The following is a 72,089-nucleotide window of genomic DNA, read 5'->3' as shown; positions in this document are numbered from 1 at the left end:
AAAAGTAACATTGTGAAAGTTAGCATATAAAATGTGATGATTTGATCCACATATATACTGTGAAATGATTACCATAATGGGATTAGTTAAGACCTCTATCCCTCATTTAGCTAATTTTTATGTGTATGGTGAGAACATTTAGGATCCATTACTACTGTCTTAGCAACTTTTAAGTATATACTACAGTATTGTTAACCATCGCCACTGTACTGTACTTTGAAGCCCCAGAATTCATTCATCTTATAACTGGAAGTCTGTACATTTTAACAAACATCTCCATTCCTCCCATCTCCTAGCCCCTGGCAAACACCATTCTGTTTCTATTAGTTTGGATTTTTTAGATTCCACATATAAGTGAGATCACACAGTGTTTGTCTTTTTCTGTCTGACTCATCTCACTTAGCATAATACCCTCAAGATCCATCCATGTTGTGGCAAGTGTCAGGATTTCCTTCTTTCTCATGGCTGAATAATAGTCCATAGTGTATTTATACTCTGGGCATGACCAAACCTTCCTTCAAGTCTTCCAAGTTGGCCCCAAGGCACTTCTAGTTGCTCATCTTGCCACCATATTGCTATAATTTTCAGGTTTTTGTGTACTTCCTCAACTCTGCAGCACTTAATGTGACTTTCCCCTCTCCTTGGTGCTTTCTCTTGTGCAGCCATAATATCGAACTAACTTTTTCTCATCTTTCAGGCCTACCTTTGTCCCAGAGATGATCTTTTTCCCCATTGTAACTTCTGTTCAGATAAGAACCCCATCATGGACCAACTTCACTCACCGGTTTTTCTGTTCCGAGCCTTCACACTCCTGCTATGTGTAAGTGGTGGATGGCTTTACTTCCTGCTAGAATGTGAAACCCACACAAGATCCTCAGCTCCCAGCACAAGGTCTGATATAAATGAATGAATGAATGAATGAATGAATACTTACACAGTCTTTATCCATCTTTATGCTTTTATTCATAGGTGAACACATAGATTGCTTTTATATCTTAGCTATTGTGAATAATGCTGCAATGAAAATGGGAGTGCAGATATCTATTTGAAATCCTATTTTTATTTTCTTTGGATATATACACAGAAGTGAGATTTCTGGGTCATAGAGTAACTCTACTTTAATCTTTTGGGAAATCTCCACACTTTTTCACAGTGTCTGTACCAATTCCCATACCCATCAGCAGTGCACAGGGTTCTCTTCTTCACATCCTTGCCACGACTTGTTATCACTTGTCTTTTTGATACTTGTCATTCCATAGAGTGTAAGGTGATATATCATTGTGGTTTTGATTTGAATTTCCCTATTGATGAGTGATGTTGAGCATCTCCTTTTACTTATTTGTTGGTCATTTGTATGTCTTCTTTAAGAGAATACCTGTTCAGTGCCTCTGCCCAATTTTTAATCAAGTTGTTTTTTGCAATTGAGTTGCATACATTCTCTAAATATTTTGGGTATTAACCCTTATATAGATGGCTTGCATATATTTTTTTCTCATTCCATACATTGCCCTTTCATTTTGTTGATTTCCATTAGATATTTTGTAGTGTTTAAAAAATGTTTCCAATTATAAATATTGAAAAAAACCTCTTGATCCCATTTGACCTCTAGCTACCACATCATTTCCTTTGTTCAATTTATTTCCAAACTCTTTAAAATAATCTTCTATATTTTCTTTTAAATTTTATCCTCTCATTCTCCCTTAAAATAGGTTTTTGCCTTTTGTGCTCTGAAATTGCTCTAGTAATGGTCTTCAAAGACTTCAGAGACTTAGCTTGTGCTAAATCACTGTCTATTTCTTTGTTTTTATTTTAATTGGCGTTTTTTGGCTTTCTATTCTTTCTTTCTTTCTTTCTTTCTTTCTTTCTTTCTTTCTTTCTTTCTCTTTCTTTCTTTCTTCTTTCTTTCTTTCTTTCTTTCTTTCTCTTTCTTTCTTCTTTTTCTTTTTCAATTGTATTGAAATAATTGATTCATTCTTCTGAGAGGCATGTTAGGACACCATATTACCTAGTTTTCTCCTAACTTTCTTGTCATTTCTTAGTCTTTTACACTGGTTTCTCATCTCATCAATCTTTGGATTTTGACATCCCCAGGAACATAAAGATTACTCCAGGAAATTTTATCTCTATTTTTTTACAAGGTGATTTCAGTCAATATTAAATGGCATCTGGAAGTTGATAATTCCCAGTTTTTATCTCTAGCCTGAACCCTCTCTCTTTAACATTAAACAAACACCCAAATGACTAATTAATCTTTCCAACTAAATACCTAGCCAAATGTGCCCAAACTGAGCTTCTGATATGTACACTCTCACCAAACGCACACCTCCCACATTTTCCCAACTCATTTAATGACAACTGTATTTTTTTCAGTTACCCAAAGCAAAACTTTGGGTAATCCCTGGCATGCAAGAATGCAAGTCATATCCTCACTTTCTGTTCCCAGCACATCATTTGGCATCAAGAGTATGATTATTTTTTTTATCATATCCATTTTTACCACTATGTAGAAGAAAACTCTTAGGTGTATCAGAATGATAGAAATTAAAAGAAAGATTTTAATGTGTTTCTATAAACTGCATCTAAGGACCACCTAAATGATTGGAAGATACCTGGATAAAACTTGAAATTCTCACTGGGAATTAATAGCATAGATAGTACCTATAATTTTGTATTTATTTACTTATATTATTATTGTCATTTATAGATGAACAAACTGAGAGCTAGTTTAGTAACTTGTCCAAGATTACATGAACCAATAAGCAAATCTCCTAGGATAACAACCTGAAATTCCTTCTTCCTTAACTCTGTGTTTTCCAGAAATAAAATTCAAAACAATAAAATTGAAAATAAAATGCTGTCTTCTTAAGACAGATAAGAAATAAGTTGGATTGTCTAGGTTAAATGTCTTATTATTTTCCAATATTTATTAATTAATACATAATATGGCCAACAGCCTATTATAGGTTTCAGGAGACGCAAAGGAAAAGAATATAATTATTCTCAAACCTTCACAGTTTACTTGAAACCTGGAGGTGGTTCCAAGAGAGAAGCAGTTATAGTGCTGTAATCAAACTGGTTTGCTGTCTTTCCCAACAAATGCTGTTGGCACTCTGGTTGTCTTCTCAGATGCTTCAAAAGACTATTGGTTTTTCTTCCATCTGATTTCTCTCACACAAATATAGATTCCACAAAGGCCTTTAAGTTGTTGTAATATTTTTCCCTCCACCGATTTACATGATAAAGTATGTGGGGGTATCCTACTAGTTTGTTGTGTATTTTTCTAGGAGTTTTGGGATTACTATCTAGTCATTCTATTTTAAACAACTGTGTTGCTGCCACCATCCTCCAAAAACCCTTTCCTCAAGATTTTTAATGCAAATCATGAATAATTTTGTCTTATTTCTTATTGCATTCAATTTTTACAACTCATTCACGTCCCTGGAGTTCTTTATCCATTTCTTTCTTCTCTTTTCAAATTCTTGAATTTGATCCTCATATCTGACTGTTGATCCTGCAGAAGTACAGACTTTGGCTATCCTTGCCTCAAACTCAGACATTGTACTTGAATTAATTATAGTTTTTTATTTGTTTGTTTTTGTCAGGTACACATCACTTAAATCTCCAATGGGTGTATGATGCCTTTTCTGGTACAAGATGTTGAAAGGAGATATCATCACTAGGTTCACTAGATCTAGTGAAAACAAAACAAAACAAAACAAAACAAAATTTTTAAAAAGCAGTTATCTTGGGCCAGTTGTTAAGTTAGCCAAAAAAAAAAAAAAAATAGCGAAGATGTTTGGGAACTTGGTAGACTATTGATAAAGGGTTGTTTGGTCTTTTGGTTTTACCTGGCAAACAAATTCTAGTCTCTATGTTTTCTTCCCCCAACTTTTATCATTACAGAGAATTTGTGCTGTCTCATACTGAGCATGAAATAACAATTTTTTATGCATTTTTCCATTCAGGACTAAGAACAAAACTGCCAGGCTAATGTTTTGAGTCGAGAATGGAGTCAAAGTTCAGATTGTATTTAAATCCAGTTTAATAGGATTAGTATTACACAGTATTCAATTAATATGCCTTTTTGAATGAATAGAACTTGGAGAGAAGAAAGGAATAGCCATTGAGTATCACCAAGCTGTACTGTAGCTTATGCATTCAGCTTGTACTGAGGTTTCCTATTTGTCAATGTCAATACCATGATGACATTAAGACAATTGGTAAATAAATCTATGGGTATTAATTTTTCATGAATCAAATTTCTAATAAGGTGATGGTTAAGTTGGTAAATGTTCAATTATGTAAGTTTAGGAAAACCATGACAGATCAAAGTAGTTCTAAACTGAGGCAAAGGTGGTATCCATAAGATAAAAAATTAATCCCAGATATGCCTATATCATAAAGCCTCTAATTTAGAGGCAATAAGAAAGGTCCTTCCTCATTCCACTGAATACATAATATCTACAGAGGAAGATATCAATACTGGCATATGTATTTATTTATTACAGAAATTCTAATTACATTCCTATACCTCTCTGCACTGGTGTACAAACTCCTTTGGTCACAGGTACATCTTCCTTTTCAAGATTAGTCTTCATCATATAACCTCTCAATGCAGCAAATTTTATTTGGTAAAAGACATATATCAATTCGCTTTTCACCTCTAAAGCAGCGTCTTCTACAGTGACCAAATTTGTTTGAGCATTGATCAGGATCTATCAAGGTACATGTGGCTATAGTAAAAGAAGAGTAACCAACATTACTGATCTCTTATTTAAGAACACATTATTTTTGATTACAAAAAGTCCTACATATACATTGTAATAAACTTAGAAAATGCCAAAAAATAAGAAGACACTAAAGTATTACATATTTCCATATACATATACAACATTTAAACATGTTTTAAATTAATATATATTACATTTTTATGCCATACATTATTTTTCTCAATAAGATCCATGAATTTTTTAGAGGTACATAATTTTCCCTTGAAATATATGATAGTTCATCTAATTTTTCAATTAGGTCATATTTAAAGTTTTACTATTTGTAGATTATGATAAGAAGTAAATTTTAGTATATATTTTAATATTTATATGATACATATTTATGATAATTTTAGAAAAAATTAGATCCCAGGGTTACTAATTTATATATTGCACCAACAATATATGTAAATTTTGCTCATAAATAAAATAGGATACACTGAGATTTTAATTTTTATGCTGTCGGTATTTGTTTTGAACAGTTGTTTTTTCTTCATTTAATTGTTCATATTTTTGATTATTATATTATTGTATAATCTTTTAGAAGAATTCATGAGTTCTCTTCAAAATGTTTTTAGAGGTTTTATTTTTTAGAGCAGTTTTAGATTTACAAAAAAATTGAGAGGAAGGTATAGAGATTTCCTGTATACTTCCTCCCCCTATATATGCATAACCTTTCCCACTGTCAACCATCATCCACCAGAAGTGTACATTTTTTACAGAGGATAACCTACATTGACACATAAGAACCACTCAAGTTGGATAGCCCCGGTGGCTCAGTGGTTTTAGCGCCGCCTTCAGCCCCAGGGCGTGATCCTGAAGACCCGGGATTGAGTCCCACATCGGGCTCCCTGCATAGAGCCTGCTTCTCCCTCTGCCTGTGTCTCTGCCTATCTCTCTCTCTGTTTCTCAGGAATAAATAAATAAAATCTTAAAAAAAAAAAAAGAACCACTCAAGTCCATAGTTTGCATTATGGTTCATTCTTTGTGTTGTACATTTCTATGGGTTTGGGTAAATGTATAATTAAATATATGTTATTATAATATCATACAAAGTATTTTCAATGTCCTAAAAATCTTCTGGGCTCTGCTTATTATCTCTTACCTTACTCCTGTGGCAATCATTATCTTTTCTATTGCCTTCATGGTTTTGCCTTTTCAAGAGTGTCATATAATTGGAATCATATTGTACAGTGTTTTGAGCTTCTTTCACTTAGTAATATGAATTTAAAGTCATTGCATGTCTTTTCATGATTTGATAGCTCATTTCGTTTTAGCATTAATTAACATTCCATTGTCTGGATATAAAACAGTTGATTTATGTACTTACCTAACTGAAAAACATCTCGGATGATTCCAAGTTTGGGAGTTATGAATAAAGCTGCTTATAAACATTCATGTGCAAGTTTTTGGGTGGACAAAAGTTTTCAACTGCTTTGAGTAAATACCAAGGAGCTCAGTTGCTGTGTGATACAATACCATTATGTTTAGTTTTATAAGAAACTGCCAAACTGTGTTCCAAAGTGACATTTTTCATTCCCACCAACAATGTATGAGAGTTCCCTTTACTTCTCATACTCACCACAATTTGGTTTTGTCATTCTACATTTTAATTGCCTGAATATTTATGAAAGGTTCTCTCATTTGTTTTACTTTCCATTTCCCTGATGACATATGATGTGGAGTATCATTTCATATGCTTATTGCCATTTGTATAGCTTCTTTGCTGAGATGGTCTATTAAGGTCTTTGGCACTTTCATTTTTATTTTGTTTTGATTTCTTATTGTTGAGTTTTAAAAGTTCTTTGTATGTTTTGGGTAATGGTCTTTTATCACATGTGTCTATTTCTCCCAGTTTGTGGTTTGTCATCTCATTATTTTGTCACTATATTTCTTAGGGAATAAATTTTTAATTTTAATGAGGTCTAGCTTATCAGGTCTTTCTTTCATGGATTGTGCCTTTTGTTTTGTATCCAGAAAGTCATTGCTATACCCAAGGACATCTAGGTTTTCTCCTATGTCATATTCTAGGAGTTTTATAATTTTTCATTTTACATTTTACATTTAGGTCTACAAGCCATTTCAGGTCTATTTTTTGTGAAGGGTGTAAGGTTTGTGTCTAGATTCACTTTTCTCACATGTGGATGTCCATTTGTTCTGACATCATTTGTTGAAGGGATTATCTTTTCTTCATTATGTCGCCTTTGCTTCTTTGTCAAATATCAGTTGACTATATTTATAAGGATTTATTTCTGAGCTCTCTGTCTTGTTTAATTGATCTATTTGTTTATTCTTTTTTTAAAGATTTTATTTATTTATTCATGAGAGACACAGAGAGAGGCAGAGACATAGGTAGAGGGAGAAGAAGGCTTCCTGTGGGGAACCTGATGTGGAACTTGATCCCAGGACCCTGGGATCACAACCTGAGCCAAAGGCAGACACTCAACCACTGAGCCACCCAGGCATCCCTATTTATTTATTCTTTTATCAATACCACACTGTTCTTTTCAGGTATATGATAGTAATGGTATAAATTTTCCTGTAAACACTACTGTAAGCTGTATGCCATGAGTTTTGTGTTATCTCATTTTTATTACCATTCAGATGATAATATTTTCTAATTCTCATTGATACTTCTTCTTTGAATTAGGTTGACTTTTGTTAATCTTAATGTTTATGTCTTCTTTATTCTTACATTTATATTGTTTGTTTTCCTGTTTTCTGTGTAAGTAAGGTGTTATCATCACCTATTACTATGATGTACTCTGTTCTTGTCTTTTTTCAAATATATTTCAAGATTAAGTTTTTTGTTGCATTAAATTTATGGCCACAATATTATCTTGTTGAGTTGAACTTTTTATTACTATGAATCATTCTTTTTCTCTAGTAATGCGATTTTTTCTTACTGTATTCTTTATATAATATTAATATAACTACTTCATTATGTTTTTCTTGGATTTTTTTTTTTTTTTAATAAATTAATTTTATTGGTGTTCAATTTACCAACATACAGAATAACACCCAGTGCTCATCCCGTCAAGTGTCCCCATCAGTGCCCGTCACCCATTCACCCCCACCCCCCGCCCTCCTCCCCTGTACCACCCCTAGTTCATTTCCCAGAGTTAGGAGTCGTTATGTTCTGTCTCCCTTCCTGATATTTCCCACACATTTCTTCTCCCTTCTTGGATTTTTATATCTTTTCCTATCTTTTAGATTTTATAATTTCTATCTTCTCATATATTAGATATTTCTCATATAAACTTACACTACATTCAAAAGATTCACTCCTATTTTTAAATTTTACATTAATATTTATAATAGTAAAATATATTGTATGAAATATATCCCATTATTTTTCCTGTCTTCTTTTCTATATATTGGTTATTTTTTATAATTCCATCATCTCATTTACTATTGTGTAGTTATATTATCTTTTTTTTTTCACTGTTTGTGCTAGAAGTGTCAACTTACCAAAGTCTTGTAAAAAAAATCATTGCTTATTTTTTTATCTATTTTTATGAGCTTCCATAAAGAAAACCATTCCCTTTCTGGCCAAATAATGCTTTTAAAAATTCCCCTTAATATAGGAGTTCTGATGTTGAATTCTCTGTTTTTATTTAACTGAGAATATTCTTATGTTATCTTCACTCCTAAAGGGTATTTTTATTTGATACAGAATTCTAGATTATAGTTGTTTTCTTTCAGGACTCTGAATATATCACTACCTTGTTTTCTGACTTCTTTGTTGTTATTGTTGTTTTGAGAATTCAGCTTTCAATTTAATATCTGACTCTTTGAAAGTGATCTGCTGTTTTCTTCAACTTTTGCTTTGCTTTATTGTTTTGTTTTGTTTTAGTAGTTTACTGTTTTTTCTTCCTTCCAAATCTTCTTCCTTCCTTTCTTCCTTCCTCTTTTCCTACCTTTCTTTCTTTCTTCATCCTTCCCTCCCTCCTTCAACTTTTTTCCTATTTTCCAACCTCTAATTTTCTCTTGTTTCATTCCAAATATTTTCTTCTGGTTCATCTTTTGTCATCATTAAATATCTCACCGATTATGTAAAAACTACTGTCTGACACATTCATTATGTATTTAATTTTGCTTTATAAATATTTCAGTTCTGGAATTTTATTTTTTCTCTTTGTTGTAGTCTTCACTTCTATGCTAAATTTTTACTTTTGTTTTTCGTTATTTAAATAAATTAAGTGCAGTTATTTTAAAGTCTATCTAGGTCTGATAACTTCCTTATCTGGATCCCTTGTTATTCCCCTTTCTTGTGGGCTGGTTTTGATTTTTGATAGGGTAGTCCTATTTTCATTTGTTCCTGATTATTTTTGTCACATATATTTTTAATGAAAGATGAGGAAATAGCTTGAGGTCTGGAATACTGTTATCTTTCTCCAGAATGATTTATTATTGTTTCTTGCTGGTGATTAGAACTACCAACCAAACTTCCTGGATAATCTTAAACCATTATAGAATTTGAAATAATGTAAAAGTGAGTATTAGTTCCTGGAACAGATGGACTAATGTCCTTTTAATTTAGACCTAGCTCGTAGCTTTTTGTATCCTCAGCCAAAGCACACCAGTATTTCCATAGTTCTCCTTCCTTTGCAGGCTCTGAATTATGATCTTGCCTCAATGCTATCAGATTTCTGCTATTCAACTTCTTTCCTGTGTCTTTAAGAATGGTCAGATGCTTTTAGGGAGAAGAGTTTCCTCAGAGGTTGATCCCAACTTGATTTTTTTTAAGTATAACTTTTCATTGACTTATTTACTCTATAATACTCTTAAGCAATTGTTTTGTGCTTTTTTTTCTTTTTTGTCCATCTGTCCCCCTCAGTGTGTGGGAAAGGTTATATGAAAAAAGTGTTATAATTTTATAGTATATTTTAACATCAGGTTGCTATGTGAAACAGACTACTATAATTTTATAGTTTAAAGTTTTAACATCAAGTAGAACAAACAAATCACTAAATTTTCAAAGTAAAGATTTTGTATGGTACAGGTTGATAGTCTTTCTAACTGCAGAAGGAAGATAAGTTTATAGCCATGGACTTTAAGCTCGAATTTTAGTGCTGTTATTTGCCAGCTATGTAACTTTGGGTAACCTCTATGAGCATTAGTTGCTTCATCTGTAAAATGGAAAAAAATGGTCTCATTCACAGAGTCTCTATGAAATATGATGAGTTAATATATAAACAAATGTACAGCAGTGCCTGTAACATAATAGTTTCTCACAGATTAAAAACGGTTATTAATTAATGGTGAACAAAAGACTATAGTTGAAATTAAATCATTATTGACTACAACTTTTAAACCAGGTAGTGGACTTTCTCTGGCGGTAAAGCAAAACATTAAGCCAAAGAGATAAATACACAAGCATGAGAAGAAAGAGAGAGGGAGCTAGAGAGAGAGAGAGAGAGAGAGAGAGAGAGAGGTTAAATAAGTACCATGATAGAGAAATATATTTGGTACAATATGTGAACAGATAAGTATTTGCTCATTGTCATACGTTGTATCATGGAAGAGTGATAGGAAAATGTAAACCTTAAAAAATGAGTAAGGGTTATTCAAGTGAACAGGAGTATATAAAGAACATGAACCAGTCAGACAAAGTAGTACGATTCTCATCCTAGAGTTGAAAGAGAATATGACAAGTTTAAGTTCAAACACTAATAATAAAACAAATAGATTTCCTTCATAGAAAACCTACTGTGTGTCAGGTATTGTTTTGAATATTTTGCATACATTATCTTATTTAACTGCCATACAACTTTGAGGTAGATGCAGATAAAAACCTGAGGTCTTGAGTGACCAGATAATTTGCCCAAGATTGCAAATCTAATACAAATCTAATAGATGCAGATAAAAACCTGAGGTCTTGAGTGACCAGATAATTTGCCCAAGGTTGCAAATCTAATACATGCTTAACCCACGGTTCAATCTTAAATTGTTCCAAACCAGAATTTGCATTTTAAATATGTAATCCGTGGTCTCTACATTGAAAAAGTTGGAAACTGACTTGTGAGAAACACTCAACAGATCTGGATATTGTCTCAAAGTAGATACTGCTTATGGTAGCTGGTTGTCTCTAGCACCTGTATTTTATGACTATGGAGAAACCTGAAGATGTGAAAATTGTAAGTTGAGGATTGAATGACAAAATAGAGTTCTATGAAGATAATTCATACAAGGAATCATGAGTAATACATACTTAATAATATACTGTATATATGCTTATAAATGGGTTTCCATGCTGCAACCTGAATGTAGGAAAATTTTACCTTAGATTTAAATAAAATAATTTTAGCTCCTTCATATGGAGTTATATGTCAGTTCCCTTGACTTTGATGTCTTAACTCAAAGTTACTGGATAATAACTGGGAATTTAATTCACTTCCTGTTCTTCATATCTTACCAACCTCTTATTCAGAACTTAGAATTAAATCTTTTTTTTCTTTTTTATTTCTCAAACATTGTTAGTCTGGCAAAGGCTGCACATATCTCTGATTTTATGGCTAGCACCTGGATCTCTTACTGCTGAAGATACTTCATGATGATGTATCATCATGTAAAAATCATAAAATGTTCTAAGATATTAATATTTGTGTTTTATTTTTCCTTATCTTATTCAAGGATATTGAAGAAGATACAATTATTTGTATCAAGAGGATGAAAATATAGAAAAATTTTAAGACTAATTTGCAAATTAACTTAACTCATGCAAATTAATTAATACAAACTAATCATTGCCACAAGAGAGGCATTAACAATGTGTTCATTTGTCAGCATCTTTCTGGATCAGTTGCGAAGTTACATAGCTAATCAGTGAAATCCTGGCCAATTGGAAGAGGTTATTTATTTTTATGAACTCTACTATTCTCCCAACATTTTATTGTAATTCTCCTGTAACCAAATTGACTTGATTTTAAATTTAATTAAATCTAGAGCACTGGGACTGATACTGTCTTCCCACCAACATTTCAACACAAGTGAATGTCTCTCCTCTGCTATTTTAGATCTGGCCTCCCATGCACCATGCATTATATCATAAAGTTTCCAAGGCCATCATGTTTCTACCATTTAAGGTCCATTCTGAGCATCTTAGCAACTGGCTATACATGGATACTAGCTTGTATTCCTTCTCAACTACTTCCTCTCCTTGTTTTGTGTTTTCTACTTTTAATTCTCATTCTCCATTTCTTGAAATACTGCAATATGACATTGAATGTGATAAACATTTTGCTTACATTATCTCTGAATCTTTGCAAAACCTTATAAAATTAATGGAATTACCATTCCACTGTATAGTTAAGAGAATTAAAGCTTCGCAACTACAAAGGAGTCTCAGATCTCAATGGATTATTTCTGCTTGTGCTAAAATACTGCCTAAACTATTGTTCATTCTGTCATGTTTTAGCCATTGTCAATATTGTTCCTTTGTCAATTTTCAGTGACTTGCCTCTCCAGCATGGTATCCCTCTGCTTGGATCACTCTTCTTACATTTCAAAAAGTATCCACTTAGGTTGAACACTTTTTATTGTTTCTTTAATAACTTTAAGGTTCTATCAATAACCAAATCAAACAATTGTGCAACTGATATATTCTCCTCTATGAACTTCTTCAAAGCTACACACTCTGATCCTTTGTAACAGCCTTCCTTTTATTTATTTATTTTTTTTGTCCAGCAAAGGACAAATATAGAATGTTCTGTCCATTTCAGGACACATTATAACTCAGTATCTGTTTGAATGATCAAAAGGTAAAGGAAAATTTGTAGTCATATTCATACACTAAGTGTCTTCATTGCATTATTTAAAGTTTTCTGCAATGCTCAACAAATGTAGAATTTAATGGTCTAGACCCTACATATCTGGAGCACAGCTATATTCCCATGTGCCCTCATTGCTTTTGACCAAATCTATTCTGCTTGTACGTTAGCCTCAGTGCCTTCTATTGAAAGCACAATTAAATATAAAGAACAAATATGCTAGGCTCTTGTATTCCAGTATTTATATTCCACTTATCACACATAGTATAATAAGTGTGACCTTGAAACACTCTCCCTTTTGATGTCTTTTTCCTCTTCTATAGAAAGAGGAGATAACCAGTGTCTCATACTGTTATCTGGAAGGTCATATTTGCTATCTACGTGAGAAGTTAGGAGATGGGATTTGGCACCTGCTAGACATGCATATTTACTTCTTGTCTTCCCTTTCTTTCTCTCACCTTCCAAGGTCTAAATATAAGTGTCTTATCCCCAGCTTCAAAGCTCTTCATCAGAGAATTCAGGACATTTTCCCAAACCTCCATAATTGCCATGCCACAATTTCATCATTTGTACTATTTAAAGTGTGTTTCTACAAACCTCCATTCATTGACTTATTTGAGTTTATTCAACTAGCTTTTAAACATGACTAGAGAATTACTGTGTCTTTATTTTCTGTTTTCTTAGTGTCCAGCATTGTGTTCAGTAGATCATAGCCACTCAGTGTTACATGGTTATTGATTGACACACTAGCACCATGTGCTCCAACATCTGCCCATATCTTAGCTCCTCATTTCTTCAGTTCCCTTTCATTATTAAAAATAACTATGACATCTGGGGTGCCTGGGTATCACAGTCAGTTAAGCCTCTGACTCTTCATTTCAGTTAAGGTCATGATCAAGGACATGATCGAGCCCCATGTCAGGCTCTGGGCTCATCACATGATCGAGCCCCATGTCAGGCTCTGGGCTCATCACGGAGTCTGCTTAAGACTATCTCTTCCTCTCCTGATGCTCAACATCCTCCCCCATCACCTCACATGCATGCTTTCTTTTTTTCTCTTTCTAAAATAAATAAACCTTTAAAAATAATAATAATAATAATAATAACTATAACATCGGCAACTATAAAAATTATAGGAGTACCTAAATTGGTAGACTAATTTTCAGTTCATAGAGCTACCTACTGGTACATTATTGCACTAAATCCTAATTGCAGTCTTTTGAGGTTCATATAATTAATAAGCACAATATTTTATATCAGACTTTTTATTTTTTAAGATTGTGGTTGTTATTGATTCTGCTTATATTCTTTTTGTTGTTAAAGACTTTGGCAAATCATTTAAATTCTCTGAGGGGCAAAGTTCACATGTTATTAAGTAGGAAGCTAGTAAGAAAATCTAGACCTTCTAAGTTGGAATTCAGTTACATTTGTACCTCTTGAATTCCCAACTTTCTAGTCTCAATTAGAAGACTTTTGGGTATCAATTTACATCTTCATTGTTAGAGAGCCTGGATTGCCTCAGAGGATAAGTCTCTCAAGAATATCATTAAATCACCATTATACATTTAATTGCACTATGTATTTTGAATACTTTTGATTCATAAAGACATTGCTGAATTTCTTTACTAATGTACTAACTCAACAAAGAATTTTTTTGTGATGCTATTTCTTTATTTTCCATTTTATTCCAACTTTAAAAGCCCACCATATTTTGAGACTATATCCTGGATCATTTTGTAGATTCTGTTATTGATATCTCAAGAGATATGTACTATTATTCTCAATCATTCATCTTCCCCGGGCTTGCTTGCTTGCTTGATTGATTTATAAAATTATTTGAGAGAGAGAGAGAGAGAGAGAGAGAGAGAGAGAGAGCATTGGAGCAGGCAGAGAGGCAGAAGGAGAAGCAGATTCCCTGCTGTGCTCAGAGCCCAACATGGGGCTTGATCAGAGGACCTTGATGAGACCATGACCTTAGTCAAATGAACAAGAGTCAGATGCTCAGCCAACTGAGCAATCTAGGTCCCCCTCCTGGACCTAATTTATTATGACATCTTCATTTCTGAATTTTAGAAATACATTTTAAAATTATATTTTAAAAATAATTTAAATATCTGAAACAATCAAGGTCTAAAAAAGCCAGAGTATTGAGCTAAATCATATTAATTTTCAAAAAGAGTTGGAGGGCACCTGGGTGGTTCAGTCGGTTAAGCATCCAAATCTTGATTTCAGCTTAGAAGATGACCTAAGAGTCCTGGGATCAATCCCTTGTTAGCTCTGGCTTTGCACTCAATGGGCAGTCTGCTTGTCCCTCTGACCCTCCTCCTGCTCATGCTCCCTCCCTCTCTTTCTCTTTCTCAAATAAATACATTACATCTTTAAAAGAAAATGAGTTGAGTACATTAGTATAACACTATTCTAAATGAGGAAACTGAGATTCAACACAATTAAAGAAACAGATTCTTTAATTGATTAATTTGATTATGTTAAGAAACTGCATTTTCTATTTAATAATCTGATGTTTGTATTTTTAGCTAGAAGCTCTATCTTACACATAAACAAGCATCTATTTTACCTGGTAGGATGAAAGTCACATAACACAGAAAATGGAGGAGATAGTAAAAGATCTTCATTCTGCAGAAAGAAGCTCCTGAAAGATTGGATAACAAATCTAAAGACTAGCACACTTTCCAAAAAGCCCAGAGACGTTTACTATTTATAGTTTCCCAATAAAAGAAAGACTTTATCCGGAAATTGTTTTAATTTGGTGTACTTGTCTCTGCACCATTGACTAGGGCTGTGGGTGGAATTGCCGTAATTGAAAATACTTGAAATTATTGATCTTTAGAGAGGAAACTCTTTGTGGAAGATAGCTGTATACATGAGATTATTATATCTATGGTGATCAATTAAACATTGACACAACAGACATGAATGGAGTAGGTTTAAGAGAAATATTGAACATTACCACGTTACTTTTCAAATTATACTCTAGTCGCTAATTTGACATGCTAATGTCATCAATATGTCCATATATACCAAATTCTTACTTATACCCATTTTTCCCATTGATTTCTCCAAATTACTCATTTACCAAAGGACAGATACTAAGCCTTATTTTTGTCATTAATTTTTACTATTCTTTTCAGATGCAACTTGAATATTTATGGAGATCTGCTTTTCCAAGAACAGCCCGATTAGTTTCCATTTATTTTATTTTTTTATCACAGTAATATAGGCACACAATAAATATTGAAAAGACCTTGTAATGAATAGAAATAATTTCCTATTTCAATCTCTCTTTTTTTTAGATCGTTTGCTTATTATTAACATAGGGATTCAGTCTAGCTTAATATTTTGTCCTTGCTAGGCAACCACAAAATGTATCTTTTGGTTTCCACTAAGAAAAATGTGGATTCATATCATTTACACTCCTGTGCTGTCCTGCTCCTCAAATGTTTGAAAGTTATATTAATTCTCAACAATTCTGTAGGTTATCTTTAAACATTTAAATACCTTTTCCCTCACCAAATTTAGTCACTACATTAAACTTTCTCTATTTAAAATGAAGGTATTAGAACCCTATCATTCCCTCCTACATTCATACCCACTTTGTACATCTCATTCATCTGTCGTTATACATCTCCTTTTATCTTGCCTAGGATAATATTTGCACTTAAGGATTTTTAAGTGGAAAACCTGTAATACAATAAGCAGTATGAATTATATTGCCTTTTTAATGTGTCTGATATACTAACCAAAGACAAGGGTTATTGGTTTCAAAGTCAAGCAAATTATTACTATTATTATTTTACTACTACTACTACTACTACTACTACTACTATTTTCTTTTATTGTTATCTCTATTCTTTCCTAAGTTTTTTTTTCAAGTGTTTTTAAGTTTTTTAGCTATAATTCTTTCATTTTTGGTTATTGTGTTTTTGAAAAATATTTTTTCCTGTAGTTTTCTTATGGATGTGGACAAAAATATAAACAATAGTCATTCTTCATCCTCAAGTTTATCCTAGTATCATAGGCTATTTCTGTGTCTGCTTCCTTCTAAGAGTTTCTGAACCTGTTCAACTGCACTGAATCTACTGTGACTTGTAGCTCACATCTCCTCTTTTTTTTTTCTTTTTTCCATCTAGAGATGTTCTTTAAAAAGGACATACAGGTATTTCCATACTGGAAAATATTTTTATTCAGTCCTCACATCTGATTGTGAAATCTGGTTCAAAATCATGTGAAGTCATTACTCTACTAAACTTTTTTTTTTAAGATTTTATTTATTTATTTGTGAGACACACAGAGAGAGAGAGGCAGAGGGAGAAGCAGGCTCCATGCAGGGAGCCCAATTTGGGCCTGGATCCCAAGTCTCCAGGAGCACACTCTGGGCCAAAGGCGGCACTAAACCACTGAGCCACCAGAGCTGCCCTACTAACTTCTATCATTCAGTCTTCTTATTGAGAATCCAATGCTAGGATAGCCTCTTTTATTTTTTTTTTAATTTTTATTTTTTTAATTGGAATTCAATTTGCCAACATATAGCATAACACCCAGTCCTCATCCCACCAAGTGCCCCCCTCAGTGCCCATCACCCAGTCACCCCAACCCCCTGCCCACCTCCCCTACCACTACCCCTTGTTCATTTCCCAGAGTTAGGAGTCTCTCATGTTTTGTCACCCTCACTGATATTTTCACTCATTTTCTCTCCTTTCCCTTTATTCCCTTTCACTAATTTTTATATTCCCCAAATGAATGAGACCATATAATGTTTGTCCTTTTCTGATTGACTTACTTCACTCAGCATAATACCCTCCAGTTCCATCCACGTCGAAGCGAATGGTGGGTATTTGTCATTTCTAATGGCTGAGGAATATTCCATTGTATACATAAACCACATCTTCTTTATCCCTTCATCTTTCGATGGACACCGAGGCTCCTTCCACAGTTTGGCTATTGTGGACATTGCTGCTATAAACATTGGGGTGCAGGTGTCCCGGCGTTTCACTGCATCTGCATCTTTGGGGTAAATCCCCAGCAGTGCAATTGCTGGGTTGCAGGGCAGATCTATTTTTAACTCTTTGAGGAACCTCCACACAGTTTTCCAGAGTGGCTGCACCAGCTCACATTCCAACAGTGCAAGAGGGTTCCCTTTTCTCCGCATCCTCTCCAACATTTGTTGTTTCCTGTCTTGTTAATGTTCACCATTCTCACTGGTGTGAGGTGGTATCTCATTGTGGTTTTGATTTGTATTTCCCTGATGTAGGATAGCCTCTCTTATTTATTTTATTATTATTTTTTCATGTTTGGCAAATGCAATTTGTTTTTTTTTAATAATAAATTTATTTTTTAGTGGTGTTCAATTTGCCAACATACAGAATAACACCCAGTGCTCATCCCGTCAAGTACCCCCCTCAGTGCCCGTTACCCATTCACCCCCACCCCCGCCCTCCTCCCCTTCCACCACCCCTAGTTCATTTCTCAGAGTTAGGAGTCTTCATGTTCAGTCTCCCTTTCTGATATTTCCTACCCATTTCTTCTCCCTTCCCTTCTATTCCCTTTCACTATTATTTATATTCCCCAAATGAATGAGAACATATGTTTGTCCTTCTCCGATTGACTCATTTCACTCAGCATAATACCCTCCAGTTCCATCCACGTTGAAGCAAATGGTGGGTATTTGTCGTTTCTAATGGCTGAGTAATATTCCATTGTATACATAAACCACATCTTCTTTATCCATTCATCTTTCGATGGACACCGAGGCTCCTTCCACAGTTTGGCTATTGTGGACATTGCTGCTTTTAAATGGCTTGATTTTTTTTTCTCTCTCTAGACACTATTAGGACATTCTCATTATAATTCATATCCCAAATCTTACGATTCACACATTTCCTGGTGTGACTTCTCTTTTGTGTCTGGCACTGGTGAGCTTCTATCTTTAAATCTGGGAAAGTGTTCTCTTTTTCTATTTCTTTCTCCGATAAAGTCTCTTCTTATGTGTATATTTATTTTCTCTCTTTTGGGGATTTCTTTTAGTCAACTGTTGAAATATCCTATAATTTTGTCTTTACTATCTTTATTATCTTGTTTTTAAGATTTAATTATTATTAATTATTTATTTATTTATTTATTTATTTATTTATTTATTTATGAGAGAGAGCGAGAGAGAGAGAGAGAGAGAGAGAGAGGCAGAGACGCGGGAGGAGGGAGAAGCAGGCTCCATGTAGGGAGCCCGACGTGGGACTCGATTCTGGGACTCCAGGATCGCGCCCTGGGCAAAGGCTACCGCCAACCCGCTGAGCCACCCAGGGATCCCTGTCTTCATTATCTTATATTTATATCTACTTATGTTGTTATTTTATGATTTAAATATCTTTCACTTTTCAGTTTTTCTAATTTTTTTAAGCAAATATATTTAAGATGTATGTGCCTTTTTCTGTTCTCTGATAGTTCTTTTGCCATAGAGCAGTATTTTTTTTACAGATGTAAGATTTTCTTGAATCCCTCTGCAAACATATGTAAAAAAGTTTTGTTTGTATTAAATTCTATTTTCCTTGATCTTCTCAGGATCTAGTATTCCATTTGGTGGTGTTGTTTTAGTTATTCATGCTGTTGCCTTTACATATTGTTGTAAAAACATTGGTTTTAGGATGAAGAATTATATACCTCATGGGGATTTCCTTGACTGTTGCACAAATCTTTTTTTCTTTTTCCCATAAAACCTCTGTTTCTGAGAATCTTACGGTAAAGTCTATGGATGTAGGTTGAATGGGCTTCTTTAAAGTGAGCAGAAGGGATTAGAATTTCCAATGTCTTGAAAACAAATCAAACATTATTTTTTTCTGGGACACAAGTTCTTGTACGAGAAACTTAAGATCTCTCTATATGATTTGTTCTATTGAACTGTGGTTTTATTTAAACAAAACTAAAAGCTACATTAGAGAAGGACAGTATTTCTCTTGACAGTGAATCTCCAACATGATTTTATTAGAATGCTTTTATTAGAAAATCCAACAATGAAGATATAATCCAAGTGGATATCTTTGACATCTTTGTGAAGAATCAGTTGACTACACAGACTGGCATCTGTTTCAAGACTTTTATGTTCTGATTCATTGATCAATCTTTCTCTCTTTTATGTCAATACCAAATTCTCTTAGTTATTGAAACTTTATGGCAAAACCTGGAATCAAGTAGTGTCAACTTTACAACTTAGTTATGTAGGCCTTTCATAGATGCCGTTTTAGGTTGGGAATGTTTCCTTCTGTTTCTGGTTGCCAAGACTTTTTATAATAAATGAGTATGACATTTATTTTAAATATTTATTTGTATTTATTGAAATAACCATGTTTTTGGTTTTTACTCTTGTAATATGGGGGATTATGTGAATTGATTTTTTAGCACGAAACTAAATTTACACTTTATTTGATAATATTGTGTTAAGAATTTCTGTAGTTTCCTTTAAATTTCTTTTTTTTTTTTTGAGTTTTGGTATAGATAATGCTGGCCTTCTGACATTATTTGGGAAATATGTCCTATTTTATCCTTGTACAAAAGGTTCTGTGTATAATGAGTATGCTTTCATTATTAAATATTTAGAAGAATTCACAGTGAAGACATCTATACCTGGTATTTTTTATGTGGGAAGATTTACAAATAGACATTATTAAAAATGAATATAGAATTATTCAAGTTGCAAACTTTTTGTTGAGTGAGGTTTATATCATTTGAAGACTTTTTCCCTTTTATAACATTTATCAAAGTATAGATGTAACATTGTTTATGATATTCTCTTACTGTTCTTTTAATATTTTTATGTCTGCTCTGATTTATCCTGTTCATCACAGACATTGGTCATTTGTCTTTCTCTCTCTTTCTCTTTTTCTCTATTCAATCTGGCTGGATATTTCTGAAAATCAATATTTTACCTTTTTAAAAAACAGCTTTTGTTTTTATTGTGTTTTTCCATTTTTATTTAATTAATTGCTGATCTTATCTTATTATTTCCTTCCTTCTGCTGAGTAAAAATAAGTTTCATTGACATATTTAGTTTATAAAATTAGGTTTAATTTGCCCTTTTTAAAATTTTTTTCTTTTTTCTAAGTTCTTAAATTGGAAGCTTAAATCATTGGTTTGAAATATTTCTTATTTTTTTAAAAAATATATTTATTTATTTATTTATTTATTTATTTATTTATTTATAAATTTATGAGAGCATGCACACCTGTGTTGCACACAAGCAGGGGAGGAGCGGGGGAGAAGGGAAGGAGCAGAGGAGGAGGGAGATGGAGGGAAAGAATCTCAAGCCAACTTGTGCTGAGTGGGGAACCCAACTCCGGGATGGATCTCATGACCCTGAGGTCATGACCTGAGTTGAAACCAAGACTCCAGTGGTCAACCAACCGAGTCACCCAGGGACCCTTCTTATTTTTTATTATAACCATTTAAAAAATACTATGGTTATAGACTTGGAATCTCTTTTGTCTGGGTCTCTTTGTTTTTTGCATGTCACTCTCTCTGTCTCTTGTTCCCTTTCTCTCTCCCTCTCTCATCATTTATAACAGGGGAAACAAGGTGCCATGTTGTGCGAATCCCTTTATATTGACCCAGATGATGTGGTTAGAATCCATGATTCTATTTAATAACCCATAAAGAATTGAAGTTCTATGTCTAATAGTTCTCAAGAATGAAGCCTGGCAACAACCAAATGAGAGAGCTTAGAAGCTGATCTTTCGACCCCATTGAGATGTCTATAGCTCCAGTCACCTCATGAAATCTCATCAGAGACATTCAAACAAAGCACCAAGCTAAGCTGTTTCTGGAATCCTTCCCACAGCATCTCTGAGATAATAAAGGTTTTTAAAAAGCTGTTACCTCTTGGAATAATTTTGTTATGCAGAAACAGATAATTAATATAATCTCCCATCTTATATTCTCTTTTAAACTGGTATATTTATATTTAATATTTACACTTAATGAAATTATAATATAATTGTGTTTAAAACTGCCACCTTGTTTTCTACTCATTCTCCCTGCCTTTGCTCCCTTCCTTCCTTTCCTATCTATACATCTTTTATTAATACATTTTATCTACCCAATTGGTTATATCTATATATTTTTGTTCTTGCTGCAGAGTTTATAACACAGCTCTTTAACTTTCATGCATAATGTAACTCTTAAAATCCTATACTAATATTTTCTTTTTCCCATAATTTGGGCTATTGTCATTCATGCCTTCTGAAATGCAATAAGCTGCACAACTTATTATTCCTTTTGTTTTAAGCAGTAAATTGTCTTTTACAGAGATTAAAAACTGAAGGAAAGAATATCTTACATTTACCCACAAATTTACCAATTATAACTGAATTAATTTTTTGTGAAGATCCAGGTTTCTATCTTTTATACTCTTCCTTCTACTGGAAAATTTTGTATATTTCTCAAGAAAGGTTTGATGGCTTTTATCCATGTTGTAGCATGAATTTGTATTTTATTCCATTTTATTGCCAAAATAATATTCCATTACATGGGTATGCCACATTGGCTATGAATCATGCTGTTATGGCATTTTGTATGCAAGCTTTTGCACTGACATTTTTCAAACCTCTTGCATATATGCCAAAGAGTGAAATTGCAGAATCAAATGACAATTCCAGACTTAACTTTTTCCAGAATGGGCACTCTCTTCTCCCAAGTACTTGGGCCAGTTTACATTCACACTAGCAGTATGTGAGAATTCCAATTTCTTTGTATACTAACCAGCATTTGCTAATGTGTCCTATGTTCATTATGGCTTTCTTAGGGGGTGAGAAGTGGTAACTCACTGTGGTGCTGATTTGCATTTCCTTGATGGCTATTGAGGTTAAACACTTTTCCATGTGCTTGATGAACATTTATATATTCTCTTTGAAGAAATTTCTATTCAACTCCGTTGTCCATTTTATAATTGGGTTAGTGTGTTTTCATTACTGTGTTATAGATATTCTTTGTATATTCACAGCTATCTTGATTGGGAAACTCTTGATTGTCAAGGCTGCTTGTGGGGCCTAGTTGGACAATGATGAGGTAGTTGAACTACCACAAAGTTAGCTGTTCTTACTGAGATTCAGCAATTTTTTGCTTTTGTTTTCATAAATGCTCTTTGGATTTTTGCAAATCTGTGGTTAATTTAGGAGCTCTTGAAAGATTGATTTTGACAATTTATTGCCACTGTTTTGCTGCTTTTCTGAAAGGACAGGATTTGGGTTCTCTTTATTCAATCATTTCAGAAGACCTTCCTAGGATTCATTATGTATGGTTTCTTTTTCCTTTTTAAAAAACTTCTGTAGTTTGGAAGTTATATAAACTTCTGGTTAATATTGCTGCACCACAGACTACCCTAAAACGTTGTGGTTTAAAACAATTTTATTATGCTCATTGATTCTATGGGTCACAAATTAACACAGAGCATAATAGAGATGGGTTGCCTCTTTTTTTTTAATTTTTAAAATTTATTTATCATAGTCACACACACAGAGAGAGAGAGAGAAAGAGAGAGAGGCAGAGACATAGGCAGAGGGAGAAGCAGGCTCCAGGCAGGGAGCCCGACGCGGGACTCCATCCTGGGACTCCAGGATCACGCCCGGGCCAAAGGCAGGCGCTAAACCGCTGCGCCACCCAGGGATCCCTGCCCCTTTTCTTCTATGCCTGGGAGCTCGTGTTTTGGGAAGGCATGAAGGCTGGGAGTGAGTCCTCATTGGCTAGCTTCTTCTGTTTACCCTCCTTTATGGAGTCTAATTTTTCTTAACATACTTCAAATGTTATTCCTTAGAATTTTGGCCCTTTTTTTCCCCTTCTCAATCTGTAGTAGTCTTTTGGGTGATTTTATCTCATTGCTTCAGTTAATGGCTCTTGAAATATATAGTTGAAGTACATTTTTCGTTCCCAATCTTCACACCTGTATATAGCCAAAAAGTCTAATCTTGACATGGCATAAATGTTCCTTTCCAAAAATCTGTCTCTTGCTATATTTCCTAATGAATGATTGAAGCGTTCAGCATTTTATCCAAGTAAGGAAACTTGCAATTACAATTTCCTTTTAAAGCTCAAATTCACTCAATTTCTTATGTTTTCTGTAAATTGGAATTCTCACCTATATTTTTATATTTTCAAGATCTATGCTGTAGCTATAGGTTAAAAAAAATACACTCAGTGGAGACTTAAAATTCTACACACCAAATATTTGCTGATAGAAAACTTTATAAGTCTCAAAAAGTTATGTCAATATTAATTCAATATTATAGTAAATTAATGTGAAAAACTAGAAGCATAATGAGTTCATTGAAGACTGGGATAAGAACAGAAGTTTTTAATACTGAATTATAAGATGAAGAAGTTGAATAAAATTCTTAAGGACCTAGAAAGAAGACCTTTGGATTAGTTGCCTATGTTCAGAATTAATTATGATAAAATTAGTTTGATTAATATGATAATTATGATAAAAAAGTTAGCTGTAGAGTTAGAATTGGCTCTTTTTTTTTTTGGACTTTTTTGCATCCTTCCAAGTTTTAAATACTTTATAATAAGAAAAAATCCTTTAAAAATGTTTTTAACTTGCTTTTATTCTCATCACATTTTACTCCCTGTTGAATTTTGTTGACTGTTCTTTTTTTAAGTTTTAATTCAATTTGCCAATGTATAGTATAACATCCAGTGCTCATCTCATTATGTGCCCTCCTTAACGCCCATCAACCAGTTACCCTATTTGATTGTTCTTAATCATTAATACACTACCAATACTGTCTTATTATGTGATTAAGGTCTTCATGACTTTGTGCCCCAAGACTCAAGCACATTTTGCTGAAATTAGGGATAGATAGTATAAGCCATTATTGATGACTGATGCCTAAAAGATTATCTGTAAATAACTAGGCACAGGGCAAATAAACAACCAGAGGTAAATGGAAATATTAAAAATGGAAGGTGCTTATGATGTGGGTAGAGGATAACTCTTGCCAGTTTAGTAAATAAGTTACTACTCTTCTTTACATCTCTTGTACTAACCCAACATTAACCTCACTAGCTACAATGATATAGTTGTGTAATCCAGGAGGGAAGAAGAAACTCACTTGAAAATAGATTGATAAAAAATAAAAAGTTCATTTTTATTAATACTAACGTTACAATTTAGTGTTATGTAGTATAGAAGAACTTATAATTTACAGTATATCACCTGTAAAATTGATAGATTTAGAGACTGGCTTTTGGTATTCCCGTACAACACAGCATGGTTCAGTACTGCAGTAATTATATATGTATTCCCAAGAGTTGCATGAAGACTTGCAAGCTCCACGAACAAGGTAACATTCTCTTTTTCTCCCTGCATCTTCTTTTGTTTTTTTCTGTGAAACTAGGAAAAAGTATCTATAATCATAAATCCAGATTTAATCCCCTTGCATAGGTAAGTGGATAGATAATAGACAGATAAGCATATGATTGTTTGAAGTATACAGTTAAACCACTTTGTTTCTAAAATCATGTTCAGGCAACTATATAAAAAAGTTCACATTTTATCCCCTATGAGTTGTGACAATATACTTTTTATCTGACAATATTTCCTATGCCACTAGCTTTTTAAAAAATAAAATATCATTAAATCTCTAATCTGTGCATGCTTCTTTAAGAGTAAAGAGGAAAAAAATGTGGAAAAACAATCTACCTGCTTTGTCTTCTAAATAACCATTCACCTCCAACACCCCTTTTCCCCCACAAATTACTGGACTATCTGTAGAAAGCTTAATATAGACAACTATAGATTCAGCTCATTAAATTACACTTAAAGAGAGAAGACAGTAGGTATGTAAGAAATCATAGTCTCTTTAAACAAAATAAACAGGGTTTAATTCTACATCCTGGGCATTTTTTTCCCTTTATCTTCTCAACTATCAGTTCCACTCATTTCTTCTTTCATGCAAAATAGAATGAATTGCATTATAAGTTCATGTGGAGTCTCCTAACAACAATTTAATTGTTTGATTTTTTTTCCAGAGTAATGCACTTATAAAAAACATTTTGCTCTTCCCTCCTTTTTCATAATAGCAAATATTACCTGATGGACCACAAGACACAGTGAGAACAAAGATCAGGAAAATACAAAGTATCTTCATTGCTGATATTGTTGAGGTAGACTTCAAAATGTCTGAGAGTTGTGCTATTTCTTGATTAAAAAAAACAAAGATGAACTCTTGTTTTTATAGCCTTCTCAGGGTAATTACTATTCTGATTAATGCTGCCTTTCAAGATTGAGCACATATTCATGCATTGTGTAATAGCAACAAACAGAATAGAGGACTTAGTTCTGTTATGACTTCAATGAGCCATATGTGAACTCATTTTCAGTTATACAAGCAAGTAATAAGGTGAAAGTCTTTTTAGGGATCCCTGGGTGGCTCAGTGGTTTGGCACCTGCCTTCAGCCCAGGGAGTGATCCTGGAGTCCAGGGATCAAGTCCCGCATCAGGCTCCCTGCATGGAGCCTGCTTCTCCCTCTGCCTGTGTCTCTGCCTCTCTCTCTCTCTCTGTGTGTCTCTCATGAATAAATAAATAAAATCTTTTTTTTTAAAAAAAAGAAAGAAAGTCTTTTTAAAATTTTTAATTGAAAGCATATAATTAGTCTTTTCTATATTTTCAGTCTCATATTTTCTTGAGCAACTATTATACACAGGCAGTGTTTTAAGCACTTTATATAGATTAGCTTTATCTTCATTACAAATTTATGAAGTAAATTTCAGCTGAGGAAATTGTGGCACAGAGGGGTTATGTAATTGCCTCAAATCAGACGTGTAGTAACTGGTAAAGCGGAGGTGGACTCCACGCTAATGTGATGCCACTTATCTTCCACTTTCTTCACGTTCATAACCGAATAAAAGGGTGTTTATCATGTGAAATTATCCTCTGTATACATGGCCTGAACCAGGCAGTTTCTGGGAAGCAATTCTTCTACAGAAAGATAATATTTCTAAAACACAGTTTTGATACTGTTACATTAAGAGTTACTATCATGCTGCTATAAGAAAATCGGTATAATTCTTGACATATAATGACTTATTCATAGAACTATCTCATTCATAGGGGAAAGCAGTGTGTTAAAAGTTGAAAGAAACACTGGATTTAGATACAGAAAACTAATCTTGGCATCACGGTCTTCTGTTTTACTAGTTGTATGTTTGAGAGAAAATATTCACTGACTGAACCTCAGGATTCTCTCTTTGAAGGCAGGATTGGCAGAAGCAGCCAACTTCAGAAGTTTAAGGTAAGAATTAAATAGACACCATAGCTGAAAAGAGATTTATAAGTAATTATCACATAAATACAAATACTTCTGCTGGGTGTGAAAAATCCAAAAAGATATAACCTTACAAATTAATGATTTATGTTCTAATTCCTTCTGTCATTGAGGAAAAACAAATTAAAAGGATATTCTATAATCTGGGTTTTAAAGGCAGTAATCTAGTTTTGTTAATTTTCTCTTCATTTCTTATCCAAAAAGTGCTTATATATTTATAGGCACATCATGGAAATTCTATTTTTCTCAATATCCTCTTTCTAAAAACACCAAAAAAATTTTTTTAAACTGCCGCAAATTTACCAAGACCTATTGTATTTAAGCAGAGCAAAATAACAGATACAAAAAATACAATAGAAAGTTAATAGGCATGGCATGAGCATAACGGTGGCATGAATAAAATGACAACCTAGGACAAGTTTTGGCCCAGTTTTGCTTCAGCACAGCTGTGTCCATTCCACCTGTCTTAAAATAAGACCCTCCCACCAAGCTGGAATATCAGCATATCTGAATAACATATAAACATGGCCATTGTACCAATATTTTATTAGTAGTGAGTAGTAGTAGCAGTAGTAGTAGTAGTAGTAGTGATTAGGTAGATGTGTTTCACACTGCCATAATGTGGCATGATTGTAAGCAACTGGCTCTTCATCAATTCTTTTTTGTGTAAATTGGACGGTCTTCTTTTCTCTGTTTGCTAAAATATGAGGTAGTAACTAGTGACATCTAAATCACACAGAACAAGGATAAGGATTTGAGTGATTATCATCCCAATTCTAGCAAGGAAGTGACAGAAGTACAATCAAAGTAGATGCACAGGAGAGAATTTGCTAACTTATTGCTTAAAATAGATATATTAGGGCTAATTTGAGAGAGATCCAGATTCTAGATTTCTACCAATAATTTTTTCAAAAGAGGAAAAGACAGAGACAAAGTGTGGGGAAAGGACAAAAATGAGATTGTAAGTAGTAATTAAGAAAAATAAAAGATATAGAGGAATTTTTTTTTAAGGTGAGAAAATTGACCTCATTTTCTTGCTCACAGAAAAATGGCAAGATGAGTGGGCCCAAAATATTTCTACTTGAGTGAGAATTTTGAATTCTTAGATGAAAAAATGTTTTTTTAATTTCTTTTTACAAGGTTAGATGATTATAGTTAATAATTATACAATTCAAAACCACAGGTTTTGAAGTTGTCTGTTCTTGGTGAAGAGAGCATGGCTAAGCTTTAGGGATATGGGGTTGATTTATGCCTATCATGCTTTTCCAGGGCAATGCCTATATGTTGAGAATGCCAGAAAAGAGTATGATGTTAAGAAGACAGAGGAAGGAAGGAAGGAAGGAAGGAAGGAAGGAAGGAAGGAAGGAAGGAAGGAAGGAAGGAAGGAAGGGGAATGTTATTCTGTTAAAGGGTTTCTAGTAAAAACTGGACACTTTTCTGCATAAACCCTTGATTTGTTCATCTGGCACTGGATCTCAGCTTGCATAGTCCAGGAAAAAAGAGCCTAAAAAAACACCAGTCTCTTGCATTATGAAACTATGATGCCATATCCATTCTTTGCTTTTCACTACCAGGTGGCATGCATTATTTTACCCTTCCCTCTAAAAAATTGTATATTTTAGTTCACTGTTGGCTTCAAAGCTTTACGTTTAAAGAATCCATTATGGGACTAATTTTATCACAACAGTGGCAGACTGGCACTTTTTGGAAATTTTCAGATTCATCAGAATCATAAAATCTTTTTACAGATGAGAACAATGAGGATTATAGTATTAAGAAAAAAAAAGATTGCATAGATGTCAGTGGCTAGAATTTCTGCTACAGTTCCTATTTCTTTCTGCTATAAAAAGTATTTATGCAAGCTCTAATAATTATTGATGGTTCATCTTTTTGCAAGCCATGAGCCCCAGAAGCTCCGCTTTTCTGTCCTTCCAGATCCTGCTTCACCTGGGAAACATCTATTAAATACTTATTATGTGCAAGGCACTGTTCTAAGTAACTTAGAGGTATAGTGTGTTTAAATTTCATGAAAGCCCTAGGAAGCAGGAATAATATTTAGCCCCATTTTCATACACAAGGAAACTGATACATAGAGATTTAAGCAAGTTACTTACTTAAAATAACAAAGTCAACCACTGGCTGGTAAGTGGTGAAACTGAATTTGAACTTGGTCTATATTTGGAGCCCACATTCTTAACCATTGTTATAACTATTACATGTTCTAGTCCCCTGGAATACTTATTTTAGACTTACAGGGGAATTTATATAATATAATGATGAAAATGGGGTTTCCAAGGTAAAAGAAATATTACAATTCATTTATTTTCACCCTTCATTTTTGCAGCTTAAGGACACTCTGAAGCAGAAACTTCATAGAGAAAACACTCTGAGGAGATTGTTTTAAGGAGAATCTACAGAAAACTTGGAGAAGAGCAGAAACTGATCTTTCCTTTCATCCTAAAAAATATCTTTCCAGTCCAGTCTTAGTCTTCCTTCACATTCTAAGGGGTAGGGGAGACCACTGCATGTTATGTATTCTCACTGAGAATGGGTCAAAAACAAGTTCTCATGCGGAACTCTGGTGCAATGTTTAGCTATTGTTCTATGTTAAGCCATACATAGGTGTCAAAGATAATGATATAAACCTTAAATTTTATTTATTTTTTTGAAGTTTTTATTCAAATTCCAGTTAGTTGACATACAGTGTAATATTAGTTTCAGGTGTACAATATAGTGTTTCAATACTTCCATACAACACCCGATGATCATCACAAGTGCACTCCTTAGTTCCCATCACCTATTACACCCACTCACCCCACCTCCCCTCTGGTGACCATCAGTTTGTTCTCTATACTTGAGTCCTAAATCTTAAATTTTATTTTATTTTTTAAAGATTTATTTATGTATTCATGAAACACACACAAACACAGAGGCAGAGACATAGGCAGAGAAAGAAGCAGGCTCCATGCAGGGAGCTCGATGTGGGACTTGATCCCAGGACTCCAGGATCACACTCTGAGTCAGAGGCAGATGCCCAACTACTGAGTTAGCCAGGCATCCCTAAATCTTAAATTTTAAACCAACCTTAAAGATAACTATTAGAGTGTATGGTCTTTGTGCATAATGTTATCCAATGTCTATTGTGCTTTGTCTTGATCTGGGGAACAAATTTATAGTTTACAAAATGTATGTTTTATACCATCTCATTTCTAATGAGTCATCTTTTTAAAAAATTACACATAAAAGAATTGATGAAGAGCCAGTTGCTTACAATCATGCCACATTATGGCAGTGTGAAACACATCTACCTAATCACTACTACTACTACTACTACTACTACTATTATTACTACTGCTACGATTACTCACTATTAATAAAATATTGGTACAATGGCCATGTTTATATGTTATTCAGTTCCGGGAATTAATCTCTTCCAGTGTATAGGATGATGTCTACCACCCACACTTTCTTTTTCTTGTTTTTTTAAAGATCTATTTATTTATTTGAGAGAGAGCAGAAGCAGGAGGGGCAGAGAGAGAGAGAATCTGAAGCATACTACACACTAAGTGCAGGGCCTGATGTGGAGCTCAATCTCACAGACCTGAGATCAGGACCTGAGCCAAAACCAATAGTCTTTCACTCAACTGACTGCACCCATACTTTTAACAGTGTCCTTGAGCTTAAGGTTATAGATGTTGGGTATAAGTGAGGCTTGGGTGATAGGAAAGAGGAAGGGAAGGTAAAGGAAAGAAACATTGAAATGTACAGATTAGTAAATATTGAGAGAGATAATAGAAAACAAAGCCATAGTGAAGTAAGCAGGGCCTATTGCAGTTTTACCTTTCTACACACAGTGACAAAGAAATATTAGTCTGAAACTATGTCCAGTAGTCATTGGACACACATAGATGCTTAAGCAATATTTAATGAAAATACATTTTTTTTGTTGTTACTGATGCCTACTTCTAATATCTTTGCTTGTTAGACTGTCACTTAAGTTAGTGGCTACAAAACGATGGCATTCTGTAACTGTCATGCTTATTACTTTCTCCTATTATGTATCAGTGAACTATCTTACACAAAGAAAACCCATGTAGTGATCAAATTGTTACATTTTAATTTCAAAAATAGAGTATCGATTATCTGCTGTGATACATTATTGTTTGCTTCATCGTTTTACATCTGAGTGAATTTTAAAGTGTGGGTTATAAATTCAATAACCATTAATATTCATTTCACATATTTTGCATACAATCCACTTCTCCGTGTCAATTCTAATTTTACTCAGATGAAGACTATTTCTTCATTGAATACATGTTACTTTAAACTCATCCGACTGTAATGTTCTCTTTTGTTCAGAATGATTTTGGTTGTGTGTGTGTGTGTGTATGTGCATGTGTTTATGTATTGATATGTGATATTTAAGACTCATTATTAAGTATTTCAATCACATCTTTCAAGCCCTTCACCTTTTTACCCAGAATCACAGTTGATTTGTCTTATTCTAATCTCTGGTCTCTGCTGTTCACATGTCATCGTATCAGAGATTTTTGAAGGCTTTTTTGGTGTCTATTCCAGTAATATTGACCCTTACTTCATTCCAGTTTTGTAAGTGTGTGTTCCTCATTTGTTTTATTTAAAATGAACTTGGTTCATTTGGCTTGTTTTATGATTTACTCATATATTGTGGTGTGATTACTATTACTATTACTACTATCATTAACTTCTCACTGGAATATGAACTCCATGGGGGTGGAGATTTTGACAACTATCATGGAATTTAGATAGACATTGAATGTATGTTACTGAATGGGAATTGAAATGATGTTATATTTACTGAATGGAGATTGAAATAAAATTATAGTAATAATTGTAGTATCTGTCATTTACCTATCTAAAAACATTTTGGAAAATGGCACTTCTAAGAAAGTGAATGTCAGAATACACAATTCAGTTTCTAATCCTAAGGGATGAGAGACTGATTCACAAAGAGTTTTTATCAATTTCTTCCCTTATGGGGTACGAAAGATGATGAGGGGAACTAATGTTTTGTCTTCCCAAGCTTTAAAAAGTAATTGTGGTTTACCCCTGCACCTACAGCTTGCATAAAGAGCCATGAGAGAAATGTTCTGAAAAAGTAGGTAGACCATGTAGAAAGTATATCCTTTACAACTGTACTTTCTATTTTATTTTTCACATTTAGCAAAAGGCTTAGTTCTCACTAGGTCCCCAATAAATAATAGTGAATATGTACTGAACATTTACTAAATATGAGTTAAGGCCTGAACACTTATAATTTAATTTTTTTTGCTTGTTTGTTTTTTAAAGATTTTATTTATTTATTCATGAAAGACACAAAGAGGGAGGCAGAGACATGGGCAGAGGGAGAAGCAGATTTCCTGAGGGGAGCTGGTTGTTGAACACAATCCGAGGACGCCAGGATCATGACCTGAGTGAAGGCAGATGCTCAATCACAGAGCCATCCAGGTGCCCCAACACTTTTCATTTATGATCTCAGTAAAACATAACAGCAACCTTACAAACTCATTATACTATCATCATTTCACAATGAGGCAAAAGAGGCTTATTCTGTAATACCCTGTTAAAGTCCCTGTACTATTAATTTCCATTGCTGACATTAGACCCCAAAAGCAGTGTAATTCTTGAATCTAAATTCCTACCTGCTACACTAGAATCAATGAATTTGTAAATGAACAAACTGAGAGGCAAAACTGTTTTTTTCTTTCTTTTTTTTAAAGATTTTATTTATTCATGAGACACACACACACACACAGAGAGAGAGAGAGAGAGAGAGAGAGAGAGAGAGAGAGAGAGATGCAGAGACACAGAGGCAGAGGAAGAAGCATAATCCATGCAGGGAGCCCAATGTGGGACTTAATCCTGGGTCTCCAGGATCACACCCTGGGCCAAAGGCAGGTGCTAAACCGCTGAGCCACCCAGGGATCCCCCAAAACACAGTTTCTTAAATTCTTTATGTCTCTGTTTATAGCATGAAACTAAAGCTATTAACCTTTAGTACATGGTAGATGACTGACTGAACCTAAAAATAAAAAGCTAACTCATGTCTAGAAATAGCAGAAGGATTAGATGAATCAATGGTTCTCTGTCAACATTTTTAGAATCATTGGGATAATTAAAAACAAAACAAAACAAAACAAAAAAAAACCAGCCCACACTCCTGGGCACCATCCCTGAATAGTCCCATTCCGTTATTTAGGGATGTGGTTCAGAGATTTGCACTTTTAAACAAATCCACTCAATTTTTTCCTATGCTTACCTAGATCTGATGCCACTGATTTATGTACACTCTGTTTTTATCAGAGTAAACTCATCCACACCATTTCTTCCCTTTGTCCCGTCAGCCTCATCACTGCCCTTGGTCTATTTAAGTCCTTCCTGGAATGCAGAATGAAGCATAATGTTCTCCCACCAAGCCCAGAAGAACATGGATACCCCAGGATGGGTATGTTCAAGCCCTCTATTGAAGCAGCGTCATAGTGTAGACAGACTGACCCGAGTGTGAATGCCATTAACTACTTTCTGGCCATGTGACCCTTATACAAAGGGTATTTCCCCTCAGAATGGAAACATTCTGAATCTCAGCTTCATTAGGAAATTGGGAATAAAATTAGTTACCTGAATACATGATAGGAAGATAAATGACAAAGTTTAATACTTAATGTGACCTAAAGTAATGTTCCTTCCCTTTGCTTTCCTGCCCTCTATGTTTTACTGTGCTCCAGGAATTTAATACAAGGTCATATAATGAGAATTTATTTTAGAAGCTGAAACTAAACTGAAGAGTATAGAAAGCTGATCAAATGTATGCTCACATTCTTTGCAAAATGATTCACAGACTCTCAGAAATGAAGAAGCAAGATTTATAAAGTATTTCTCAAGTCCATTCAATACAGTTCTCTACTTCTGGATATCCATACCCCTGACTAATCACATCCACCTGGTACCTCTTGATAAGACTGGCTGATTTTTAGAAGTTGAACATTGCTATTCTTTCACATGAGCAAAACCTGGCATTACAGTTCAGCCATGCTTTTATTAAGTGATCTTTTTTAGATCCATTTTCCTTATCTATAAATTGGTGATTTTAATATCAAACTTATTGGCTTCCATTGCATGTCAGATGAGACAATGCACGAACCTGACAAAGATGCTCATTAAAAATTTTAAAAATGACAGAATTCTTATTATGTATTGGTACAACTCACGACTCGAGGATAAGGCATTAGGCAAGATAAGCATGGTCACAACTATATTTGGTACTTAATTTTCATATTGAATTGTTCTTCATAAAATCCAAGAATTTTAGGGAAGAGAGACTATCAAGAGAAGCACTATAATAAGTGATCAAGGATGAATTCTACGGGGGATCCCTGAGTGGCTCAGTGGTTTAACACCTGTCTTCAGCCCAGGGCGTGATCCTGGAGTCCCAGGATGGAGTCCCACATCAGGTTCCCCTGCAGGAACCTGCTTCTCCCTCTGCCTATGTCTCTGCCTCTCTCTGTGTGTGTCTCTAATGCATAAATAAATAAAATAAAACCTTAAAAAAAAAAAAGGATGAATTCTACTGTCCTGAGAAATGAGTGGGCAAAAAAGGGGTCCCTTACAGAGATACAAAGCTTGATATTTCTAACAGCATAATGTGTGTGAGGAACAAAAACAGGCCAATGAGCTGAGTTCAGTGAGCTATGGCACACATGGCAGGGGAGCGGTCAAGGAGTGGGAGGGGATTGGTCCCTGCAGCTTTTTAAGCCACAATGAAGTGATGGATTTTATTATATGTTTCCTAGAAGCTATTTAAGAGTTCATGAGTTCACTTTGGCTCCTGGTAGAACTGCTGAGAAGGAAGCAGGAAGAGGGCCAGGGAGGGAGGTAATTTTGGAGACTACTTTAGTGGTCTGTCAGGACAAGATACTGCCTTAGATAAAGTGTCTCTGTTAGCTGCCTATCCATTGCTCTCCTTGCACTTTACTTCCCCTACATTTTGCTCAATTTTCCTCACTGGAAACCTGCCTAAACTCCTACCTCTTAGATCTGACCACAGATAAGGAGAGCCTGTGCCTGACATTTTAACCTATTGCCAGATCACTGACCATTGAGAAGTCTGTCCTCTCCTCCTTGCTTCCGGTCATAGGAGAGGGAGGGTTTGGACTCCCTGTGCTTTCTTAAGGAACAATCCGAAAAGATGGCATATTGAGCCAAGTGGGAGTTTAGAGCAGAAAGTTTCCTTTTATCTCATGATATATGTGCACTTTAGGGGAGCTTGATACACACAATGATATTGCCACCTAACACATAGGAAAAAACAAACAGACAAACACACAGGAAAAAAACAAACAGACAAACAGAAGCTTCCCCTCCAACCTCCACCACCCACCCCAGGAACAATTGCAGCTTAGCTGAGGGATGAGAATAAATGCTTGAGAGGAAATAGAGGGAAAAGAAAAAAGAGGAAGAGAGACGGAGGGAATAACATAGAAATTGACTGGTAGATGAATGCAGCTCTGATGTGTTGTTAAGATCATATTTCTTGAACTTGAATGTGCATGTGAATTCCCTGGATTCTTGTTGAAAAGAAGGTTCTATTTCAGTAGATATGGGACAGGGCAGAGATGTTCCATTACTGATAAGCTCTCTTGTGATCTAAATGCTCTAGATCCATGGTGCACACGGAGCCTGGAGGCCCTGGTTCATGTGTCTGAGCAGGCACTTATTTGCAGGGCTGGGCTGCTGGTCCTCCCTCACATAGTCCTCCTGTGAGAACTCCCCAGGGTGTGGTGACAACCACAGAGCAGAGGGACACTGGTGCAATGACTATTCTTCATTTATCATCAGGATTTGTTTGTATAGTAGTGGAAGTTGAAACAAGGGCAGGAATATCAACATTAGTTTTGCTGAGGCAGTTTTTAGGAAAATGAAATTCTCCAGTTTGTCTCTCTCCTCCAGTCAGTGGAGTGAGTACAGTTTAGAGGGGAAGAAAATCAATTGGGAAGGGTTGAGATCTCTTCAGCTTGTCTCCTTATAAGCTGCAAAGGAAAACTCTTAACAAGAGTGGGTAGTGGGGAAGATATTACCAGTGAAAATAAAACAGTGATTTAAATTTAGGTTTCTATTTCAGGTGAGAGTTAAAGATATTAAATGATAAAGGATTACTGTTTTTTTTTTTAACTTTTATTTTTTTAAGAGATTTTATTATTTATTTGGGGCCAGGGAGGGGTTGAGGGAGAGGGAGAAACAGACTCCCCACTGAGCAGGGTGCCTGACCTGGGGCTTGGGCCCAGGACCCCAGGATCACGATCTAAGTTGAAGGCAGATGCTTAACTGGCTGAGCCATCCAGGCACCCAAGGATTACTATTTTGACCATCATTATTCGGCTAGCTCCCAAAAGCTTCCAATCTTAATGTTCTTAGGTCACAAGTTTAGCTCTGTCCTGCTGAATTAATCGTGGACTCTTTGTAAGCCCTGTTACTGTATTTGTTTGGTTCATACATAGTAATCTGGATCCAACTCCAAGAATGCCAGATCACTGACCGTTGAGAAGTCTGTCCTCTCCGTCAATAGGCTTCAAGGAAAAATTCCAATAAATATACTTGTGTGCCAAAAAGAAGGAAAATGTTAGAAATAAATTCTAATGGCAGGTGCAGTTTCTTAAAGCAAGAAACAATGAGATTATACATATGAAGCTCTCTAGAGTTTGGGAGGAGAGACATACCCATATTTCTAGCTCACTCATGTGGTTCCTAGTTTAGTTTACTGAATCTTAGAAGATTATTGAATCTGTGGCTTATTGAGAAGGACTATAGCTGAAAAACCTCTCCAACATACCTCAGAAAAACTAAAGAGAACCTTCATGTGTCCTTTAAAACTTAGTGGTTTTCGAGGATGTTCAGTTTGTTAATGATTCCTCAGTAATCTCCTGGGTAGTTGTTTTAAGTGTCTGACCTCTGAATTTCCAGTTTTCATTGAGAAAACATTATTACCCGTGTTCTTTTAAACTATCTTCCCAGCTAACATAGTTATCTGTGGAAATTGAAACTGTGTGGGTGATACTTGGACAACCCGTCTCTGAGTCCCAGACATTGTACTTTAGGACATCGGCCCACAGGTCTCCTCTGTCCTCTGCAGGGTCCTTCTGTGGCTTCTGTGTTCTGCTTGATGGATGATATGTTCTTTGAAGTGGCTAGCCACTCTTCGCCACCTTGTGAGTGTACTTAAACTCATCTGTCTGTCTGCTCATGGCCCTGATATTCATTGCGGATTCAATGATTTTGCACTTTGTCATCCTCTCAGATCGGGTGGGGGAGCACCTCTCTTCACTGTTTCTGTTGCTACCATTGCTGTTCTAGCTGAAGTCTATGGTCTTCTTTCCTGACCAATTTAATGCCTCATGTTTCAAGGTCCCCAAATGGGATATCTTTATTTCCCACATATCCCCAGTGTGACAACCTATAATGTTTCATGTTATCACTATTATAAATAGTGTTTTTCTGATTCTCTGCCTTGCATAGAACTATGACCACGTCTCTCACAACACCAAGGCCTTTGCTGGTTAGTTGTACTTTCCCCAGCTTCACCCCACATTGGACTGCCTCATGTCTGGCCTTTATCACTCTAGCTTTTGGTTTCCTCTTTTATCTAGCATGTAAAGTTAGTTCGTTCTGATGAACACAATTGGAATATTAATAATCTTAAAATTGTACTTTGTCTAAAACTTCTAGCTATCCAGTAAGGGTTCTAAATTCTTTCTCTGTCTGACACGTTACCAGAACCAGAAATCTCTGAGCATTTTAAAAATTTTATTTATTTATTTAAATTTTTAAAGTATGACTTTGCCCAATGATATGAAGTCTCAAACATACATGTGAAAAGGAAATCTATTTAAAAGCCAGGACATTTACATGCAACAGTTCTGAAAAAGATAAGAAAACTTTGGAATTTTCTTATCACCTAACATGGAGCAGAAGTCAAAGTAAAAATAATTAATATTCTTCTCTGAGTTGGTTTGTTAATAAAACTAAATGTCATTATCTTAATAATTTGCATTTAATCTTTGAAAGATTATGGGACTTGGCCTTTGAACTGGTGTCTTTCAGCTCTTGAAGATATGATGCCTACTGTTGACTGATCTCATCACTGTAGATGGGAACTGAATACAACACCCAATATCTGTAGGTTGTCTGCCAAGATGCACATGTATACACACACACGTACATGTTGCGAAAAGTCATCAAAAGTTTTTCTCCTCTCTGGTCTAAATTATTATTCTCAAGAAAGAATATACCTCTCAAAATAGCTCAAGAAAAAGAAAAGAATATATATATTTAAAGGTTTATTTATTTATGTTAGACAGAGTGTGAGTAGAAGTAGGGGCAGAGAGGGAAGGAGAGAGAGAATCCTCAGACTCCCTGCTGAGAGCAGAGCCCAACACAGGGCTCCATCCCATGACTCTGAGATCATGACTGAGAAGAATCCAAGAATCAGACACATAACCAACTGAGCCAACAGATGCCCCAAACAAGAATATATTTTAAGGTTGAAAAAACGTTAGATGTAAATTCAGCAAAAGCTGGTTTTGAGAAGAGGCAGCAAGACTGGTGGTCTTGTATTTCAGTCATTTCTTTTTACCAGCTTCCCTATTCTACAGGTTCACTTGTTCCATTCCATTATCCTCTGTCTCACAACTGGCTCCCTAATATCCTCAGTGCTCAGGTACTATCATGTCATCCCAAACTTGATTTGACATAAACCTTCAATGCATATGTTCAACACTCATTGCAATATCCCTCTTCCCCCGTATATAGAAGCTACATAAGTCACATATCTTGAGTCAAATAAAAGATGTACAGTTACAGTAAAGAAACAAAAATTATCTCCAGTGAGAAATTAGACAATTAAAATGTGATTTAATGTGAGTATTGCTTTTTTAAATTTATTGAGTGATTGCTATGTACATATTTATTGAGTGATTTCAGGCACTGAAATTGGAAAATGAAATTTTCCAATTTGCTATAATTTTATATAAAAGAAAACCAAAATGTAGACAAGTTAAGTAACATGCTCAAAGTAACATAACTAGCAACAATAACATTCAGCTAGCTCCCAGACCATCTGTCTCCAGGGGTGTGACATAAAGACCTATATTCCAAATACTTTGCCTACTCTTTCTATATATAGCAACACATCTAAAACAAGATGGTATCAATCAAAACATGTACATGTAAGGGTGAAATTGTCTATGAAGCAGAACCACATGAGACAAAAACTAATCATATATATGTATATATGTATATATATATACACACACACACTCCTACCTGGTAGAGTAAACTTATATGGGATATGAAAACCTCAGGCCTTCATTGCAATGCTAGTTAACATACAAACCCCTCATCTAATTCCAACTATCCTTATTCTTTGTGCATAAGAAAAATTCCTCATAACTTTGCTTCCCATGTAAATTGCCTACAGGGAAAATATGCATTTGCCAGGCCAACACAAGGGATCAATAAGCCCAAGGATATAATTTCTTATTATAGATACAAAATTAATATGTTGTATTAAACCGTTTAGGCTAAAATTGCCAGTGAGTATCCTAAATCTGATGCACTTTATGGCACCTGAAAAATAGACCTTGTGGTAAAACAGAGGCTCAAAGAGAGCCATGGTGAAACTGTGCAAGGTAATGGTTGATTTTGAAGATCTCCCTTAAACCAACCTGCTTGACAACAGCTCCAGCTTGGCAGCCAAACGGTGAGAAGTACTAAAATGCTTGATGTGGGTCCTGTGTTTTGCCTCCTGTGACACTGAAGCACTTTTGATCACCATGCAGGCTCTCCAGGGCATGACTAGGAAAAATCAGAAAGAAAACATAGAGATAAAAATGAAGAGGACTTTTGGCGAGTCATGGACACTGAACTCATACCAGGAAGATAATGGTTTCACAACATTTTAAACAACATTTTAAACAATTCATATTTGCCAAAATGTGACCTGAATCTGGGCAAATGTGTTTTTACATCTGCATATGTATGTGTTTGTGGGACTGGAGGGATCAAAGTATGTTTTCTATCACCCAATATCATTCTTGTGTGTATGGGTGTGTGTGTGTGTCACACAGTTGCTAGTGTTACATCCTTTGGACCACTGAATCCATCCTTTCATTACCTTGCCACTCTTTTTAGATAAGACTCTCAAATCCCTAAACTATATAATTTAGAAATAAAAGTGTAAATGTTATCTTAGAAGTTATTTTTTAACGGAATCACAAATATGAAAAAAACAAAACTGTGGAAACAATAAAAGGAAGAGTTATAGCTAAGGGTTAGTGGGAAGGAAAGGAACAAATAGGCAGAGTGTAAAGGATTTTTAGGATAGTGGAACTATTCTGTATGATACTATAATGGTGAATACATGTCATTATACATTTGTCAAAACCCATACAATGCACAACCCCATGTGAACTTTAATGTAAACCATGCATTTTGTGTGATAATAGTGTGTCAGTGTAGATTTGTAGATTGTAACAAATATGCCACTCTAGTGCTGATGTTGATGGAAGAAGCTTGTTGTGCATGTGTTGGGTTAGGGGCATATGGTAACTTTCTATTTTCTGCTCAATTTTGTTGGACTTAAAACTGTTTTAAATGTAAATTTCATTTCTAAAATTATAATCATAAATACTAATTATGACATTTTTAATTTAAATAAGAAATGTATTTCTGTTTCTTTATTTTAAAAGTGAGAAAACTAAAATCTAGAGAAGTCTAAAAAACAATTTTTCAAATTACTGTGGAAATAACAATATCTCCAAAGTGTTTTCAGTTATTATATGTCTTTCTTATTATCCTCCAACACCCTTCAAGTGAAATCTCCAAGTTATAGGTTTTGTTTGAAAGTCACAGACATCCAACTCAAAGTAGCTTAAGTATTAATGTATAAATGTAGACTTTAATGAATCTCATACAAACCCAACTGTACCAAACAAAAGAGGAAAGCCAAATGTGGGGATTGCTCTAGGAAAAACTATAATGGGAATCATTCACAGTAATCTTTCTCAGTAATTCTCATATCTACTTCTCTCCATATTGGCTTCCTATTGGTATTCTAGCCTATCAGAGAGTTGAGGAATAGGGAGGGTTATTTTGTTAGTAGAAGCACCAAAATCACTTTATTATGGAAGTGTGATTACAGAGGAAGGTGTTAATAATTTCAGGTAAAGACTGATTGGACCATGGTGGTCAGAGGTTGAACTTTTAATATTACTATGGCTAAAAAGCAAGATTTGTAAGAAAATGTTGGCCCTTGATTAAATTCTGAGGCTAGAATGATGGGACACATTCCCCCAAAGTGCAAGTACAGCATGGACACAGCACTAGAGAACTTGTTGCAAATGTAACAAATAAAGAAATTGATGTCTATCATAGGCAAAAGGAATTATTCTCCTCATTTTATACATGACGGAAACAGACAGAAATAATACTCATGTGTTTTTCCATATATGAGAAAATTTAAACACAGACATTTTATTTGATGTTAATTATACTTCAATAAAGGTTTTAAAAATGTTTAAAAACACATAAAAACTTAAATTTCCAGGGGCGCCTGAGTGGCTCAGTTGGTTAAGGGTCCAACTCTTGGTTTTGGGTCAGGTCATGATCTCTGGGTCACAGGATCAAGCCCCACATTGGGTTCTGAGCTCAGCCTGGAATCTTTTTTAATATTTTATTTTTTTTAATTATTTATTTATTAATGAGAGAGAGAGAGAGCGCGGCAGAGGGAGAAGCAGGCTCCATGCAGGGAGCCTGCCGTGGGACTCAATCCCAGGTCTCCAAGATCAGGCCCTGGGCTGAAAGTGGCGCTAAACCATTGAGCCACCAAGGCTGCCCAAGCATGGAATCTTCTTGAGATTCTCTCTCCCTCTCTCTCTCTCCCTTTCTCTCTCAAATAAATAATAAAGAAATAAAGAAATATATCTTTAAAAAAAAACAAACCTTAAATTTCCAGTCTAGACATAGAGAAGCTACTGCCACTAAGAAATTTAGTTAACCAACATAAATACCAAAAAATCCAATAACAATGGTCAATGGAAGTTAAAAGAAAACAAAAAAAAAACAAAAAAACAAAAAATCAACAAAAAAACAAACAAAAGTTCAATAGCATCAAGCATAAGGCATTTAAGACATAAGACATAAGACATCATATATAAGGTATTTAAGAAAATTAGAATGACCAAGATAACCTGTGCTTCTAATTATCTTCAGGAGACGCTTTGCAGATATGTCTCAGTGGTAGAGGACAACTAGCCTGGCAAAGAAGAGCAAAGAAATGAATTAGAAGATCGTCCAAAAGATCAGTTTTCTTTCCTAAATATTAGCATTTATGCTCTCACATTTAATTTTAATCCCTTCGTAAGCATAGTTTTAAAATGATTTATAAGCTGTATGCTTACTTTATCGAAAACACATCTTCCAAGATAGTCTATATTATTTGGCATTATGTATGACTGCTCCTCCTGAAAATACCTTTCTTAATTCTAACTTTATTTCAATTATAACTATTTAAAACTCTCTATCTTTTTCTTCTCCATGTTGTGTTCTTAAATATGAGTACACCTCTAGATAGGGTCTTTGAATCTTCATTATTTATGTAGGCATCCAGCTATCAATTCACTTATTCTATAAAATGGTATCAAGTATCTACCCTTGGTCAATCTCTATGCCAGACTCTAGGAGTACCCGATAATTGAAACACATGTGAAGCTCCTTTCCCTCAAATATCACCTCCTCTATGAAGTCTTCCATGATCACTCTAAGAAAAGTTATAATCTCTCCTGTCCTCTCACAGCATCTATATGCGTAACTCATCTGGTATATATAGCATTCTACCATAAAAGGGGATTTCTCTAAGTAATATCTTCTATCTTTATTGGGGAGAATATTTCTTAAGCATATCCTTCAAATCCAAAATTCAAATTTTTGTCATTTTATTTTGACAAGGTAAAGGTTTCACTGACTAAACGAAGATAAACAGCCAAGGAAGACCTTATTGAAGCCTGCAGCAATAGAGGAGAGAAAGTGAACTCAATTCCAATGAAACAAAATGCAAGAAGACTCTTACCGTCTGGTGTGACCAAGGAGAAAAGCACTAAGGGATGACATGGGTGAGGAGGTTGATCACTGAGCTACCTTGAGCATAGCAAGTTATCCCAGAGTTTGCCAATGCTTTCCTCTGTGATTAGGCCATCTGTATTTGATAACTGGCACTCATTGAAGTTAGGCTTTTAGCCTCTCACATAGACTGAGAGACAGGAGTGTTATGTCCTTTGAAATGTATATTTCAAAGGGATGATTCTCAGGTCCTTGAGAAAGATATTTCTGGTACTACTGAGGAGAAGCTGGAAGATTTACATATATTTCAAAGGAACAGAGAAAGAATTTACAATTGCAAGTTTTCTAAAGTAAATTCAATAAGAAAAGTGAGGTCAGGGGCCTTTTGTCAGGAAGAAATCCGTCTGAAGTTTAGTCAAAGCTGAGGGGAACATGAAAGCTGTCTTGATCACATTCCTTTGGTTGACCATTACATCATCCTTTGAAGCAGCAAGAAAATCAGCACTGCCATTTCAACACAACTACTATATTTTGTGTCCAAAGTATAATCATATCAATGATTACATTTTTATAAAAGTTTTAAAGACAAAAAAGTAAAAAAAAAAGTTTATAAAAATAAATAAGAACAATTGAGAAAGTAGAAAAAAATAACATACACTGATTGAGTGTCCCTTTACTTAGTTTAGGTTAAGCAACACCTATTGACAAACCATAAATATGCAAGACAGAATTCTAATTTCCTTATCTAAAATTTCTCTCTTTTCCTATTGCCTATATCTTCTCCAAAGAAAGATATATTACTTGACATGTTTATTCTCCTACTGGACTATATGTCAAGAGTTCTTGAAGTTTGATCCAACTTACTAAAACATTAAATGATCATGATTTTGCTTCAAAATTCAATAGTTAAGAACATTTTTAGGCAATGGCCGGCAAATTTTCTGTGCATTATAACCAAGTCTGAAGGCATGTTAAATACATATGGCTGGGCTCCACCTCCAGGGTTTCTGATTTAGTATATCTAAGGCCTAAGAATTAGTATGTCTAGCATATTCTCAGGTAATGCTAAAACAGATGCTTCACAGATCACGTTTTGCACCTGAAAACTTTACTGATTCTTTTCTGTATGGGGACAAGCAAGTAAATTTTGTAAAGGGCAAATATTTGAGGCTTTGTTGCCAAGAAGCAAAATCAAGGATACTTTGTAGGAACTTAATAGAGAGAAAACAATTTTCCATATATTTTAACTGACAAAAATTCAATAGATAGTAAGAACGATTGCATATAAATTTTATTGGGTGGAGGATATAGATCTAATAAGAAGAGTGGGATAACATTTTCTTAATTGATGTTTGAAGTTAGCAGTTCCTATCATAAAATCAATTAATAATGTCATCTATACTTACATCAAGTACTTACTAGCCTATTCTCATAGGCCATACAAGAAGAAGGTATTGGTTTGGCCCATGAACTATAGTTTGCTAACCTTGGCAGTACAGTAACATTAAAAAACAAATCACAGAGTGATAAGTAGATAATTAAACATAAGGAGGTATTTTGAGAATAAAACTCTCCAAAGTACAGGTTAGAGAAGTGAGATCCAAAGTGATGAAAAAGACTTGCCTAAGGATTCTTTATAACAAATTTGTAACCTATGAAATTAAAACTAAAAGGTAAGACTTCATCTTCAACTGTAAAGAACTTGAATCAGTTACATATTGTTACTGGTAAAAAAAAAAAAATCAGAATCAGCCCATAGGAGGAAAATCAATACATCCCTGGAAAACACTCATTTAACAGTTATTAATTGAACACATACCAGAGGTTTTTCAAGGGGTTGGTGGTATATCAGGGCACATACTAAGAAGTCTAGGTCATGAACCACAGTAAAAATTGAAATAAAAAAATACTTAAGCACTTGTATTTATGTATAGTACTTAAACAGTGCATGGTTGGTAACACAGCCAATTTGGAGACATATCCCGTAGTTGAAGAAGTCTTACCAAGAAATATTTCTTTGAGGTAATACAGTCAGTATTCACAGAATCAGTTTCACTTACAGTTAGAAGGTAGTACAGATAATATTCAGAGAAGTCATTAATGGACATGATATCCCTGAAGTATCCGAAAGAGAATACTAAATTAGTATTCCTCTTAGTAGAAATGAATAAACTGGCAATAAAACAATAAATAATAAATAAAAGAAACAGGCAAATTGATCTTTATCTAACTGTAAACTATTGCCGTGGATGAATATATGCTGCTAAATATTACAGCCAAAATTTTCTCCAACTACAGTGTCCAGCAAGATTAGAATATAGATAACTGTTACTGAGTGTAGTAATGGAATTAATGTAATGATCCTTTGACTCCTAGAATATTATAATTCAAGATACAAAGTAATTACGTCCACAATTTGGAAGTATAAATATTTCTATAAACGTGTTTATATTACCTCATGGAATTCTGACCTTATAGAATACAATATTTATTTATTTATTTATTTATTTATTTATTTATTTATTTATTTATTTATTTTAAAGATTTTGGTTTTTTATTTGAGATAGAGTGAGAGAGATTACAAGCAGGGGAGAAAGGCAGAGGGAGAAACAGACATCCCACTGAGCGGGGAGCTGGATGTGGGACTCAATCCCATGACCCTGGGGATCACGACCTGAGACAGGTGCTTACCTGAGTGACTCAACCAAGTGCCCAAGGATGCTTTGAAAAAGAAAAGACAATCTTCACAGTAGACAACTTCTTAGTAGAAAATAATTAAAAGACATTCCTTCTCATGTCATGTGTTGTTAAAATGAAGGAACCGATAATTCTTACCTCCTGGGGCTTGCTAAGTATGAGAAAAGTTTAATTCTTGTTAGTGGTATCTTCAAAAAACTTGGAGTCAGAGAAAGTACTGCACTTTCACAAAGACAGTGCTATTTCTCTAGACATATCAGTCTAGAAACATTGTGTCTTGATGAAATTAAGTCATATTGTGTATTGATATATATCAATATATGTATACAATATAACTTAAATAATTCAGGTAGAGAAGCCTAAACAGTTTTAAGCACTTGGGTGTATGTAACAATAACAACCTTCTGTTAAACTAAATGCCACCTTCTCATCCCTGGCCCCCAGAGCAACACAATTTTTGGAAATACAAAGGCCACCCTCTCCTCAGTGAAGATCTCTAGGATAAATAATATAGCCTTCAGGGAGGCCACACATGTGTCTTCATCCCTAGGCTCACTGTGACATTTCCTGAGTTATTTATGTATGTATCCCCTGCACAGTCATAGGAGCTGCTTTTGAAAACTGAAATTCACTAACATCTAGAATTTTCTCACAACTCCTCTTAGACAAAACCGATCCTGCTAGATTTTTGTGGTGGACCTTGGAGAGAGGTGTTCTGTGTAGTTGGTCAGGTTCACTCATCAGCTTCCTGAGCTTCCCTCCCTAAGACTCTACATGGCTTATGGCATTCCAATTCCTACCCCAGCAAAATTAAAGATTCTCTCAACAAGACATCCTTTGGGAGTAGGCAGTTTAGCTGTCCAAACACAGTCCTAAATTGCTGGAATAAGAACAACTGTTACTGCGCTTATTTGTGGAATTTCATTTAAGTAAATGATTACGTGGGTAAACAGAGCTTGCTCTCTTTCTCTCACCTTATTATTTATCCCTTTGCTGTGCCATGGATAGTATTTAACTGCCCAACTGAGAACTATTAAACTCTGTCATCAAATCGCCATCTCATAGGAATTGGTTAAATGCACACACAAAAAATCAGTAGGTGAGCCAAGATTGGAAGGCCTCATATTTGAAAGAGAGAAAACATAGATTTTCATTTAGGAAAGAGTTAAAATTATATTCAGAGAGATTTTGATGTGGAAAAAAGCAAGTGTGAAGATAACCATGATTCTCATAGTAACAATGGCAATAAAAGCCCCATATATAAATTTAGAGAGGAAGCAGAGCAACTCAGATAAATAGCATGAATGTCTGGATGCCAACATGGCCATAATGACATGATAAGCACAACTAGAGTCTGATCCCTTGTTTAATTAATATGTTCATCCAGCTGACATACAAAGAAAATGGGCAATGAATAGACAGAATAGAAACTAAATTATTTTTATTTATATATGAACAGTGATACTGAAGGTCTAAAAGTGAATATTTCTATTAAACATTGCAAACATTTTCTTTCTACCCACTCTTGAGTCAATAAGATGCATCTCTGTTCCAGATTTCGATGCTCAATAGTACTTCTGTTTTCCAGAGTTTATATGCAGCACTGATTTCTCCATTTAATGCAGTATCCGTAATCATATTCATCATCATCACAAAATGTTTTACATATTCCTTTCACTTTTGCACATCTCTCAAATCTATACTTTGGATCAAAGTTACTTCTGGCTGCAATCAAGAAAGATATGTAAAGTCATCAATCTAATTTTTCACTTGGGAGTCTTCTTACTGAGGGAACAAGAAAATCTGTTCTAGTTATACGATCGTGTGTGGGGGGAGATGGAGAGTCTGGTATGTTTGGCAGTTTCATGGAAAAATTAAGCAGTTGTTGCAGAGAGTGACTGAACTACAATCATTTTATTTGCAAATACGTGTATGTCTGTATCTTGCAGTTCACATCAGTACTAAAATTTAGCTGGCTCCTGAGGGCTCTTGCCTTCCTATCTCTTTTTCCTACTTTATGAAGACCAGATTTACTCTCCCATTCTTTCATTAAGATGATATTTGTAGATCTCTTAAAAAATCTATAATTTTTATTTTCATGATTTTTTTCAATTTTTAAAATTTACTCTGATTGCCTCTTCACAGTATTATTTGTTCAATGCTTTCTTCTCCTAATTTAAATTTATTTTATTAGAGCAAATGGATATGTCCCTCTCACCAGTCTACAGTAATAATGAATGAATAACATAACTTAGTACTTAATTATATGTATTTTTCTTCAACATTTTTTAAAAAGATTTATTTATTTATGAGAGAGAGAGAGAGAGAGAGAGAGAGAGAGGCAGAGAGAGAAGCATGCTCCATGCCAGGAGCCCGACACGGGACCAGATCCTGGCACCCCAGAATCGTGCCCTGGGCCAAAGGCAGGCTCTAAACTGCTGAGCCACCCAGGGATCCCCTTTTTTTGACATTTTTATGAAACTTTTATTGTTACAGCCAAAATGTAAACCTTATATAATAATAATTCTTTCTTCTCATTCTTTGTTATCTCCTATCTAGTATATCCTGATAATCATAATACAGTAAGCATGAAAATACTTATTAATAGAGTAGTTTGTGGAGGAAACAAAACACAAAATATATGCTCAGAAAACACATTGTGTTGTACATTAAGCATTTAGTAAAAAGAGGATCCCCATGTTAGTCTAACAGTTTGCTGTGTATCACCAAAGACAATGCAAAGAAGGATATCTTCCAAACTCATAGCTTTGTGTTCATACGTTAAAATGGAAGCAAATATTTTTGTTAGTTAGGATTTTGTTTCTCTTGATTCAATTGTACCAAAACTAATGCCTTTAGGGAAGAGACTTGGAAGCCAGGGTTACTTCCCTACCCCAAATTTTGTCATAATATTTAGTTATCTTGGATTAGTCATTCCTTCTATCTGCATGATAGAATATAATAAACATAGCTATCACAAGTATATTTTGAATATTAAATTTTGTATGCGTGTCAGGAAAAATAAAGCAAAATAATTTCATTACCATTTAGAGTATAAATTGAATTGAATTTAGATTAAAACTATATAATGTTAACTCATAAAACCTAATTGTTTGCACAGAACCTAAATGAAATTCAGAATGATTTTTCATTTCCATGTGGCAGTTGTTTGGGTACCTAGTATTTTCTAAGCATTTGGCTGAGAACTAGTCAGAAACTTCAAATGTAGAGAATGTAGAGAAGACTTTAAATGGACTAACTTTATTGTTGTTATTAATGTTAGTAGAAAAGAAAAGGAAGTTAAGCATTGGATGAAGAGATTATTAGAAGGGTTTTGCCATGTGAATATATATATGTCCTTTAGGAATGGGAAGCTAATTCATGATGACAGAGTCCCTGATTAACCGGAATTTTGGTGAAATTTAAAATTATTTCAGAGCCATATTTGATATAACTAAAAGTAGGGAATAGTGTGATACATGGTTGCATTTTACTTTTTAAAAATTTTTTGCAGGGATAGGTACTTTTTAAGCTAATCAGCATTCCCGAGGCTCTAATATCTTGTCAACCCACAAAATCCATGTTGACTTTTAATATATGTTAAATTCAGAAAAGAAAAATATGGATGTATAGTGATCATTTGTAACATGAAAATATACTACCATTGTTTTTCCTTATTATTTTAAAGAGTATACATGTTTTAAATCATGAAAAAAATCTATAGAACTGCATGATCTGGAAATAAAAAGCTTTATTACAAAACTGGTTATATCACTTGTAGTCATTTGCAAATAATATATCATTTTAGAGTCAGCTATGTAAATTGTGAAAGAAAATATTATGTTATGTTATAAACTATACAATGTTATACAAATATCATCCATGAGTGCATACTTATGTGAGGTGATGAAACTGGTTGATATAAACCACATAAAAATAAAAATGAGTGACTAGAGGAAGGATGAATAGTATCTCTTTTATCTGTAAATACTTCTGCACATTTTATACATCACTGAAGAAATGGTCTGTGATGACTAATTTTCATGAAAAGAGATATATAAACACTAGTTGGAGGATCCACAAGGGTATATATTTTGAATAGGTTTCTGAGAATCTGGGCAATAGTGGAGTGCTACAAATATGGTATAGGTCTGCTGTAAACAGCAAGCTGTAACAAGTCCTGCATACACATGAATCAGGACAACTCTATTAAGAAATAGGTGTTTAAAACTCAGTGGCCTCCATGCAGTTAGTTAAATGTTAGTTTTTCCAAACTCTGATGGGAGGGGGGTCTTCCTCCTAGGAGAAATGTCTGGCATATATATCCCCATCTTCTAGCAAATAACTTCTTTGCAGATGACATCTTTGTTTACCTTGTGTTGCAAATAGAGAGGCTGAGTTGAAAGTAGGAGGAGATATTTTGATTATGTCTACTCTTACTGGGTCTAAGTTGAAATCAAAGTAGGAGCATGGCCATGGGTCAGTTGGAAGTTTCTATATGTTTGAAAGGGTATGATCTTTCAGAATTAGATAGTACTGTGTTTCAATCATGCATACTGTATTTATTAGCTGTGATACATTGGTCAAATGATTCAGTCCCCTGGATTTTGGTTTCCTCATGAAATCGAGGTTTTGTAAAATTTTAAAAGTTATAATGAGATAAAATATGTAAGCTTCTCTTATAATGTCAAAAAAATGAATAAGCTGGGGATTCCTGGGTGGCTCAGTGGTTTAGCGCCTGCCTTCAGCTTAGGGAGTGAGCCTCCTTCTGCTTCTGCCTGTGTCTCTGCCTCTCTATCTGTGCCTCTCATGAAAAAATAAATAAAATCTTTAAAAAAAATTGAATAAGCCTTCAAAATCAGGTTATTCTCATACACTTTGTTTTTATTTTCCATTTGGACCCCACATGAAGCAGTGTTATTAGCATGTATGCCCTGCCATACTGTGAACACAAACCTCTAGTCTTAAAGCTACGTTAGGTTAGGCCACTGTTTGCCTTGTTCACTGATTTATTTCAGCATGTAGTAAAATGCTTGAAACAGAAATGTGTAAATACCTGACAAAATGATTGAGTGAAAGAATATGGTACCAGAGATCGATATTTAATTGCTGTTATATATGGGAAAACTCTCTGGATTTTATTACAATCTATCAGTTATGTCCTATGTCAACTGAGCCAATGACTAATGCTTGTACTGATATCTTCAACTATAAATTATGTTGTTGAATAATATCTACTTCAGAGGGTTGTGTGGCAATCAAATGATATAATGTGCTGTAGCCCACAATTAGTATAATAAGTTTTATTGTCATCAGTATGAGTTGTTTATAGATTTGCATCAGGTTTAAAAGAAAACTTTTATTAAATCATTGTTTTTTCTTCACTTTCACTATTATATTAAGAGAAACCTTCTCTTGAGATTCATACAATACACATTTAAGTAAGCAATTATTTGTACTCGGCCCTGTGCTGGATGCAGATGTAAAAATGAATAAAATAGTTAAGCTCCTCATTCCCCAAAGTAAGCCAATTTTTGTTTGGAAATGAGGATGTAGAAATTGTATGGTTCACTTGAAAGACAATCCTGAGGTATGAATAAAGTGTTCTCAAAGCATAAATTAAAGAGCCATACCCTGGAAAAGTCTATTTTACTACCACTACCACAACAATTATCAAAAGCTATACTTTATTCAGTATTCATTAGGTTTCAGGCTCTTTACTAAACAAATAATATTCATTATCTGACTTAATGCTCTAATAATCTTATAAGATAGGTATAACCATTCTCATTTCACCTATAAGAACAACTGAAGTAAAAAAATCTGCACAAGGTTTCAGAAAGAGTAGAAGTGGTTGAGGATGCTTCAAGGTTACTTATGTTGGACTCCAAACAAGTGTACCGTTCAATCATTTTACTGAGGAGGGGACCTTTAGCTGCACCTTGAAAAGCCAATAGCATTATTTCTAGGAATTGAGGGGAAGTACTTTCAAGCCATATATATTAATCATATTAAACATGGATATGGTATCTGAAATAATTTGAGATGTATGGAGAATGGTGTGACTTTTAGCAAGACTGAGGTGATATGGGCGTGTCAGAAAACACAGGGAAGGGAAATTGGGCGCTGGTGGCACAAGACTGCCACAGCTGAGGCACTGAATATTCTCGTAAATGGAATCGCAAAACTATGGAAATGTTAGGCACCATCTTCCCTTTAAGGAAGGAATTAGAGAAAGTTTTGTAGCAGAGGGGCTATATACATGTTTTTAGAATGTTCTAAGTAAGAAATAATGAGAAAGATAAGTTAATGGGATTTCCAACGAAAAGAAGAAAGTGAGCATGGGAGATACTTGTGACTTAGAAGCAGCCCAATTTGGTAACTTTGGGATTTGAGGATAAGAGTACCAGGAAGAAGAGCAGCGATAAGTGTTTTAGCCTTTGATGCTGTTTACTTGATGTTAACAATTAGTGAGGGGGCGGGGCAAGCAGGCGGAGTAGCAGGGGCCTCACCCCACGCGCCCCACCACCTCACTAGGTAACTTCCAAACCATCCTGCACACCTACGGTTGGACCTGAAATTTAAGGAGAGAACAGCTGGAACGCTACAGAGACAAGGGTTTGCGCTTCTAACAAGGTAGGAAGGTGGAAAAAAATAAAAAGAATCCAGTGGGGGAGGGGCCCCTCGAGGAGCGGGGCTAAGGGGGGCGGGAGCCCCGGCACAGGAGAGCCCGACCCGGGAAGCGGGAACTTTAACAATCCGGGACTCCTCCCAGAGGGAAAGGCTCAGCGGGGAACCCGGGCAGGACCGCGGGAGGGCGGTGGGGCCCCCAGTCTCCCGGGGTCACTAACAGAGGAGGTGCCCTGGGGACAGCGCCCCACACCCCGCGGCCCAGCGCGGTAAAGGGCTGGAGCGCCCGGCGGGGCCTCGGGGAGAAGCCGGGGGTCGGGGGTCTCCGGGCCGAGGGGGCTGCACCCTGCTGCCTTCGGGAGCCGCGGCCCTGGGAGCGAGGCCAGCAGGGCAGGCCCCGGACCCAGGGTGCTGGGGACACAGCGGGGATCCTGCACTCCCCGGGACAGGAGTTGGCGGGGAGGGCCCAGGACGGTGAGGACGCTCCTGCCACAGTGAGGACGACCCCGAGCTGTGCAGGTCAGCGCCCCCCACCCCAGAGCATCCAGGGCCCTGCGGACTGGGAGCTGCGGTGTTTACTGTGGGAGCTGACTCCAGGGCTGGAGGGCTGGCCGCAGCCAGTGGGGTTGTTCCTACTGGTGTCACCCTGTGCCTGGGAGGGGGGGGCACCAGGGAACAGGGGCCTCAGGGGGTAACCAGCTCCCACTGAGCCCGGCACCCGGTGAGGGGGGGCAGCTCCCCCAGGTGCACACACCTGAGAGTCAGCACAGCAGCCCCTCCCCCAGAAGACCAGCTGGAAGGACAGGGAAGAGCAAGTTCTGGACAGAGCAGCGCTGTAAAGCTCCAGGGGAAGTCGAGGGATTTACAGTATATAGAATCAGAGGATACCCCCCTTGTTTTTGTTGTTGTTTGTTTGTTTTTCGTTTTTTTTCTTCCTTTTTTCCAGTACAACTTGTTTTTAGCCTCTCCGCACTGAGCAAAATGACTAGAAAGAAGATCTTACCACAAAAGAAAGAATCACAAGGGGTGATTATCACGAGAGTACAAACAGTACTCTCTGCCACAGAGTTACAGAATTTGGATTACAGTTCGATGTCTAAAAGCCAATTCAGAAGCACAATTATAAAGCTACTGGTGGCTCTGGAATAAAGTATAATGGATTCAAGAGACTTCATAACTGTAGAATTTAAATCTAATCAGGCCAAAATTAAAAATCAATTCAATGAGATGCAATCCAAACTAGAGGTCCAAACGTCGAGGGTTAATGAAGTAGAAGAAAGAGTGAGTGACATAGAAGACAGGTTGATGGCAAGGAAGGATGCTGAGGAAAAAAGAGAAAACAATTAAAAGACCAGGAGGAAAGGTTAAGGGAAATTAATGACAACCTCAGAAGGAAAAATCTATGTTTAATTGGGGTTCCAGAGGCGTGGAAAAGGATAGAGGACCAGAAAGCATATTTGAACAAATCATAGCAGAGAACTTGCCTAATTTGGGGAGGGGAAAAAGGCATTCAGATCCAGGAGATAGAAAGACCCCTCTCCCCTAAAATCAATAAAAACTGTTCAACAGCTTGACATCTAATAGTGAAACTTGCAAATTCCAAAGAGAAACAGAAAATCCTTAAAGCAGCTAGAGACAAGAGATCCCTAACTTATAAGGGGAGAAATATTAGATTAACAGCAGACCTCTCCTCAGAGACCTGGCAGGCCAGAAAGGTCTGGCAGGATATATTCAGGGTCCTAAATGAGAAGAACATGCAGCCAAGAATAGTTTATCCAGCAAGGCTCTCATTCAGAATAGAAGGAGGGATAAACATCTTCCAGTATAGGCAGAAACTGAAAGAATATGTGACCACCAAACCAGCTCTGCAAGAAATATTAAGGGGGACTCTGTAAAAGAAAGAGGAAGCCCAAAGAAATAATCCACAAAATCATGGACTAAATAGGTATTATGATGACACTAAATTCATATCTTTGAATAGTAACTCTGAACGTGAATGGGCTTAATGATTCCATCAAAAGGTGCAGGGTTTCAGACTGGATAAAAAAAGCAAGATCCATCTATTTGCTATCTATAAGAGACTCATTTGAGACCTAAGGACACCTCCAGCCTGAAAATAAAAGGGAGAACCGTTTACCATTCAAATGGTCCTCAAAAGAAAGCAGGGGAAGCAATCCTCATATCAGATAAATTAAAGTTTATCCCAAAGACTGTAGTAAGAGATGAAGAGGGGCACTATATCATACTTAAAGGATCTATCCAACAAGAGGACCTAACAATCATGAATATTTATGCCCCTAATGTGGGAGCTGCCAAGTATATCAATTAATAACCAAAGTTAAGACATACTTAGATAATAATACACTTATACTGGGAGACTTTAACACGGCCCTTTCTACAAATGACAGATGCTCTAAGCACAACATTACTAAAGAAACAAGGACTTTAAATGATACAATGGACCAGATGGGTTTCACAGATATTTGCAAACTTTACATCCAAATGCAACTTTATTCCTCCAGAATAGACCGCATACTGGGTCACATATCAGGTCTTAACCCATACCAAAAGATTGGGATTCTCCCCTGCATATTTTCAGACCACAATGCTTTGAAACTTGAACTCAATCATAAGAAGAAATTTGTAAGAATCTCAAACACGCGGAGGTTAAAGAGTATCCTGCTAAAAGATGAAAGGGTCAATCAGGAAATTAGAGAAGAATTAAAAAGATTCATGGAAACTAATGAGAATGAAGATATAACTTTTCAAAATCTATGCGATACAGCAAAAGCAGTCCTGAGAGGGAAATATATCTCAATACAAGCATCCCTCAAAAAACTGGGAAAAAATCAAATACAAAAGCTAACTTTGCACCTAAAGGAACTGGAGAAAGAACAACAAATAAAACCTACACCCAGGAGAAGAGACAACTCAATGAAATAGAGACCAGAAGAACTGTAGAACAGATCAACAAAACCAGGAGTTGGTTCTTTGAAAGAATTAATAAGATAGATAAACCATTAGCCAGCCTTATTAAAAACAAAAGAGAAAAGACTCAAATTAATAAAATCATGAATGAAAAAGGAGAGATCGCAACCAATACCAAAGACATACAAATGATTTTAAAAACATATTATGAGAAGTTATATGCCTATAAATTAGGCAATCTAGAAGAACTGGACGCATTTCTGGAAAACCACAAACTACCAAAACTGGAACAGGAAGAAAGAAAACCTGAACAGCCCAATAACCAGGGAAGTAATTGAAGCAGTCATCAAAACCCTCCCAAAACACAAAGTCCAGGGCCAGATGGCTTCCCAGGGGAATTCTATCAAACGTTTAAAGAAGAAACCATATCTATTCTACTGAAGCTGTTCCTAAAGATAGAAAAGGATAGAATACTTCCAAACTCGTTCTATAAGATCAGCATCACCTTAATTCCAAAACCAAAGACCCCACCAAAAAGGAGAATTATAGACCAATATCCCTGATGAACATGGATGCAAAAATTCTCAACAAGATACTAGCCAATAGGATACAACAATACATTAAGAAGATTATTCAACATGACTAGGTGGGATTTATCCCCGGGATGCAAGGCTGGTTCAACACTCCTAAAACAATCAATGTGATTCATCATATCAACAAGAGAAAAAACAAGAACCATATGATCCTCTCAATAGATGCAGAGAAAGCATTTGACAAAATACAGCATCCATTTCTGTTCAAAACTCTTCAGAGTGTAGGGATAGAGGGAACATTCCTCAGCATCTGTAAAGCCATCTACACAAAGCCCACAGCAAATAAACATCTCAATGGGGAAAAACTGGGAGCCTTTCCCCTAAGATCAGGAAAATGACAGGGATGTCCACTCTCACCACTGCTATTCAACACAGTACTAGAAGTCCTAGCCTCAGCAATCAGACAACAAAAAGAAATAAAAGGGATTCAAATTGGCAAAGAAGAAGTCAAACTCTCCCTCTTGCAGATGACATGATACTATACACAGAAAACCCAAAAGACTCCACCCCAAGATTGCTAGAATTCATACAGCAAATCAGCAATGTGGCAGGATACAAAATCAATGCCCAGAAGTCAGTGGCATTTCAATATACTAACAATGAAACTGAAGAAAGAGAAATTAAGGAGTCAATCCCATTTACAATTGCACCAAAAAGCATAAGATACCTAGGAATAAACCTAACCAAAGAGGTAAAGGATCTATACCCTAAAAACTACAGAACACTTCTGAAAGAAATTGAGGAAGACACAGATGGAAAAATATCCCATGCTCATGGATTGGAAAAGTTAATATTGTGAAAATGTCAGTGCTACCCAGGGCTCTATTTCGGATATACTGAGATTAAGGAATTTGGAGGCCAGGCAGATAAGTTCCCCAACCAGAAATAAATACAACTTTATGGTTTGGGAAGATTGAGAAAAAAATATTTGTTGATCACAGAAGTCATTATAGCAAACAAGATAATGTCAGGAAAGCATATAAAACAAGAAGAAAAGGGACTCAGGGAAAAGGTACTAGAAGCCACTCCATCTATTTAGAGACCATCTAATAATTGTCAGATACTTGTCAAAACAGTGATCAACTTAAGCAGTGTGCAGCAATCCACAAGATGAAGAATTAAAACCTCAGTAAGAAGATTTCAGTTAATTGATGGGTGGGTTAATGTATGGGGCAGAGAGTGGAGATTATGAGTCTTGGCTGTTTTTCAAGAAGTTTGGTGAAGAATAGAATAGAGCAGATTAGAAAGTAGGTTAAAGAAAGAAAATCTTTCATGAAATCTGGCTAATTCTACTTTTAACATATCCAGAACCCTACCATTCCTCATTGTTTTTATTGTTAGCACCTTGGACTGAGCTACCATAATGTATGATTTATATTACATTAATATCCCCTAACTCAGGAAAGCATTTCGGAGGCTTTAAAAAACAAAACAAAACAAAACAAAACAAAACAAAACAAAACAAAAAAAATTCAATTCACGTTTTTCCTCTGGTTAAAGTCCACTCAGAATAGAAGGGTAAGATCCCTTCTCATTCCTAAAAAAACTCTGGGTAATCTGTCAAAACATATTGTTTCTGACGAGCTCACACAGGACTCTCCTCCCAACTCATTCTTCTCTAGGCCTCTTCACAGGCATTCTCCATCAATCTTGTGTGTTTCCATGATGCTTCTTGGCCTCTGTCAATTTTTTGCTTAAATGATAACTTTTCAGTAAAAGCCTCCTCAAAAATCCTATTTAAAATGTCACTTTTGAGTCCCTTAACTCTTCTAACAGAAATTTGCTTATTTACTATCTTTACTGTCTACATTTGTCTCCACTTCTAGAATATGAGCTCCACAAAGATAGGAAATATTGTCTGTTTTGTATATTGATGTATCCCAATCTTATTACATTATGGCTACACATAGTAGGTTCTCAAGGAGTACCTATTGAATTAGTAAATAAATGAGAGAGGGGGTGTGGAATGCAATCTCTAACATATTGTCAGTGTTATGAATTGACATTGCTCTTCTTGGAAGAAGATCTCATGTCTTACTCATTTTTTTTTAACTCTATCAAAGTGTATAGTTACTTAAAACTCAGTTTGTAATAAGTAAATATCAGTTCCTTAAGATAGGAGCTGTAATTTTTTTTTTATTTTCAAATCCCAACCTGCAACATCATACCCAAGAAGAAGCAAGCTATTAGTCAGATGTTATCTGAGTAAATTACTATTAGAATTAGACTTTGTCCTTGTCCAAGGACATTGAGATGAAATAAATACTAAAATGGAACAGATTTGAATGTGTGGTATCTTCTGCTCCTAGTCCTATATGGGAATATGATGATGATAGACCTCATTTCAATAGCATGCTTTTAACTGATTCAGGAGTGTGTTGAGCTATTAACTACAATAAAAATACCCAACACCTGGTGGTGTTGACCCTATTTCATCAGGGTCACTACAAATCGAGATTCATAGAAAGCTAAAAGTGAAGGAAAATACACTGCATGGAAATTTTGAATCTGGACTAAATGAGAGAAAAATGTAAAACTTTCAGCTCTTTAGAGCTAACTACAGTTGACCCTTGAAAAATGCGGGACTTAGAGGCATTGACCACCACCTCCCAACTTCCCACACTGTTGAAAATACACATATGATTTCTGACTCCCCCCAAACCTAACTACATATAGCCTACTGTTGACTAGAAGCCTATGGATAATATAAAGTCAATTGACATGTATTATGTATGCCATATATATCATATACTGTATTCTTACAATGAAGTAAGCTACAGGAAAGAAAATGCTATTAAGAAAATCATAAGGGAGACAAAATACATTTGGAGTGCTATACTGTATTTATCTAAGAAAATACATATATTAATGGATTCATACACTTCAACTCATGTTGTTCAAGGATCAACTGAAGTTTAATATTATCTAGTTGTTTTGTCAGTTAATCCAATGAAAGTTACAATGCATGAGCAAGAGATTTGCCAGAAATCGTTCCTTATGTAAGTATTTAGCTTTTGTCCTTTTGTTTCCTTTTTAGTTGTTGTAAACAAATTCTGAGGTCAATATGAATAATTAGTGACACCTCTTTCTAAGGAAATAGGATGCAGAACTTTATCAAAAGGGCTTCTAGAATGTTTAGTCAATATCACAGCACACAGTTAAAAGGTTTCTGCAGGGAAGAATATTAATGTCATAGTTGATGCCCATAGGTTTATATTCTCCTTCAAGTTTGTCATATTAATTCCTTGGGCTGAAGGAAGGCTGGCAGATTGAATATACACTGAGCCATACAAGGAGAGACCAGTTCAGAAATGTAGATGGTCTTGGTTTTCTCTTTTAAGCACTGAGGATTGGAGGGTCTACCAGTACAGATTAGTTCAAATGCAGAGATGTCTTGGGTATCTCCCAGAAAACCTCCTATCATCTACTGCTTCTTGGTGGCCAATAAAAAACACAATTCTTATTTGTTCCATATTAATATTATATTAAGCTTCTCAATTCTACATTATAGGTCTTGATACAATGATAGTCTGGTTGGGTAAGATAAAATCAAACATTTCATTTCTTCTCAATATGGCTAATATGTTTATTATTCAAAAGTTGGGCTAATTTTTTTCAGGATCACCAATATATCATCGCTATCCCGTATGCAATAAAATATGAAAATTTCAAATAGTTTTCATAAGACACAGAAAATGTGCTGCCTGAAAACATTATTGATTTTTTTGTTTACATTTTTTTTTTAATTTTTAAATTTCTGTGAGAATGGATGCTTATTTATAAGCTAGTGTTTCTAAATCAGGAGTGATTTTTGCTTCTAAAGGGGATATGGGAAAATGTAGATAAGACGTTTTTGATTGTCACAATTAGGGGAAGAGGTGCTTTGGCATCTGGTAGGTAAGGGATAATAAGAAACATCTTATTGCTGCAGATACATGCATAGGATAGCTGCTACAACAAAGAATTGTCTGGGTCAAAAAGTCAATAGTTTTCAGGTAGAAAAATTCTGTTTAAATAAATACTATAAAATATTTTTGAATACTTTTTATTTATTATACTTGCAATATAAATATTACTGCAAGGAACAGATTGATAACTCAAAGTCTATTTTACATTATTAAAATATGTTAAAGATAATGCATGTAAGTCTCCAATGTGTGCTTAGAAAGTAATTGCTTCATAATGGGAACTCAGATTTTTATTGAAATAAAACAAAAAAGTAAATAGCCCCTTATGATGGAAATATATCAAAAAACTTTATCTAAATAGAGAAAAATTCTTCCTTTCTCTGTGCATGTCACCATAATACATAATGCTTGGTATGAACACGAACCCCTATATCTCATATTTGCATTTAGAAGATGTAAAGAAATGCCGTAATAAAAACATCAAGAGATGGCAAATGGCAACTACACTACAGTAAGCACTTTGTGATGTATAGAATTGTCAAATCACAGTTAGTTTCACACCTGAAACTAATATAATACTGTGTGTCAACTATACCTAAAATAAAAAGAAAGAAAAGAAAAAGTAGAAAGAAAAGAAGTAAGGATGATGGAAAGAAGGAAGGAAGGAAGAATAAATATATCCAGAGGGTGAGGCCTGGAAACTCTGACTTCTCATCTCCTCTGAGTCCAAGACTGGGTCACATATATCCACAAAATAAATTTCATTTTACTTAGTTAAATGATCAAAAAATATGTTCAATTTTATTTTGGGGGAAGGGAAGTTACTGTTTTATGTCTTTGCTATGCTACTGATGATGTTTTTTATAAAAAAAAATAATTCCAAATTAATACCAATAACTAAGCTGTATTCCTAAACTCATAAAAGAAGTAGAATATGCATTTTCGAATAGCAACCGTATGATACATATGCATTGCTAAGAATGTTGTAGGGAAAAATACTGTGGCCCTTCAGAGGAAGTAGCAAGAGGAACTCAGGCTGAGTGGAGCTGAAAATGCAGGTTACTCCTCCTTTCTGTCACTGGGTGTTTCCTCAGACAGGATAATCTCAGGACTGAGGAGCCCAACTCAGTTGTTAGCCATAGTTTCTGTCTTTTTTCATCAAAAAATGTAATACCTTCATGGCACTCTTTTCTTTCATTTTTACTCACTCTTTTTTTTTTTCTGATACACATTTTTTTTTCTTCACTAAATAATAAATAATCAGAGGGGTGCCTGGATGGTGAAAAAAAAAAAAAGAGTCTGACTCTTGGTTCCAGCTCAGATCATGATTCAGGGTCATGAGATAGAGCCCCTCATTCAGCTCCATGCTCAGTGCAGTCTGCTTGAGAATCTCTCTCCTCCCTCTGCTCCTCCACTCGTGTTCTCTCTCTTTCTCAAATAGACAAATCCTTAGAAAATAATAAGGACAGAAATTGGACCTCATTGTGATTACCTTAGCTCTTCTGTTCTTATACTGATTCTTCTCTTCTCTTTCTCTCATGAGCAGGATCTGCACTCTTAATATCTAGTCTCACAAGCCCTATGGATTTATATTGTTCCATGGAAAAATATATAGAGCAGTGTTTAAAGATAAAATTAAAGCACATTTCTATTGGAGGCTTGCAGAAATACATTTCTCCCATTTCTTTGACCTAGGGTTTCTTATGGTATTACTTATGTCAACCAACATATAGCACATAGAACTTTGAAGAGTTCTTGAGGAACTTGCATAAAATAAATTCTGCTTACTTCTGGCACCAAGAGATCAAGAGAAAATGCAATATAAAGGCACCAGATACATGTGTGACATAGAACCACATCTGAATGGCTCAATATTAAATTTTATTTAATTGAGATACACAGGCCTTGAAGAATATTCTGAGAAGACTTAGTAACACTGGTTCTTTCTTCTTGGAGAATGTATCTCTTTCTTGTCTTCTGTCAGCTTTACTTCTGCAAGCAGCAATGAGTTGCAGGTCGCATGCAGAAAGCAATTCTAATTTCACTTTCATGGCACTCAAGTCTACATCGGCCATTACCCTTTCTGCACTGTCGCCTCAAATCCAAGCTACCATATTGGGGATATTTCTTTGTGGCTGTAAGAAGGAAAGAATGACTGAAATTAACAATTTAGCTGTAACACACCTATATTTTAAAGGGAGAAAGTCCAAGAAGTAGAAAATTATTGTGTAGGCCAAAAGAAAATATCTCCCTTTTAATTAATGACTGGGAAAATCTTAGTGAGGAAAGTTTAGGTGAAGGTACCATCCCTTGGTGCAAGAGAAAATCCTGAAAATCAGAAAGTGTCTTGGACCTAAGTTAGATGTGCCAGCCTGCTTCCTTACAAGTCACTGTGTAGTAACTCAAGTATAGTTCCCCAAATCAACAGTTTAAAAAGTGCTCATAATTGACCTTCTCTCCACAATTATCCAATTGAATTTAAGCTCCCCTTTTCTGTTCTCACAAACATTATTTAGACAAAATGTTTTACTTTCTTGGTTCTTCAACAGATTTCTACTGCAGCTTGATTTTACTTTGCCAAAATGTTGAGTGAGAAGCAATGTTAAGCAATTTGTCTGAATTCATACAACTCTCCTGGGTATTTTGGGATTTACTTCACCAAAGAAATTATCTACCTTAGACACATGTCTGAAGACAGCATTGGTTAAAAAAATGGGAATGATAAGAGGGTGAGTCCAGCCATTATTGGGAATTACATGATTTCTAACATTGCCAGTACTCTGAACTACATGTTTTATCTTGTAGCTTGTAGATTGACTTTCACTTAAAGTTAAAATTAAAGTAGCTGGAGATACTTGGGGAATTGGAAGACGTTGGTCTAATAGATTGTAAGATTCATTCCAAACCAAAAATACTTTAATTTTATATTTCACCATAAGTGTTGACCCATGTGTTTTCAGAAAACCTATGTTTTCAAGTATTTTTTTAGACATATCACTTTTGATAAGAAATCATCTTACTCCTATAGTGAGATTGAGGGGAACTGGTGAGGGAGAATTCTAAATATTGCCAATGACTGACCAAAAGGCAGACAAATATTTTTTATGTTCATAGTATGAAAGCAAATAAATTTTGCCACTAATTCAACCATTAATTAGGTTTGGTGTTCCAATCAGTACCTTTAAAGACCAGGCCTTTCTACCTAGACATGTAGTCTATGTTTCCAAGAGTTGGTGATGAGTTGTGATACTTCTTAGTGAATACCTAGACCCAGAGCTACATTATCTATATTATTAGTATAAATAGCTGATATAAAACTAGCTCTTCTATTAAAATTAGCTCTCTTCTCACTATAATTGAAGCAATGAAAAATATGACACAATTAACAGCAGAAAAAAAAGTTGCTTTGTGCAGAGTAAATGTTACCTTCTAAATGTCATCATTTATTGTACAGTTTCTGAGGAGTTACTGTTTTCAAACCCATGTGAATTGCCAGTGACAGAAACCTGAATTATACTCATTTTAGACAAGAGGGTTATCACACTTATCACCGTGTTGTTCAGTACTCCACCCTAAATTGGCCTCACTCCTTCTCTTATTCATTCTTTGGCTTTTTCACCTTTCTAAAAATATTATCTTCTTTTTCTCACTTTGAGCCCTACATATGTGTATTCCTCAGGCCTGTGTCTTTGAATCTAATATTCATCCTTGTAAGCCCCCACCCACTCATTCAACTATAATATATATTTCCTGTTAAGCTCTAAACCAATCCCTAAGTGCAGGGTTTCTCACCCTAAACACTATTGAGTTGAATAATTCTTTGCCGTGGGATACTATCCTGTTGATTTAAGAATGTTTAGCAACATCCTTGGCCTCCACTCACTAAATGCCAATAGTACCAGTTGTGACAATTTAAAAGGTCTCCAGACATTGAACAATGTCCCTTTGTGGGGAAAGTTGCCTCTAATTGAAAACACTGCTTTAAGTGATTAAAATTACTTTTCTAGTGATGCCGTGATAAGCCAAACATATTATCTCCATCTTCAGATATATTGTTCAAATACTGTCTTCTCTCTGAAGTCTCTTCTGATCACTTTCAGGAAAGTAAGTCTCTTTACACTGCTTTCATAAAATCACTTCATATGTATCATTCAGATTGCATCTATCAACATGTTCATATGCTAGGGAATTTCTTTAAACAATACATAAGGTTTTACCTAACATATAAGTCAGAAATGCGCAAGATATTTCCTAGAATATTTTTCAACCTATAATTTCTTTTTATTTTCACTCACCTGCTATTTTGTTATTTAGGCTACCATTAAGCTTCTTGGAAAATGTGGGGCAGGGGTGGGGAATAATGACTATTCTTTCAACACAAAATTATATTATCCTAGGGGCACCTGGGTGGCTCAGTCAGTTGGACATCTGCTCAGGTCATGATTCTGAAGTCCGGGGATCAAGTCCTGCATTGGGCTCCCTTTTCAGCAAGGAGTCTGTTTTTCCCTCTCCCTCTGACCTTCCTCACTGCTCATGATCTTGCTTACTTGCTCTCTCTCTCTCAAATGAATAAATAAAAAAATCTTAAAAAAAAAACTATACTATCCCACATTCAAAGTACATGTCAGATTTGAAGAGAAGTGATTATTGGCAATAACAATTTTTTTCAATGTGGCAGATAAACTAAAACAATACATGAGAGTGAAACAACATCCCAGTTCTAGACATTTGGTGCATTTATAACCTCTCAAAATGAAGAGGAAAGTGAAGTGACTTCAGTGGAAATTTTCCTGTGTAGAGAGTTTAGTGGCTTATATCTGGACATCTCTTCATCTGTAAGCGTCCAAGTTGGAAAAAAGAATGAGGTTTACTACCTCAATTTTGAGTAAGGACTTCTATACTTTGCAGGTGAGATGTGAAAAACAACTGAAGAACTCTAGAAGAGTCATACATATAACATTGTATGCAATTTAAATCAACCACCATATGATGAACTATAAGTTGAAAGACAACATCCTTATTGCTTTATTATTTTTTACAATGTCTATGTTTCCTATCACAACTTTTCTAAAATTGTAGAAAAAATATGTAACTTGACATATATATATTTTTTTACTTTGAGATTTTTTTTTTTGTCAGTAATGTGGTTCTAAAAGTTTGGTTGATATGTGATTAACAAGGACAATGGCTTCCCTTTGAAAATAAAAGAAAAAATATACAAAAAGTTAATAACACTGATGTTGTAATCTATGTTACTGTATCCCCAACTGGTTTTTAATCTCTAAGTCTACAGAACACATGATTTTTCCAGTTTGTTGATGTACGAATAGCTTTCACTATTGGGAGATACGCCTGATATAGCTCTTACAAAGAAAAAATAAGTTACTAAAACAGAAAAAAGCTTGACATAATGATCTATTCATGCTAGCTATTGTTGAAATTAAAAGAAGAAAAAGATTTATCACATGTTAAAAGCTGTATGAATCTGTATAGAATTTCTTTTTGGCCCTTTCTAGAAAGAGCTGGGAAAAAAATCCAAAGATCTTTTTGAATTTTTGAGTGGAGGGAATTTTTGAACAGAGAGAAAGGAAGTTATATTCTCTTAGTTAAATGAACAATGGATTGTAATTTTTTGTTACTTAGTGATACTTGGTCTCTATTTAGAATTTTACCCACTTGCAATTTTTAAATGATATTTATCAGTTAATTGTGTATATATTTTTAGATCATCAATATGATTATATAATATTTATAATGAAAGAATAAGCTAATTTACTCTCCTAGGCCTCTATTATGATGTCTATTGGGACTAAAGAAATCAGCCAGGAACTAAAAAGAATATTTTCTGAAAGTAGTAAAATTTGAATCTAATTTTAGTGCCAATTAGGTAAACTTGAGCTAATCCTTTCATCTGAATTTCTTTAAAAAAGGAGGTACTAGACTCAATGATCTCTTCTTTTCCAAAATGTATTATTATATTTCCTTACAAGTCATACTTACACATTAACTCAGGAGGAGAGAATCTTGTTACATAATTGGTGTGAAAAGGTAGCCTTTGAGGGTAGAAAAAAAACTCATGAAAAACAGCTTGCGTACAAGGTGTTATACTCAACATCCATGTGATCTATAGCACTCAAAGACAGAAAGGTAGTGACCAGGACTGTGTATATAAAAGCTAACAAAGGACATGATTTGTCTGTATACCTAGAGCAGAAGAGTAAGAAAGGCTTCTGCTCACTGGAAGTATTATACTGGTATAGAACGAAAGGAAGGAAAAGCTAAATAGATCTTTCTCTGGCACTGAACCATCTATCCCTTATCTGTTGTTTATCATACAGAATATTTTTATTCCAGTAAGAATAAATTCTAACAAATTGCTTCAGGATAAAGCTGACAAGACTAAGGTATTTATCTAATTGTTTTAAACTTTTTATTTTGGGATCCCTGGGTGGCGCAGCGGTTTGGCGCTTGCCTTTGGCCCAGGGCGCGATCCTGGAGACCCGGGATCGAATTCCACATCAGGCTCCCGGTGCATGGAGCCTGCTTCTCCCTCTGCCTATGTCTCTGCCCCCCCCCCCTCTCTCTCTCTGACTATCATAAATAAATAAAAAAAATTAAAAAAAAAATAATAAACTTTTTATTTTGAAGTCAGTTTAGATTTATAGAAGAGTTGCAAAGGTAATAGAGGCAAAACTCTCATTATGGTAACATCTCACATAACCATGCTTACATTATCAAAACTAAAAAATGAACATTGATAAAATACTATCAACTAAATTGTAAATTTTATTCACATTTCACGAGTTTTCCCACTATTGTCTTTTAAAAACATTTTTTTTTCCTCTTCTGGGGTCCAAGCCAGAGTACCACATTGCAGTTCATATAAAAATGTTTTAATCCCTATATTATTACTATACTTTTAACAAGAAACAACTTATGTCTCCTCAAATTCATTAGCACAAATAAGTCCATAAACATTTCATGTTACCTGGTAAAATTGTGACCCAAAAGAGCAGAATAAAGAAAAAGAGATGAATCTTCATGGTGGAATTTCGTAGGAAAAAAAATAAATGTCACCAGATCTTTTTAAAGTCAGGTGTTTCCAAATAAGAAAAGAGAGAATCCTTTTATTTTTATATTCTCCTGGGAAGTGGTTTTAACTACTGAGGCTTATCAATAGTGAGAACATTTGTATGCTTGGTTGAATTGTGTCATGCTCAAAGAACACAGTCACAAGAATTATTATTAAATTTTTCCCATAAAAGTAAAATCTGCTTCTGTTACCTTAAATAGATTCTCCTGAAAACACAAACTTTAAGAGACTTGTAGAGGAAATGTGCTTGTATTGCTAAAACATCAGGATGGAAATGTTATAGCAATATATTCCTCTATTTTATGTTACATGATGTTAAATATTCTAATATTTTTAATATTAAATTCCTGAAAAAAATAAATTACTGAATGTCTGAAACATTGGAATTTTATAACTATACGTTTCCATTGAGATCACTTTTGTTTACAGTTGAGAACCAGGGAGGTGGAATTGTTTATTTAGATTAATATCTGTGTAATTATTTAAATGTAACTTGATCAAAATATTCTGGATTCACTAATGAATATGGGAAATACTGTACACAATAGATTTTTAAGCATGACTTAAAATTTCAGACTTAGGAATTTCCTATAATAAATTATCTGATTTCACAATTCTAATGTCTACTGTTTTTTAATTCTGCTGATGACTGAAAGTATATTTAATCCAATTTGCATATTGCCCACATCTGTCATTTCACATATAGGAGGAAAAGCTGGAAGTTTTGCACAATACCCAGAAGCCGATGCTGTAAGCAGAGAACAGCTAATTGATCCTCTCCTACCACCAAGTCAAGAGATTTTCTAGGACAATGGTTCTTAAACTTTAGCTACATCACAATCCCCTAGAGGGCTTGTTAAAAACAAATTGCAAGGCCCCACCTCCAGTATTTCTGATTTAGTAGGTCTAGAATGGAGTCTAACAATTGTACTTCTAACAAGATCCTGGATTGCTAAAACTGCTATAAAGGGCCACATATTACTTCAAGAAACCTGATTCATTCAATCTACTAACCATCAGAAAACTGAAACCCAGGGTTGTAGAATCTGTCATAGATGAGTAAAGAATGTGAGGCTGCTTAGAGATAATCACACCCCCTCATGTTACAGATGAGAAAAGTGAAATCAAAAGAGATTAATTTACTTGCCTAAGATCCATTATTCTTTACCAAAAAATGTTTCAAATAATAAAGTTCAAACAGAAACTGGATTTAAATCAAATGTGAGGAACTTGAGATAGTTTTGCTTTTTTTCTGGAAAAGAAAAAAAATCCCTGAAAATTCAGCCTCAGCTGATAGGAAGAAGACCACTTTAATGTATCACTATGCAACATTTATTTAACGAATAGTTATTGAGCACTAAAATTTGCCAAGACGGGCAGCCTGGGTGGCTCAGTGGTTTAGCGCCTCCTTCGGCCCAGGGCCTGATCCTGGAGACCTGGGATCGAGTCCCACATCGGGCTCCCTGCATGGAGCCTGCTTCTCCTTCTGCCTGTGCCTCTGCCTCTCTCTCTCTCTCTCTCTGTGTGTGTGTCTTTCATGATTAAATAAATAATTTTTTTAAAAAAAATCAATGAATGGACAACCTCAAAGAGGTTTTATAAAAGATTAATAGAGTTAATTCAAGTAAAACATTTAGCAAAAGATTCAATACATGTGAATGGAAACACTATCTATTTGTGCTATTTTTAATGAAAGCCCCTATTAATGACTGTTTAAACCCAAAACTCAAGTGGTCATTAGGCACAGAGACATGAGACTGTTAGTACTGGGTTTTTGTTCACTAAAACTCAAGTGAAGCAGACACAAGACTTAGAGAAATAGAAGCATAGAAAAGCATTTACCCTGAGCACTCTTTTTAAACTTGTGTTATTATTTATCCTGTAATCTAGTTCTCAGAGGATGAAACGATTAAGCATGTTTGGAATCTTCTCAAAATTAGAAACCTGTTATGCTCACTTTATCAAACAAGGGCCCATCTTCTGGTAATTCTTTCTTTTCTTTTTCTTTTTCTTTTTTTTTTTTTTTTTTTTTTGGAGGGGGGATGGCAGAGGGAAAAGGAAAGCGAGACTTCTAAACAGGTTCCACATCCAGCACAGAGCCCCAAACAGAGTTGACCTCACAACCCTGAGATCATGACCTGAGCCAAAATCAGAAGTGTGCCACTCAATGGACTGAGACACCCATGCACACCTTCTGGCAATTCTTAATGTTTGATACTGTTTATCAGCAAGTCTTCCTGGAAACACTCTCATCCTTTGTATGGTCTATGTTTGTTCCTCCTTCACTTCTTTGAAAGTTCTTTACTTTGTACCTTTCCTTTTCCTGCTCCATAGATTGGGAATTCCTAAATATTGTGTCCCCAATTTTGCTTTTTTGTTCTATCCAGATATTCATCCAGTCATTTTTTAATCTTTATTGGGCTTTTACTATATGTCACATAATCTGTTGTCCCCTTGGAAGATGGAGAAACAAAACAAATGATTCTGCCTTCATGGAACTTGCTTCAAACCAAGTCTCATTCAGTGTATGTGACATCTTCCCCGAATACTTATTAAAAAGTGAAAAAGAAAATGATAAATAAATAATAAATAAATAAAAAGTGAGTATTTCCTCTTTTTAGAGCAATAGTATTTATTTGTTTTATTTTATTTTGATTTATTTTATTTTATGTGTGTTTGTATGTATTGTTTATAAGCTACAGAAATTTATTTCTTGCATTCCTGGAAGCTGAAAAGTATAAGATCAAGATGCTGGCAGATCTAGTGTATGGTGAGGGTCTGCTTCCAGTTTCATCAATGGCTGTCTTCTGGCTGTGTTTTCCCATGGCAAAGGCACAGAGGGAGCTCTGTGGGGCCCCTTCTATAAGGGCACTAATCCCATTCATGAGGGTTTCCCCTTCACCTAACCACCTCCCAAACTCCTTACTCCCAAATACCATCACATTGGGAATTAGGTTTCAACATATAAATTCTGGGGGGACACAGACATTCAGTCCATAGCAGGCACCAGTGTGGTAGAAGGTATCCACAGGGAATATACCTTCATCCAGCCATTCTTAATTTGCATGCAGAGTCACCTCCAGGTGACATTAGCCTCTGGATGTCAGGTTAGGCTAATACCCTTGACTGAGATAAAACAACCATCCTTCTTCTTGTTTCCATGGGGGGTACTTTAAGGGTTAGAAAGCATGTCCAATAACATCCTTAGAATATAAACCATCTCAATATATATAATCTCCTTTCCTAGAACACTCCTCACCTAGACATCTTAGGAGAGCTATAGTAGATACAGATGTTTTTCTATCTCTCACTCTCTTCTGTTGTTGTTGTTGTTGAAGTATAATGACATATAGATGACATTAGTTTCAGGTGTACAACATAATTATTTGATATTTGCATACATTATGAAATGATCACTGTAGTAAGTATAGTTGATACCCATCACCATACTTAATTATAATTTTTTTCCTTGTGATGACAACTTTTAAGATCTACTTTCTCAACAACTCGCAAATAGGCAACACAGTATTAACTATAGCCATTGTGTTGTACATTATATCTCCATGACATTTATTTTATAATCGCAAGTTTGTATCTTTTGGCTGTCCTTACCCATCATAGTATTTTATTTGAATCACTGTAATGGCACATATTACATTTTACCTTGATATGGAATTTCTTTAATACACAATCATACAAACCTCAGAAAAGGAAGAAAGACAGTGAAAATACCTGATAGGAAATTTCTTCTCAGAAAAAAGGTAAAGAAAAAAAAAAAAAAAGAAAGAAAAAAGGTAAAGACATCTGTCTAGACAGAGTTATATCATAGAACTATTTCAATGAAATTCCTACTTCACTTCTGAACAGGTTTAAACCTCCAACAAGCTAGAAGAAAAAATATAACATTTAAAATAAAAAAATACTGGGTGGCGCAGCAGTTTGGCGCCTGCCTTTGGCCCAGGGCGCGATCCTGGAGACCCGGGATCGAATCCCACATCGGGCTCCCGGTGCATGGAGCCTGCTTCTCCCTCTGCCTGTGTCTCTGCCTCTCTCTCTCTCTCTCTGTGACTATCATAAATAAATAAAAATTAAAAATAAAATAAAATAAAATAAAAAAATAAAAAAAATGTTGTGTCAACCTAACCATCAGGTATTGGTTAACTATAAGCCATACATCACTTTCATTGTTGTATTTTCAGTTTTTCTTTTTTCCTTCCAGATCATGACTCTCCAGATTGTATGATGGAAATGAATGACTGTAGTTATTGCATAGAATAAAACACACAGGGGAGAGAAAGAGAGGGAGAGAGAGAGAGAGAGAGAGAGAGAGAGAGAGAGAGAGAGATTCATGAAATAAGGAAACAACCTTTTAATTTTAGGCATTCCCTAGCAAGTGGTTCTGACTACTGAGGCTTATCACTTTTGAGACCATTTGCATTTTTTGTTGAATAGTGTCATATGCAAAGAACTTAGAGTGAAAGAAAGTCTATTTTATTTTTGTGTGAAATATCATGTCTGTACTTCTCTTAAAATGACCCTTTTTGCAGAAGATGCTAGGGGCATTATAATTCCATTAGTAGTGGATTTAACTTACTAAAACATCAAGGTAAAAATTATATCTCAGTGATCTCCTCAATCTTTTACACACGTTTCAAAGACACTTCCCATTCTAATATCAAAATGTTCAAAATACTTAATATTATGACACCTAGGAACCTAGAGTTAGAATTTACCATAGAGAATTTTTTATTACATAGATGTACATAGTAAGATCTAGATAAGATGAGTAATTTATCATAGTTCCTTTTACATATATTGATTTTAAATGTATATGCTACTAAGTATGGTGATTTGCTAATAATTCAAAAGTCATCCTAACCCACTTAAGTATACCTTCTAAGCAGAACTATGCATAGCATGGCATAAAAGTCTTATTCATGAAGCCCAGTACTATGCTCTGATTTTTGCTGTGTATTCTCAGAGATATATTTTTCTAAGATTTTATTTATTCGTTCATGAGAGACACACAGAGAGAGGCAGAGACACAGACAGAGGAAGAAGCAGGCTCCATACAGGAGCCTGATGTGGGACTTGATCCCGGGACTCCAGGATCATGCACTGGGCCAAAGGCAGGTGCTAAACTGCTGAGCCACCCAGGGATCCTCTCAGAGATATTTCTGATCCAGTCCTCATGTGAACCATTTTCAATATCTGACATGAAAAAATGA

At 35.1% G+C, this 72,089-nt stretch overlaps 4 protein-coding genes across 4 annotated transcripts; all 4 read right to left on the bottom strand.

The window, feature by feature from the left end:
• Positions 1-4,587: 4,587 nt before the first annotated feature.
• DEFB114 (defensin beta 114) lies at positions 4,588-15,174 on the bottom strand. The gene is made up of 2 exons (XM_041753019.1): positions 15,117-15,174; positions 4,588-4,733 (listed from the first exon to the last, which is right to left on the bottom strand). The coding sequence occupies exons 1-2, from the start codon at positions 15,172-15,174 to the stop codon at positions 4,588-4,590; spliced, it is 204 nt and encodes a 67-aa protein (XP_041608953.1).
• A 9,567-nt stretch (positions 15,175-24,741) lies between these two features.
• DEFB113 (defensin beta 113) lies at positions 24,742-25,689 on the bottom strand. Its single transcript, XM_041747852.1, has 2 exons — positions 25,632-25,689; positions 24,742-24,932 (listed from the first exon to the last, which is right to left on the bottom strand). Exons 1-2 carry the CDS (start codon positions 25,687-25,689, stop codon positions 24,742-24,744), a joined length of 249 nt encoding a protein of 82 aa, XP_041603786.1.
• Positions 25,690-47,300: 21,611 nt separating this feature from the next.
• LOC121486699 (beta-defensin 110-like) lies at positions 47,301-51,669 on the bottom strand. Its single transcript, XM_041747838.1, has 2 exons — positions 51,585-51,669; positions 47,301-47,434 (listed from the first exon to the last, which is right to left on the bottom strand). The coding sequence occupies exons 1-2, from the start codon at positions 51,667-51,669 to the stop codon at positions 47,301-47,303; spliced, it is 219 nt and encodes a 72-aa protein (XP_041603772.1).
• Positions 51,670-61,754: 10,085 nt separating this feature from the next.
• Positions 61,755-66,811, bottom strand: LOC121484969 (beta-defensin 110-like). Its single transcript, XM_041744864.1, has 2 exons — positions 66,757-66,811; positions 61,755-61,903 (listed from the first exon to the last, which is right to left on the bottom strand). The coding sequence occupies exons 1-2, from the start codon at positions 66,809-66,811 to the stop codon at positions 61,755-61,757; spliced, it is 204 nt and encodes a 67-aa protein (XP_041600798.1).
• Positions 66,812-72,089: the final 5,278 nt, after the last annotated feature.

This window comes from Vulpes lagopus, chromosome 1 (genome assembly GCF_018345385.1).
Source record: "Vulpes lagopus strain Blue_001 chromosome 1, ASM1834538v1, whole genome shotgun sequence".
Lineage (NCBI taxonomy): Eukaryota > Metazoa > Chordata > Mammalia > Carnivora > Canidae > Vulpes > Vulpes lagopus.
Note: the sequence above shows the minus strand (reverse complement) of the source record. Positions and strands in the feature narration are given on the sequence as shown.

What these genes read in the sequence shown, in the direction of transcription:
- DEFB114 (XM_041753019.1), bottom strand. Translation starts at nt 15,174, where the DNA reads ATGAAGATCTTTTACTATCTCCTCCATTTTCTGTGTTATGTGACTTTC. An exon ending in TGTGACTTTCATCCTACCAG is followed by an intron (nt 4,734 to 15,116) that starts GTAAAATAGATG and finishes CTTTTACTATAG; the next exon opens with CCACATGTACCTTGATAGAT.
- DEFB113 (XM_041747852.1), bottom strand. Translation starts at nt 25,689, where the DNA reads ATGAAGATACTTTGTATTTTCCTGATCTTTGTTCTCACTGTGTCTTGT. An exon ending in TGTGTCTTGTGGTCCATCAG is followed by an intron (nt 24,933 to 25,631) that starts GTAATATTTGCT and finishes ACTTTTTCCTAG; the next exon opens with TTTCACAGAAAAAAACAAAA.
- LOC121486699 (XM_041747838.1), bottom strand. Translation starts at nt 51,669, where the DNA reads ATGCTATTGGCTTTTCAAGGTGCAGCTAAAGGTCCCCTCCTCAGTAAA. An exon ending in TTGTTTGGAGTCCAACATAA is followed by an intron (nt 47,435 to 51,584) that starts GTAACCTTGAAG and finishes TCTTGATTGCAG; the next exon opens with CCAGAAGTAACTTTGATCCA.
- LOC121484969 (XM_041744864.1), bottom strand. Translation starts at nt 66,811, where the DNA reads ATGAAGATTCATCTCTTTTTCTTTATTCTGCTCTTTTGGGTCACAATT. An exon ending in TTGGGTCACAATTTTACCAG is followed by an intron (nt 61,904 to 66,756) that starts GTAACATGAAAT and finishes TCCTTCTTACAG; the next exon opens with CCACAAAGAAATATCCCCAA.